This window comes from Cibotium barometz, chromosome 44, assembly GCF_041138505.1.
Source record: "Cibotium barometz isolate CiBa-2024 chromosome 44, ASM4113850v1, whole genome shotgun sequence".
NCBI lineage: Eukaryota > Viridiplantae > Streptophyta > Polypodiopsida > Cyatheales > Cibotiaceae > Cibotium > Cibotium barometz.
Genome location: NC_141089.1, coordinates 24987043 through 25059131, shown reverse-complemented (window position 1 = coordinate 25059131; position 72089 = coordinate 24987043). Strand labels below are relative to the sequence as shown.

Sequence of the window (72089 nt, the reverse complement as noted above, 5' to 3'; positions counted from 1 at the left end):
GATCGAACCCGTAGGTCACATGGCCAGATCAAGGAAGGGACTTGCACTTGGTTCATAGAAATCACTGCCCTTTTCCCCTTAAACGAGGCACATCCGCTGATTCTTTCCCACAAAACAAGAATCTTCTTGGGACTTATTCTAACTAATGTAACTTGAACGTATCTAACTGTATTGCTAGGATCCACTGCTCCAGTCTAACCCCAACTGGCCCATTGGTTAGCCAACCGCCCAACAACCACTAAATTGGTGGGATCCCTTTATATAAAAATTTGGTTGAGTTTTTTCCTGGGTACTAGGGAAAAGAGTTCCCAGGCTCCCTAGCTGGCACTCATGCAAAATACAATTTAGACACACCACTTACGCATCTAATATAAAAATTGCCTTTTACAGATTCAGCTGTCTTTAAAGCACAATCGAAATGAAACCATAGTATTTCGATCATAATCCTCCAAAATATCTAGTCCATTGTTTTACAATCAAAATATCATTTGGACTCTCTGTTGAAGACCAGCTAGTCAACCAACGAGATCCAAATTCAAGTTCCACTTCACATAGGTAATTCCTTATCAGTCTATCCATATCTTCCTCAACATACGCATGGGTGTCCTAGCAGTCGCGAGTCCGTGCGTCACCTGGTGAGAACCCTCTAGGATACTCCTTAGGTGTCCTAGCACTTCATTCAAGAACCGCTTCGTCGGCCCTTGCCTATCATACCAGAAGCACACCATTTTAACCATACCAAGGCTGGTCAAGACCTTGGTAGGCTTTGTCGAGCTGCTTCCTCTAGCATTTTGGCATAAGATAGTCCTTTTCAAAAAACAGAGTTTCTATGCAAGTAAGAATTTCTCGTTGAGTTTGATTCCACAAGATCTTTTTTCTCAAAATCCAGATTTTCTTAATGAAAATCACGAATCTCATATCCTAGTTTTTTTCAAATAAAAATATAAGGTAATGATGAAAAAAAGGCACCTACTTCATGGGCCCTCTCCCTTATTAGTGAGGTGTCAAAAGTTGATTTTTTTACTAATAAACCTTAATTTTTAACTAATAGACCCAGTACTTGGTCAGCTCTTCATCTTATGTGAGCATTTACTCACTTTTGGGGTATTTTCTTTTATTCCTTGCATTTTTATCATCCCAACACATGGATTAATCCCATTGGCCCTTTAGAACCTTATTTGAACCTTAGTCAATTTTTTTTGAAAATGTGGACCCTTAGGCTAAGATCTTTAATACACATATTCAATTAATTTCTAATGGACAATGGAAAATTCTTTTTCAACTTATGTTTCAGGGAAATTCATATTAGATATTAGGAAAAACTTTGTATCCAAAAATATCTCAATTTTGTATTACCTCTATCTAGAATATTTTCTCTCTAGGCTAAAAACAAGGGAAAACAATGTTTTCTTGCATTTTGAAATCGGGGATGATTACATGGGACTGAGATGAGAAACCTTACATCCTCTCCCACTTGAAAAATGCGAGATGTCCTCATCTTGCAAAAAGTGGGGGTAATCCTTTACTAGCTCTTCTTATTTCTCCTAAGTGACGTCCTCTAAAGGGTAGAACTTCCACTTGACCAAAAATTCTCAAAGGAATCTGTTCCTGAGAACCTTCTCCTGAACATCAAGGATTTCTTCATGTTGGAGTTCCATCTGGCCTTGAGTCGTCAACTGTTTATCATCCAACACATGACTCGGGCTGGGTACATACTTTTTAAGTAAAATGACATGGTATTAATACATTATGTACTTTGAGATGAGGAGGCAAAAAGAGTTCATAAGCTAGATCTCCTATTTTCTTAGTGATGGCGTATGGCTTGTTAGATAGGTGCCATCTCCAGATGGTGTCACGCTAGTGGCACACTCTTTAGCCTCTAGACATTTTTGGGATTTATAGCATTCATTTCCATTTTTTCCTATTTACACATTTTTGGGTGAAGGAACTTTTCTAGAGATCCATTCATCTTGTGCCTATATATATGAGGCATTGTAGTTCATTTCTAATCAAGGTGGCTAGTGGTTTATTGATGAGTTCTTGAGTACATTGTCTCTTCTCTCATCTCTTCTTTCTCACATGGTATCAGAGCAAGGTGGTGGCGCACATAGAGCCTCCTTATCCTTCTTCCTCTCTACCTCTAGTCCTTTTCAACAACCCCACTTTCAATGGCGTTTTTTCATTTTTTGATTTTTTGCTAAATGAATGTGTTTTTTAGGATTATGCTTGCGAACCTACTAGAATCATTGTGGTCTACAACTTAGCGAAAGAAAGATTTCGCAAATTCCTCACCGTTTTTGAGTTATTCTTCGTAGAGTGCCTGCCTGCATGCAGAATTTTTGCTTATGTTTTTTGCAGAAACCCTTATCATCCTTGCACTCATTTAATGATGCAAAAGGCTTCAAACTAGTCCCTTACCATCCTCTACAAGTGTGTTTTTAAAGCACTTCAATCCGAGTCCTACAACTCTACTTGCGGTGAAAACATTGCCAACTGGTTTTCCCTACATGCGGTAGCATTTTTTTGGAGGCTTCTTGTGGAGAGATTTGTAGCCATTTCTTGGTTGTGTTTTCATCATCAACTTCAGCCGTCTTCATGGTGTTTTGAGGTACATATTCATCCTCTTTTCTATACCTTTCTACTGGCTAAAAATTCCACTTTAACACCATATTAGATAATTTGGGAAAAATCCCATTCCCATTTGAAAAATGGGAGCATGGTGAACTTGTCCAAAAGTTTGTTAAAACCCCCCCATGTGACATATCATCGGGAAGAGTAGAATCTAAATCTATGATCTCCGAAAAATTTGGAGTTAGTATGTTTAAGATATGTCCAAAACTATATGGAGTAATTGATTCCCAAAATGTGAGATTTTTTCCAAATTACCTAATATTGACATCTTTGCTACACACTTTGTGTTTGCATTTTTGTGGACAATTAACTCCTCCATACTTCTTCTACCTAATGCTACATTCTCAGCCCTCTTTTTGTGGTTTCTATGTGGTTTCTATGGAATCTATTGGTTCATATATCGGCTGTGTTTTGTGTCTGCATTTTTGCACTATCTTTGTGCATATCTTGGAGATACTTCCTTGGTGGACAGCCCATCTATTGACTGCGTTTTCGGATGTACGACACTTCTTCCCTTCTGTTTTCCCACCCTCCTCTCCCTATGGGATCTTGGAAGTCCTCTACTCCAAAAGACAAAGGCAAACTTGAAGACACTATGGATCCTACATCTCCTACGACGGTTGGTGGACCGGCAACTTGGACCGGCAACTACTACAACAGAAGTTGGTGCAATTCCTTCTTCGGTAGGTGCTTCTACTTTCTCTTTTCCATCATATCCATTACCTTCTACGGATCCTTTTTTTCTTTCTTCTTTGTCCTTTATGCCTTCCTATCCACATATTTCTATGCCCTCTATGGTATATCCCCCTACATCATCTATGCCTTTATTTCATCTACTATGATTCCTCCTTCTACTACTTCCACTATTACTCCTCTCCCCACTTAATCATATCAGCCCTTTAACCCATTCACTCAATCTTTGCTACTTCACCAGAGGAGTCTTTCACAGGCCACAAGCCTACTGCCTCTCATTTTCATGTCTTTGGTTGTGTTGCTCATGTGCATGTGCCTTCTTCTAAGAGGAGGACTCTTGATGCTAAGTCCAAACCTATAATATTCACAGGATATGCTTCTCCCTCAAAAGGGTTCCGTTTTTGGGATCCTTCTCGTGAGGATATTGTTCTTTCACGTGATGCCATCTTTGATGAGCATGTTTTTAGTCTTGATGAGTTACCACCTTCTACATCTCTCTCAGATCCATTTCCATCCCTGGAGCTTGAGCCTCTCTCATTCCCTACAGTCTCATCCTCATCTACACTATCAGTTCCTACTTCATCCCCTTTAAACACCATATTAGTGAATTTGGGAATTTCCCAATTCCCATTTTTGAATACTTAAAAAAGGGGACATGGATAACATGTTTGTAAGTTTCTCAAAACCCTATCATGTGACCTATCGTTGGAAAGTGCTTGAAAAATGGAATCTAAAGAGCTATAAAGCGCTCATTTTGGATTAGTGGTGTTCAAGTTATGGTTAATCCAAACTTTTGACCACGTGTCCTAAACTTGTGGGAAATTCCCATATTTCCCAATATGGTGTTTTTATCCATTTCGAATGCGACACCTACTACTTCATTGGATTCTACACGGACTTTTGGTCCTCCAAAATGGGTTCACTCTCTACTTTAGGATTTAGGTATTTCACTTTCAGATGCTCAACAATCTACTACACGTGTCTTACGTACACGCCCAGTAAATATTGCCTTGATGTCTCATATTGGTGATGTGTTTGAGCCTGAAACGGTTAAGGAAACTCTTTCCTTACCACATTGGGGTGAAGCAATGCAAGCAGAGATTTCTTCTATTGAATCTAATAACACATGGCAGTTAGTTCCACGACCTTCACATAAAAAGGTCATTGGTGTTAAGTGGATTTTCAAAGTCAAGTTTCATTCTGATGGTACTCTTGATAAGTACAAGGCACGACTTGTACTTATCAAGAGTACAAGGTCATTGGTGTTAAGTGGATTTTCAAAGTCAAGTTTCATTCTGATGGTACTCTTGATAAGTACAAGGCACGACTTGTTGCTAAAGGTTATGCTCAAAAAGAAGGTGAAGACTTTGATGAAACTTTTGCTCCTACTGCTAGATATTCTACTATTCGTGTTGTTTTTGCTCTTGCTTCTCACTATGCCTGGCCTATATATAAAATGGATGTTAAATCTACCTTCTTGAATGGAGATTTAGAGGAGGAAGTTTATGTGGCACAACCTGAAGGTTTTATTACACAGGGTCATGAACATGATGTGTATTTATTACAGAAAACTCTTTATGGTCTTAAGCAAGCTCCTTGAGCTTGGTATCAGAAGATTGACAGTTTTCTCCTTTCTCTACATTTTGAGAGGACTCATGCAGATCCTAATCTTTATGTGCTTATTGTGGATGATGATATATGCATTCTTGTGCTTTATGTGGATAATTTGACACTCAATGGCTCTAATTTGGACCTACTCAAATGGGTTCAAACTCAACTCATAACACCATTTGCCATGACTGATCTTGGACTACTCCACTATTTTCTTGGTTTAGAAGTGTGGCAATTTGCTCCTGGCATCTTTCTTTGTCAAAGGAAGTATACTTTAAGGTTGCTTGAGAAATACGGCATGCATGATTGTGCATCACTCACTTATCCCATGGATCCTAATTCAAAATTATCCAAAGATGATGATTCCCCTGAGGTTGATTATATAGAGTATCACCAACTTATTGGTTCTCTACTTTATTTGGTTAACACTTGGCCAGATCTCTCCTATGCTATGAGTATTCTCAGCCAATTCTCTTCACAGCCTCATCGATCTCATTGGTAGGTAGCTTTGAGGGTTCTTCAATATCTTCATGGAACTCTTGAGTATGGCATTTCTTATGCAGGTGGAGATATACTTATTGGTTACTCTTTTCTGATTGGGTAGGGTGTATTGATACTAGGCATTCCATGTCAGGCTATTGTTTTCTGCTTGGTAAAGGACTTGTTTGTTGGAAATGTCAAAAGCAGCGAATTACTTCTTCTTCATCGAGTGAAGTAGAGTACAAGTCATATCTTGATGCCACTTCTGAAGCACTTTGGCTTCAGCAAATTCTGAATCACCTTGGATGTTCATCTGCTCCGACACTTATCTACTCAGATTCACAGTGCTATTGCTTTAGCCAAAAATCCAGTTATTCGAGTCCAAACACATTGATGTTCATTTTCATTTTGTTCATGATTTTTGAAGGTCGCATTCAGCTTGAGTATTGTCCTACCAAAGATAATGTTGCTGATTTGTTTACTAAGCCTCTTCCTTGACCTACCTTGGACTATCTTCTTCAGCGCGTTGGTGTTGGTCCTCCCATCTAGACCTAAAGAGGAGGTGTTGGATAGGTGTTATCTCCAGATGTTGTCACACTAGTGGCACACTCTTTAGCCTCTAGGCATTTTTGGGATTTATAGCATTCATTTCCATTTTTTCCTATTTACACATTTTTGGGTGGAGGAAAGGGTGGAGGAACTTTTCTAGAGATCCGTTCATCTTGTGCCTATATATATAAGGCATTGTAGTTCATTTCTAATCAAGGTGGCTAGTGGTTCATTGATGAGTTCTTGAGTACATTGTCTCTTCTCTCATCTCTTCTTTCTCACACGGCTCATAGTATCTTGGAGAAAGCTTTTTGTACTTCCCTAGAGATAAAGAACTTATCTTGGGTCGTACACGAATGAAGACCATATCTACTTCTTCAAACACTCTCTCCAATATCTTCTTGTAAGCATACTACTTTTGTCTGTCCTGGGCAGCCTTGATATCTCTGCGAATCATCAAGCATCTGTTCTAGCATCTCGACCTTGATCAATGGGTCAGAGCTAGTTAAATATGGTGTGAAACAATCTTGTTCATACTACAGAGCTTTGAATAGACTCATCCCAATACTTCGGTGGCAAGAGGCATTGTAAGCAAACTCCACTAGATGTAAGTAGCTTAGCCACTTTTTGGATTCCTTGCCCCACAACATGACCGAAGAATATCTTCAATTACTTGGTTTACTCTTTCAGTCTGACCATCTATCTCTGGATGATAAGCTGTACTGAGATCTAAGTAAGTTTCTACTGCTTCAAAGAATGCAGTCAAAACCTTGATGTGAACTTAGAATCTCTGTCGCTCGCTATTCTTCTGGGTATGCCATGCAGCCTGAAAATCTCCTTGAGGAAGACTCTAGCACCATCCACTGCAAAGTAGGTTTCTTTTATTGGAATCAGATGGGAAACCTTGGTTAATCTGTCAACTACCACAAAAATGGAGTTGTAACCTGATTGTAGTGACGGTAATCCAGTAACAAAATCCATAGTGATACATTTCCACTTCATTTGTGGAATGTTTAAGGGATGCAGCTTTCGTGGCATCTTAACCCTTTCTGCCTTGACTCTTTGACATGTTAAGCATTAACGTACATGATTGAATACATCCCTTTTGAGTCCTGGCCCAGAAGAAGCTTTTCTTTACAAACATGTAGGTCTTTATGAACCCTGGATGTCCAGCTATCGGGCTATCATGGGCTTCTCTTAGAATTGTTCTTTTTGTTTCCTCATCATTAGGAATGCATAGCCGATTGTTGTAATACATGCATCCTTTGTCCAATTTGTACCCAAGAGCTCGCCTCATTTCCTGAGGAGTCTTGCTTTCTTGCATCAGTAGAGTAGCAATAGGGGCAAAGAATCTGTCCTGCATGATTTTCTCTCTTGCTTCACTGCTCAATGGATTTGACACCAACGTTATTGCAATCAAGGAGGCTTTCCTACTTAGCGCATCGGCTACCACTTTTTCTTTCCCTGGCCGGTACTTTATCTCAAAGTCAAATTCCTGCAGAGTCTGCATTCATCTTTTTTGGCACATGTTAAGATCCCTTTGGGTGAAGATACACTTCAGACTTTGATGATCTCTTATCAAGGTGAATCTCTGCCCCAAGAGATAATGTCTCCATAACTTGAGAGCATAAACTACTTAGAGTAACTCCAAGTCATGGATGACATCATTTCTCTCATGCGTTCTAAGTTTGCTGGATTCATAGGCTACTGCATGACCTTCTTGCATAAGAGCACCTTCTAGGGAAAAACCACTAGCATCTGTAACTACCTCAAAGGGTTTAGAAAAATCTGGCAATTTAAGGACAAGGTTGGTTACTAAAGCTGTCTTCAGTTTATCAAAAGTACTCTGACACATAGCAGTCCACTAAAATAGGCTGCTCTTCTTGAGAAGGTTAGTTAAAGGGGATGCTATCTGAGCATACCTGGGTATAAAGATTTAAGGACAGGGTTGGTTACTAAAGCTGTCTTCAGTTTATCAAAAGCACTCTGACACATAGCAGTCCACTGAAATAGGGTGCTCTTCTTGAGAAGGTTAGTTAAAGGGGATGCTATCTGAGCATACCTGGGTATAAAGATTCTATAACATCCAGTAAGACCCAAGAATCCTCTGACTACTTTCATTAGTTTGGGCTCTGACCACTCCACAACTGCTTGGATTTTAGTGGGGTCACGAGAAATCCCGTCTTTAGATACTATGAATCCCAAGTAATTTACATGGTCAGTAGAGGAAGTGCACTTACTCTTCTTTGCAAAGAGTTGGTGCTTCCTTAGGATCTCCAGGACCTTAGGCACATGATCTTCATGATCTGCTACATTCTTAGAGTATACCAAGATGTCATCAAAGAAGACAAGAAAAAATTCATCCAAGTATTCTATGCATAGCTTTATGCATAAGGCCTCATGCATAGGCTTTATATATAAGGCCTCATGCATGCATAGTTTTATGTTTAAGGCCTCACTTATGCATAGTTCTTTATGGATAAGCCTTATGCATAATTCTTTATGCATAAGGCCTCATGCATGCTTTATGCATAAGCTTTAGCATAGCTTGCATAGAGACGTAGTTTGCATAACGCTTGTGTCAGGCTAAAATCTAAAAGGTGTTTTTGGTCAGTGTATATATGGTGCGAATGGTTTGCGAATAAATTTTGCCCTGAATGCCCTGGCAAGTGTACAGGCCGAGTGGTTTGGCAGAAATTTGGAATATGCACGTGTTTTTTTGGGAGCAGACGCTGGAGATCTGGAGTTTTATTGCATCAGTATGGTGTGTGGGTGGTTACTAAATGCATAGCACACCGATTGGGCAATGGATGTGTTGGAAATAATGATGTTGATCATGAGGATGTGGGCAACTCTCGCATAATTTTGGGAAGGTTATGGACGCGGTGATGTGGTCCGAAGTACAAGGAAGAGGAGGGGTTTTTTAGTATTGAGTGTGGTAATTATTTTGAGCTTTAAAAAAATAATAAAAATGTTTGAGAGGTGGCCACCTTGTAAAGGGGCCACTTGGAAGCCTAGCTTGGTCGCCAGCTCAACGTCTGGAAGGCGTGAAGGAAGGGTGGCCGCTTCGAGAAGGTGACGGGGGTTGAACTGAAGTGGGGCTTGCTGTAGAGAGACAGAGAAGGGGAGCCGGTAGAGTCGTCGCCCTGCTCAGAGGTTGAAGCTGCGGAAGGCAGAGAGAAGGCCGCCTTGGTCGACTGGGCGCAGCCGACTGGTGTAAAAGAAAGGCGCTTGGTAATAGAAGGCTCAGGTAGCAGCAGCTTCGAAGACTTGAGGCCTGGAGAGGGCAGAGACTAGAGGCGAAGAATGGACGTGGGTCTGGCCTGGTACGAGAGCGCAGGAGCCACCTAGGAGGTAGCGGGTGACAGAGAGGGCTACAGAGGCTGGCGACCTGGTGATCGCGGTCCAGAGGAGAAAGTGGCAACTGCAAGGCGTGAGGGGGCCTTACGTGGAAAGTTAGCTAGCGCTGCAGGTAATGGCGGCCTAGCGACTGGGGAGGCCGAGAACTGTGTACATGAAGTTGCCGGAGAGAGAAGTGGGAAAGACAGGTGTGAAGGCTTCCTGGTTGATGTGTGGCTAAAGTGGAGGCGACTGGGTGGGCACGTAAAAAGTGAAGGGGTCACCAAGTGAAAAAAGACGCTTGGAGACGAGCGTGGAACTGTTAGAAGGGGCTGCAGGTCTCTTGGGTGATGGTCTAGTATGGGCTGGTGATTGAAGCAGCAAGGGAGGGCTGCTGTTAGGAAAGGATTGGGTGATGTGGCTTGGGCTAGATATCTGAGGATGCTGTGGTGAGCAGTGGTTCGTGGTGAAGAGATTGTGCAAGGCTCTGGTGGTTGGTGAAGCTACTGGTCACGACATACAGAGAGTGGGAGCTGCTGAGTGAAGGTTAGCTGGTGTGGGCGCCTTTTGGTGAGAGTAGCTGGTCTTGTGTGGGCGATGATTGCAGGCAGTGCGTGGATGCTGACCAGAGAGGGAGCCTTGGGTTTTTGTGTGTGTTGGATGCAGAAGTGGTGCTGATGTGTGGGCTGGAGAGAGTGGGGCTCGCCTACGACAATTGGCAGGTAGCAGCAGACAGAGAGTAGTCGGGCTACAGAGAAAGTGAAGAAGGGTTGCTGGTGTGGGCGCCCTCTGGAGAGTACAGAGACTGGGAGACAGAGGCTTGGTTGTCAGACGCAAGGGTGTATTCCCTTGGCAGTAAATCCTGGCCAGAGTCCTGGTCTTTGGTGTATTTGCTGAGTTTGTACATGGTTGATGCTGTATATGTTTTTTACTGAATGATCATCTGTCCTTCATGGTTTTGAGCTGTCTTATGGTGTGGGTGGGTGGCGAATGGTGAGAGAGTGTTCCAGTCGGTGGTGGCTGGTGGTGCCCCGTTCGTGGTAGTTTTTCCAAGTTTGGGAGGTGGAAGAGCTATAGAGGCAGGTTCTTTCTTTTTTTTTTCACCTCACATCCTTCTGGTGCCCCCACTGAGGATTGCTCAGGGATTTCTCTTACGAGGGTGTATGCCCGAGAGTGAGAGATTGAAGGAAGGTGTTTTTGGGTTTTTGCTTGGGATTGGGGAAGTGAAGTCTTGGGATCAAGATGATGTCTTATCCAGAGTTTTATGGTGGTCCGAATGAGGATGTGGCAGATTTCTTGGAAAGAATGGAGGTTGCATGCATAAGCAACCATATCAGTGAGCAGGTACAAGTATTGCGGCTGCTGAGCATCTGTTTGAAAGGGGATGCAAGGATCTGGTACAGGGCTTATGAGGAGTCGTTAAGGGATGCTGTTCCACGCATTGAGATGACTGAGGATGGATTGAAGACAGCACTTAGCAACAGGTTCAAGAAGGTGGAAGACCCCGACAAGGTTTGGCATGAGGTGCAAGCTCTGACACAAGGGTCTACAGGATAATGAGCCTGAGTTGGAGCTGGATGACCAGATGTGCATAAATGTTAAAAAAGCCATGACCAGAATTGAGGCTATGAAGGAAGAGAAACACCAGAAGACTTTGAATGATGCTGCTGTTATAGATGAGTCTATGGATGTTGTAATGGATGAATTTCTTGGTGGTTTTGATGAAGATGAGCATACAGGGACTGAGGTGGATGCTTTAGGAATGGTGCCTGTTGAAGGGGAGTTTGTTTTGCCTGTGGTAGCTTGTTTTGATGGTGAGGTTTCTTATGCTGATGGACAGGAAAATGTTATGGTACAACAGGTTTTTTTTTATGAGGCTTTCATCAATTTTTACCCTCAACAGGAGTTGCTGCATTGGTTCTCCGATATTGGTGCTGATCGTATCAGGGATTTTGGGTTTGAGATGAGACGGGATGGTGTGTATGTCAGGAGCTTTGTTTCCAGAAGCTCTGGTGTTATGTTATGGGATGCGGGATGGAAAATTATGCCTGTGGGGGTGGAGGATGACAGAGTTTCTTGGATCATTTGGAACAGAGATGTGTTGGTTACACTGTATGATGCTCAAAGAATTGATGGAGGGAAACGTGGTCATATGCTTTCTGCTGATCATAAATGATTCAGCAGGCTAGGGGTTGGGCAAAGTATGTCAGGCTAAAATCTGAAAGGTGTTTTTGGTCAGTGTATATATGGTGCGAATGGTTTGCGAATAAATTTTGCCCTGAATGCCCTGGCAAGTGTACAGGCCGAGTGGTTTGGCAGAAAGTTGGAATATGCACGTGTTTTTTTGGGAGCAGACGCTGGAGATCTGGAGTTTTATTGCATCAGTATGGTGTGTGGGTGGTTACTAAATGCATAGCACACCGATTGGGCAATGGATGGAAATAATGATGTTGATCATGAGGATGTGGGCAACTCTCGCATAATTTTGGGAAGGTTATGGACGCGGTAATGTGGTCCGAAGTACAAGGAAGAGGAGGGGTTTTTTAGTATTGAGTGTGGTAATTATTTTGAGCTTTAAAAAAATAATAAAAATGTTTGAGAGGTGGCCACCTTGTAAAGGGGCCACTTGGAAGCCTAGCTTGGTCGCCAGCTCAATGTCTGGAAGGCGTGAAGGAAGGGTGGCCGCTTCGAGAAGGTGACGGGGGTCGAACTGAAGTGGGGCTTGCTGTAGAGAGACAGAGAAGGGGAGCCGGTAGAGTCGTCGCCCTGCTCAGAGGTTGAAGCTGCGAAAGGCAGAGAGAAGGCCGCCTTGGTCGACTGGGCGCAGCCGACTGGTGTAAAAGAAAGGCGCTTGGTAATAGAAGGCTCAGGTAGCAGCAGCTTCGAAGACTTGAGGCCTGGAGAGGGCAGAGACCAGAGGCGAAGAATGGACGTGGGTCTGGCTTGGTACGAGAGCGCAGGAGCCGCCTAGGAGGTAGCGGGTGATAGAGAGGGCTACAGAGGCTGGCGACCTGGTGATCGCGGTCCAGAGGAGAAAGTGGCAACTGCAAGGCGTGAGGGGGCCTTACGTGGAAAGTTAGCTGGCATTGCAAGTAATGGCCGCCTAGCGACTAGGGAGGCCGAGAACTGTGTACATGAAGTTGCCAGAGAGAGAAGTGGGAAAGACAGGTGTGAAGGCTGCCTGGTTATTGTGTGGCTAAAGTGAAGGCGACTGGGTGGGCACGTAAAAAGTGAAGGGGTCACCAAGTGAAAAAAGGCGCTTGGAGACGAGCGTGGAACTGTTAGAAGGGGCTGCAGGTCTCTTGGGTGATGGTCTAGTATGGGCTGGTGATTGAAGCAGCAAGGGAGGGCTGCTGTTAGGAAAGGATTGGGTGATGTGGCTTGGGCTAGATATCTGAGGATGCTGTGGTGAGCAGTGGTTCGTGGTGAAGAGATTGTGCAAGGCTCTGGTGGTGGTTGGTGAAGCTGCTGGTCACGACATACAGAGAGTGGGAGCTGCTGAGTGAAGGTTAGCTGGTGTGGGCGCCTTCTGGTGAGAGTAGCTGGTCTTGTGTGGGCGATGATTGCAGGCAGTGCGTGGATGCTGACCAGAGAGGGAGCCTTGGGTTTTTGTGTGTGTTGGATGCAGAAGTGGTGCTAATGTGTGGGCTGGAGACAGTGGGGCTCGCCTACGACAATTGGCAGGTAGCAGCACACAGAGAGTAGCCGGGCTACAGAGAAAGTGAAGAAGGGTTGCTGGTGTGGGCGCCCTCTGGAGAGTACAGAGACTGGGAGACAGAGGCTTGGTTGTCAGATGCAAGGGTGTATTCCCTTGGCAGTAAATCCTGGCCAGAGTCTTGGTCTTTGGTGTATTTGCTGAGTTTGTACATGGTTGATGCTGTATATGTTTTTTACTGAATGATCATCTGTCCTTCATGGTTTTGAGCTGTCTTATGGTGTGGGTGGGTGGCGAATGGTGAGAGAGTGTTCCAGCCGGTGGCTGGTGGTTCCCCGTTTGTGGTAGTTTTTCCAAGTTTGGGAGGTGGAAGAGCTATAGAGGCAGGTTCTTTCTTTTTTTTTTCACCTCACAGCTTGCATAGCGACATAGCTTGCATAATCTTTTGTATATATGCATAGAGCTCTATGCATGCATTAAGCTCTATGCAAAGCACTTAATCTTTTCGATTTTGTATGTATACATTAGGTTCTTAGGGCTTTTGTATGTATGCATTACTAATCCTTTCCTCACCCTTTTGTTGGTTTTGTAGGTCTTCTAAGCTTCTCTTGAACATCACCAAAAAGAAGTAAGTGCTTCCCTATCTTTTTATCCTCTCTTTCCTCTATTTTTATATACCAAAAAGAGGGGTTTTATTTCGTAGATCCTCTATGCATAGAGCTTAATCTATGAATAGAGCTCTAATCATAGAGCTTAATCTATGCATTAAGCTCTATTCGTAGAGCTTAATGCATAGATTAAGCTCTATGCATGCATTAAGCTCTATGCATAGAGCTTAATCTATGCATGCATTAAGCTCTATGCATGCATGCTTAATGCATAGTGCCGAGGTACGGTTTAGTTTATGCTAGCGTGGCTTGCATAGTGCTATGCATAATCCTCATGCATAGCTTTATGCATAAGGCCTCATGAGGCAAAAGTAACTTGTCTTGATAATATCAAGGTGCCTTTACTACCCTACAAGGACCCCGATAAGGGAACTCTACCTTTCCCCACTCGGACCTTCATGGGCATCTACTTCACAGAAGAGCTCAAATTAGCAAAATAGGGTATAAAGTTGAACTTAAGTATGGGTATTTATTCAGGAAGATAGAAAGCCCGTTCTCTGAATGCGTGCTAGAGATTTATGGGAAAAGGAAGGAAGCCAAAAAGAAAGGAGACCACGTCATGTCTTCTCTGCACAAATTGACAATGAACTCCCTGTACGGGAGGTTTGACATCAAACCTAAATGCAACATAACAAAGATTTGTGATCAGGAAAAATTCGACAAGCTAATGTCGATCTATCAATTCGGTATATGATGGAACCGGTGAACGGAACCCACTTCGTGGTAAGTTACACGGGCTCACTGTAGAGGTTGCAGGATCGTCTAACAACATGATTTGTTTGCGCAAACAAAGAGTTTTGGCCAACTGACCCGAAAGTTGGCTGAGACAGTGCATTTAGTTACTCGACCAATGTCCTTATATTGTTCTATGAACCATTTTAGGTCAACCTTATCCTTGGCCAACATCCCCTTTGTTACGAATTATAGGAGAGCCTTCCATAACCAAGGCATAGCATTTAGGAGCTAGGAAGTAACCCTTTAAGGGAAGATCTTGCCAAACAAGAGTGTTTTTGTGTGCTGCTTGGAACATTATCTTAAATTGAGTTAATATATTGGGACTAAAGGTCACTAGGTTCCGGCCAGTCATGTGTCCCCGCTCTCACCTGTCTTTCATCTCTTTAAATCCGTTCGATTTTAACTAACACATTCTATATCGGATCAGACCCTGAGAGTCATTGGTCTTATAAACCTTTAAATGATGATTGATGTTAACAACATGAACAAGCTAATTAACATGAACTATTTGAAATCTAAATATGGGTGTACATTTTCTATTTACAATTATGGGGGCAGAAGCTCCTTGTGCTTTGGGTGCAGTCGTACCCCGTGAGGACTTCCTTTTGTTGGTTTTGTAGGTCCTCTAATCCTCTCTTTCAGCATTACGAAAAAGAGGTTAGTGCTTTTCTATCTTTCCTCTATTATTATTGCACTGGGGATTTGTTTTGAAGGTTTGTTTTTGTACCTTAAATGAGAGAGCTGCCTGTGCAAAAATGCAGCTGCATGTGCAGAAAATGCAGATGTACATCTGCACAGGCAGCTCTCTGGAAATTTTTTTAATTCCAGAGCGCGTCTATAGATAGGGGTGCCTATAGGCACGTCTATAAGCACATCTATAATGATATAGACGCGCTTATAGACGCACCTATAAATGCCTATCGGTAGACGTGCTTTTAGACGCTCTTATAAATGCACCCGTAACATTTTAAACCACGTTGTCAAAACGCGTCTATAAACATACCTACGGTTGCTTTTCCTTGTAGTGGGACGGCAAGGTAGCCTGCTGCTCCTCTTCTTAATCAAAATATCGCTAGCCCAAGTGCCCAATGCTAATGTAATGGACCTCGGACATGTATTTTTCCCAACAAATAGGGAACCATTCTCTGCAATGGCAAGCTTCACAAGAGGTACTTAATTCGAGAGACTAGTTATGCAGTATGCTTAGAAGAGATACGGATGAGAGGATTTTATGTAAGCCATGATATGATCCCTAAGTCAGTTGGAAAGATATATTAGAGTGCATGTTAATTTCCACGTGATTAGCAATTGCAATGGGAGCAGAGTTTAATCGAGGACATGTTTTCTTTCATGGACTCAAATTGTCTGAATTCGTTCTACATACTATCCCAAAAGTGGCATTCTAGAATATTTTTAGTGCTAAAATTAAGAATTGGTCTAGGTTTTAAGTAGCCCTTATTTTAAGGAATAAATTCTCATACAGTTTAGGTATACAACCCGCATATAGTAGAGATTTTGGAAACAAAAACGAGCACATAGATTTAAGGGTTGTCCTTATTTTGGTTGGTTGAAAAATATTCCACCTATATCTAAATACATAAATCATGCACATCTACTTGGTATTATGTGTTGGTATTTAAGTAGAAAGAACTTTGTGGCTTTCAATAAAGTCACATCTTCCCAACAGAGGTGTGTTTAAACTTTAAAGTCATACAAATTTACAATCATAAAAGAAGTATGCTTCTTTATCGACATCATTCTCGTTGAATGATTAGGTTGACCCATGCATCACATGTGCAGTGTGATTTGGGACCTGTTTCGTTGCCTCATAATATTAATGAAAGCTAGGAGTGTTACACCCATGCCCATAAGTTATTCTGAATTCAAGGCACTTGCCATGGCCCAAGACTACTAGTGTCATACAACTTAATTCAAATACACACAGTAGTTAGGGCCTCGAGGGGGTCACTCATATAAATATGTAAGTATCACGTGGGTTCAACAGAAGGATATTTTAAATATTTAAAACTTACAGAAATATATTTACAGAGGGGATTTATTTATTGTATTTTAAAAAAAATTACAGATTTGAATAGGAAAGGATACATTATATTCACTAAAAAATTCACAGATAAGGGACTTTTTAAATAGGCCTTGAACGCACGTGATATAGAGGATTTACATATAGTGACCCCCCCGAGGTTAGGGCCTTTACACATGAAGGATGAGACCTACAAAGTGGTCAAAAGTTCAAGTAATTAGGCAATTTTTGAAAAATCATGTCCACCCAAGCTTGTTCCTGGGGAGCATCCCCTTTCTATCTCCCGAGTCATCACAAGAATTACACCTAAAAATACGGTTGCATAGTGCGTGATGTTCTACAAATCAATGCTCAAACCTAGACATGGAATGAAATGTGGAACAAATCCTACTAATGGTGCCCACCCAAGTCCATTCCTATGAACTATCGCTTGTCCCTCTACCTGCCCATGAGAATTACTCTTACAAATCCAGTTCCATCATGCAAAGATGTGCAAGGATCCTTTTACACAACATCCATGACTTATTTTGAGGAAGCATATACATTTCATCTTTATAGGACTTTCTCTGATCCATCTCTTTGCTACAACTAAAATTGTGCCTAAAAATATGATTCCACTTATGTAGATGTCTAAAGACCCTTAGATGTAGCATTTTAGAAACTTGATTTTAGGGCACATACACATTTCCTTTTTATATCTCCTTAAGGAGGAAAGTTTTTAAAAATAGACATACTTTCTAGAAAATTTATAGTAATTTTATGCTTTTTTTATCAGCCTAATTTCTTTTCTCGAACACCCATAAGATATCTTGATAAAGATATAAACCCTTCAAAGACATACATATGGATGCTTTGAAAAATAAAGCTATATACTATACTTGCCATTCAAAGACATATAGATGTTAACCAAAATGACTGCTTGGTTAAGGTGAGGTTAAGGAGTACCCATCCTTTCCACCTTGATTGATATTCTAGCTTTAACAAAAGACTAACATAATTTTCCATTGACCCCTCTGAGCAAGATGCAATTATGCAAAATATCTAATCGGTGGGGTTCTGTCGCTTTGTGACTAGTTGTATCTCTTTTTTGGTTTACCTCTATGGTTGTAATTGGGGTTTGAACTTGGGTCTATACTTATGTACAGTTACTTATTCTTTTGGCAATATATTGATTTCATACCCAAAAAAAGAAAAAGACATATGGATGTTTCAAAATTTAAGGCTATGTACTATACGTTTTGCAATGTAGCACGTATGATAGACAAAGAGCCTCAACATGAGTGCTTGAGCATTGAGCATTACAATAGAAGCCCTTAGATGGCAGTCTTCATAGAGTAGCTAATGGAGCCGACGGTTTACAGCAATCTTCCATCCCTTTCCCAATTCCACACTTTAAGAGAAAGAAATAGATTAGAATCCATCAACAATTTCAAAATACATTCAATCTTATACATCAAGGGATCCTATTTCATCATGGAAAAAAGCTTGTTCATGAGCGTCCAATAACACAATCCATTAATGGTGATAACATATCGGCCTCTTGAGACTAGTGACCAATTACCACACACATATCTATCTATTGATATACATACACACACACACGCATGGTATCTAATGGTGATCACATATCCGCCCCTAGTGACTAGTGCTACCTCTTCTCAACGAGGATTTGGTAAGTCTTCCCATCGCCAGCTTCGTCATCCTGAATGCAAAGGGAAAAGAGGACTTGTCCTTGGCGGCTTCCACCGTCCACAACCCTCGTTTCTCCTTCTCCACTTCTGTGGATGTACCTACCTCCCCAGCCTTGGGCACTGTTCTTGTTGCTATAATTTTCCCTTTGCCCGTTCCCTTCTCTTTGTTCACAGCTTTGACTTTGAACTTGTTTGCATAGATGATCTCGGTAATGACCCAAAGAGCTTGGCCCCTTTGTCATCAACAAGCAACTAATGATCAGTGAGAGACCTAGCGAACGTATACGTCTAGTGACCGTAAAGGCCAACGACGCTGAAGCAAATCAATCCTTGATCAATAGCTATTAAAATTTTATACGGCTGTACCTTTTTAATGACCATTTGAGTTGAGGCTGTGATGTGTCGGGCCTCCAGTAAGGCTCCTCCGTGGAGCTATGCTCGCTCACCATCGTCGTTAGTGTGTCCAGAATAACACGGCGGGACGTCACGCCTGTGACAGTGAGGCTAACCATCTTGGAGCCCTGCATGGCAAACTGTGCCTCGCTTGCTCCTCCTGCGGTTATCGAGGCCAGCATTGAAGTCGACGACTTAATGGTAGCTTGGATATCGGGCATTCATAGCCGCGAGTTCACCACTTGATAGAGCAACGTTGGCCTTGCAGGTTCTGGAACGTTGTTCACTCTCCATCATATCCAAGCCCACCGTTATGGGCTCCGATCTTTGGTGGCATTCTTCACGCCCACACTGAGCATGGAACCTACCCTGGCCATCGTCTCCTTGGAGCTGCGCCAAGGTAGCCTGCTCCTCCTCTCAATCAAAACATCAAGCAGTCGCATATCGCTAGCCCAGGGGTCCAACGGCACCGCATTGTGGACCTTGGCCATGTGTTTTCCCAACAGCGAACCATCCTGTGCAATGGCAGCCTCCGCAAGAGATACTTAGTTATAGAGACTAGATATATGCTCAGTATGCTTGAAGAGATACGGATGAGATGATTTTATATAAGCACTGATATAATCCCAACTCAGCGCTGATATTATCCTAAGTCGGTGGGAAGATATAATCCCAACTCAGCTCTGATATTATCCTAAGTCAGTGGAAAGATATAACAGAGTGCGTGCTATTTTCCACGGGATTGTCAATTTCAACGCGACCTAAGTTTAATCGTGGACATGTTTTCTTCCGTGGACAAAAAAAAAAACCCGCATTTTAGTGTATGTTTACTACCAAAATTAAGAAATCGCAAAGATTTTAAGTAGCCCTTATTTTAATAGTCTTTTTTTTCAAGGAATGATTTTTTTATAGTTTAGTTATACAACCCGTACATAGTAGAGATTTTGGAAACAAAAACCAACACAGAGATTTAAGAGTTATCCTTATTTTAATTGTTTAAATAATATGTTTTTTAAAAACTATCTAAATATATAAATCGCACACATCTATGTGGTATGATGTGTTGGCATTTAAATAGAAAGAACTTTGTGGATTTCAATACAATCACGTTTTTCTAACACAGGTGTGTTTAAACTTTAAAGTCATACTAATTTACAATGGTCAAAAAAGTATCCTTCTCTACCGACATCATTCTCCTTGAATGATGAGTTTGATCCACACATCACATGTGCATTGTGATTTAGGACTCCATTTCTCCGCCTCATAATATTAATGAAAGCTATGACTGGTATGCTAATGCACATAAGTAATTTTGAATGTCAAGGCACTTGGCCCATGACTATTAGTGTCATACAAGTTAGAAAAAAACACACAATGGTTAGGGCGTTTACACATCCAGGATCAAACCTAGCAAAGTGGTCAAAAGAGCAAGTGATCAGGCTATTTTGAAAAACTCTTACTTGCCCAAGTCCATTCTTGGGCAGTATCTCCATTCCACCTCCCCACTCACCAGAATTGCACCTAAAAATATGGTTACACACATGAAGGCTAGAACCTAGACATGCAGTAAAATGTGCAAGTGATCTTGCTAATCATGCTCACCCAAGTCCATTCCCAAGCATTATTGCTGGTCTCTATACCTGGCCATGAGAATTATGCAAAAAGATATGGTTCCATCATGCGTAGATGTGCAAAGACCCTTACACGCGGCATCCATGACTTATTTTAAGGAAACATACACATTTCCTCTTTATATATGGGCAATGTTCCTCATCCATCTCCTCATCAACTAAAAATGTGCCTAAAAATCCAGTTCCACCTTAAATGTAGCATTTAAGAAACTTATTTTTAAGGCACATACACAGTTCCTCCTTATATCTCCTCAAGGAGGAAACTTAAAAAAAAGGCAAAATCTACACTAATTTTCTAGTTTTTTTTATCGTGTTTATTCCATTTCTCAAGACCTTGGCAGGCTTTGTCAAGCGACGTTCTTTGAGACGACTCCCCACCAGCTATTGCAACGTACCATAAGCCAAATGCTTCCTCTAGCATTATGGCATAAGACAGTCCTTTTCAAAAAACAGAGTTTCTATGCAAGTAAGAATTTCCTATTGAGTTTGATTCCACAAGACCCTTTTTCTCAAAATCTAGATTTTCTTAATGAAAATCACGAATCTCGTATTTTGGTTATCCACTCATCAATTACAATGAATTTCTGACTTATTTCTCAATGATTTCAGGTCTTAAGAAAACTTCTCTAAATCATCGGTAATCCATTCTCATACTGAAGAAATGGGAATGGTCACAAGGTTTTGCTTGATTTCTTATTCAAGAGATAGGTAAGCATCTTACTCGCCCACCTTTCTCACGTGGTCGTGGTCGTGGTCGTGGTCTAACCATAAATTACTCAGATTTAACCCTAGCTTTGACTCCTAAGGATTTTTTTTCTATTTATCTGATAAATTAACTAGGATTTCCAATCATAAGGGAAAATCCAAAATTACAAAAATTTATTCTTTCTTGGTCATAATAGAATTATAAATAGTTCTATTCGAGAATAATGGAATTTTATAAAGATAACTCGTTTTCTAATAATCCATTTGTGAATATGCATACATCATTTTATTGATTTATTCACATAGAAATATCTTAAAATATTCTTTTCTCTATTTTGATCCTCAACATTAATATACCATAATTTTCTACATGAAATTATGGTAAAACCTTCTCTTTTAACACCGAAATTAATTTATATGTTTTCTAATTAAAGTATGATAAAAATTTTTCTTTTAAATAAATAAAAATACCCATATTTAAAATATGCCAAAAAATCCTCCTTTAATATTTAAAATATTTGTATCTAGAATATTGTGGAAATTTCTCTTTTGCATCTTTTTTTTTTGCATGAAAAATTAAATATAACAAAAATTTCTCTTTTCTCTTTTTAAATAATTATGCATAAATACTATAAAAAATATTTTCATAAATATGACAAAAATCATTCTTTTAGCATAAAAATATCTATGCCTTGAATATGATGAAAATTCCTCTTTTCTATATTTAAATAAATATGTATAAATACTATAAAAGTATTTTTCATAAATGTAACAAAAATCATTCTTTTAGCATGAAAATGTTTATGCCTAGAATATGATGGGAATTCCTTTTCTATATTTAAATAAATATGTATAAATACTATAAAAGTATTTTTCATAAATGTAACAAAAATCATTCTTTTAGCATAAAAATGTTTATGCCTAGAATACGATGGGAATTCCTTTTTTTGTATTAACATAATTATGCATAAAATTAAATTCAAATTTTTTAAAATTTTGCCATAGTTTTGGTGTATTTTCTAAGAATTCTCAAAATTCTACTTTTAAATAAATACCCATAATTATGAAATGTCATAGGAACTCCTCTTTTAAACTAAAATTTTATTATGCATACATAGCATAGTTTAAACATAATTACGATTAAATCTCTTGATTATTCTTAAATATCCATTCCTCATTTCCAAAAATGTTAGCATAACCCTCTTTCAACTTAAAATGAATTAATATGATTTTTCTTAATCATAAACAAGCTTAAAGAAATTAATCATCATTTTGAACTAGATTAAATCATAAAAATACCTAATCTTTTTCTCTAGCTTGTTAAGACTAGAGTTTTGTTTAAGATAATGAGTTTATCATTAAGAACCATCCTTCTAACAAGGATCTAACCATAAAGATGATTAATCTTTCCAAAAAGAGAGATTTACTAATAAAAATACTATAATTAAGCATAAAGATTAGTATTAAACCATTTAAACATTATGAATCATTAGAAAGCTTGATTTTAAAAAAAACAATTTAATTTAAAGCTTCCCAAGCATTAGAGGGGTTGGGAAGGAGATAACCATTGATAAAGATAGAAAAACCATTGGATTAAGGCTTACCTTTTATTTTGACTTGATTCTTTAAAGGAAGAAGTGAAGCCCACAAAGCAAGCTTTGGCTGCCATGTTGGGGAGGGTAATCTCCAAGAGAGGATGGAGAATTGTGAAGCTACAAAGCTTCACAAAAGTAGAGACAAAATAGAGGGATAATAGAATTACTCTAAAATGAAGATAATACTGGCATGTAATTACTCAAAGATGAAAATACAAAGGAATGAGGGATAATAGAATTACTCAAAGATGAAAATACAAAGGAATGAGGGTCTATTTAAAGATGAGGGAGGCCACTAACCAAGTCCAACTGGGATCTAGAGGCAAAATGGTTCCAACTTCAGTTTGAACCATTTTGGACAACAATTTCTAAGGCAAAGCTTGACAATTGGTCTCTTTGGGAGAGTAATATCTTCCAATCTATTTGGAATTAGAGAAAAGTCAAAACTACAAAGTTTTAGGAATATTAACGCTCTATTAAACATATCTTTGTGATGGTTCTCTAAAAATGTGTTCTAAGGTCTTTCTGAGAGCGTTCAAAATGGCCAAAGTTATGTTTTCAACATAAAACTGTAAAAAACAGCCAAGTGTCCCACTTTGCACTCTAATAACTTAAAAACAGCCAAGTGTCCCACTTTGCACTCTAATAACTTAAAAACGAAAGAGATTTTGGCATTCTAAAGTCTCATACACTCTTGTAGAGTTTCTTGTCCTCTAAAAATTTTGTCTTTATCTCAAAACTAGTCTAATATTCTATCTTCTGATTCTCTACCCCACCAAAAGTGTTTATTCTATGAGTCGTGTAGACTACTAAGGCGATCATGTATAATTAAGAAAGTTAAGAATTACTCATCGTTAAGTGCACCCTATATCGACTCAGATTCTCTAATATACGCACTTTATCGATTTATTTGTTTAATATCAAAAGAATTTAAAGCAAAGTAATAAAAAGAAAGTGTGTGTACTTTCCCGATATATTTGAAGGTCTTGATTAATTGGGAATCCATGTCTACTCTCCAAAGAACTATTTGTAGATTTGGCAAGCCTCTTAGATCTGCTATGAGGGCTGCAACCTACAACAGGCATAACTTCATGCACGGTTATAAAAAACTAGTCATGTGGGTACTTAAAATTACCAAAATGTGTGCGGTCTACAACCTAGCACGAGCAGAATCACCAAAATCAGCTGTATGTGAAAGTCAACTTCAAACATAGATCACATTTTACTTTTTTTATCAAATTTCAATTTGCATGCCTATATACACACTCAAAGGCTACATTTGAGTATATTAACTAATAGAAAACTCAAACTTGAATTTTCACTTAATTTTAACACTTAGAATTTTTTATGCTGGAGACTTGCTAGAATTCATTACTAAAATCTGTAGCATCTAAAACTTAAGATTATATTTAATCATAACTTGAAATAATATGTTTTTTAAAAGCTATCTAAATATATAAATCGCACACATCTATGTGGTATCATGTGTTGGCATTTAAATAGAAAGAACTTTGTGGATTTCAATACAATCACGTTTTCCTAACACAGGTGTGTTTAAACGAGGTATGTTACATTCTCTCCCCGTTAAGAAATCATCCTCCTTGTTGACGATAAAAAACATCTTATCCTCAATCACATTAGACCTTGAGAAATATTTTTTTTCTTATTTAACTATTATACTTGATATAGTACTTGAGAAATCGTATGCTTTTGACTTATCTTTTGTCCTTGCTCTTTTGTGTCTATGGTGTGAGAGAATTTTGATAGGAGAGAAAGCTTTATTCTTAGTGCATGTTCCTCTTATGCTTATGTTTAGAGAGGAGTGAGTGTCCTTGTATGAGGAGAGAAAACTTCATGGTGACAACTTGAGGAAGGAGGCAAAGGAGTGGAGCTAGCCTACCACTAGCACATCTTAGAGTCTTGAGAGATACGAGCTTGGATTTTGATAGGTTTCCCACCACACGAGTTAAGGTAAGCATTATCGGTTGCAATAGGAGAGGGGTGGTGTAACCTATAACATTGGTCCACTCCCAACCCTACGCTTGGTGCTTATACACACCAAATTCCTAGGCTTGGTACTTATGCACCATTATGTTCTTATCGTTTTGTTTTGCCTATAATAAGGCATTAATGTTTTTTTCTATAATCCAAAATGTACTTTGTCAATGATTTGTTGTCTTCATCTTCACTTGCACATGCACAAGCAAAAAATACGGGGCTCCCTTACATGCACCATGGTTTATATAGTGCAAGGAAGGGGAGCCCCATGGCTTTTTTATTTTGCAGGCCTACCAAGGTTCCTAGTTCGCTGTCTATAGATGGGCCAATAGTCAGGGTAGTAGCCAAGTTGGTGATTTTTGAAGCCTACAAAAATAACACCAAGTTTCCAGGTTACTAGTGGCATGGTTATACCTCCATTCTTTTGTAGTGGATTGTATTAGTTGTAATGATACACACACACACACACACACACACACACATAAACATATGTTTACAATTAATGTAATATGTATTTACATTATGTTTTTATATATCTACAATAGTGTATATGTTTATACATAGAGAGTGGAGTGAAGAAGCATGGACATGTGAATAGAGTGAAGTCAAGCATGCAAATTTCTACATAGTGGAGCGAGGCTTGGGATGAAATTGCAAGATCAAGGTGGAGTGAAGCAAAAAAATGGGTATATAATGGAGCTAGAGAGTAGAATCTTGGATATGGTATACATTCTTATTTTTCTATTTGAGAGGATTGATTACTTTCAATTAATTCCAATTGCACATTAGAAAGTTCTTTTTGAATTTTTATTTCAAGGAAAATCATTTTAAACATTAGGAGGATTTTTATATTCAAAAATATCTCAATTTTGAATTATCTCTCTCTAGACATTTTCTCTCTCTAGGCCAAAACATGGTAAAACAGGATCTTTCTTTTATTTCAGAGAGGGGAATAATTATAAGATCAAAAGGGGAGGTTCTTACACCTGTACACCTCAAAAGCTGGAGGGAGGAATCTTACACTTATCTTTTAGTTATATTGTTGTAGAGAAGAGAAGAAGTTAGAAGAAAATTCAGCCATCCATCTGTCTCTTGTGTCTTGCACTCTCTTGTATTTGTATGTTTTCTTGTAAGAACTCAAGCTCTCTCTCTCCCTTGTATTCTAATTATGGTATCAGAGCTTCAGTTTATGTGAGAGATAAGGAAGAAAGAAAGAGGCAATAACAAGTAAGAAAGGAAGCAATACACGGGTAAGAGCATCATCATCTCTTTCCCTTCTTGGTTTAGGTACAACACCCCTTGGTAGCTTCGGGAGCTACACATCGCCGATTGAGGAGTTGTCATCACAGGCTTAAAGGTTCCTCTGTGGTATGTAGTACTTTTTACTGTTGTTTTGCAGCCAGATTCACATTTCGGACATGTTTTGGTCTCTGTTCTCTTGGTAGTTTTGGAAAGTTTTGGTTGAGATCAGCCTCTGGTCAAAATCTAGTTATTGTAGTGAAATAGAGCATTTTGGGAGTATAGACAAATTTTTCACATGTATTATTGACATTGGGTGTATGTACATGTACTTTGGTCAATTCTCGTACAGGTGGGTTGTGCTAAAGATACTATTGTGTTACAGGTTGCATACATAAATTGTCCATTGCAATTTTTTAATTATTGTAGGAAATCATCTCTAACAGAATCAATTAGATTATTAGTGAGAAGTTGGAAATGAACAACTTCCATGCCTGGAAGTTCAGAATGACCAATTTCCTGATGGGTAAAGGATTTTGGGACTATGTGGAAGGAGACAATAAGGAGTCTCCGGAGTTGTCTAAAGAGAATACCACTCCAGCAGACATAAAGGAATTTAAGGATTGGAATGAGGGTGCAAGGAAAGTCACAGACACAATGATAGGACACACACAAGATTCTAACACTCCAGTAGTTGCATGGTAGAACCTTATGTAGATGTTCCAAATAAATACTAAGGCAAGGAAACTATAGCTAAAACAAGGGTTGCATATAGTGGAAATGAAAAGCATGTCTATTAATGAATCTCGGGGGATTCACTATATGTAAACTCTCTATATCACGTGCGTTCAAGGCCTAACTTTAAAAACCCCTTATTTGTAAATTTTTCATGAATAAAACACACCCTTTTTCTATTCAATCTATAAATACCCCCTTTAAATGGTACCCCTCTGTATGTAAATAAGGTGTAAAAAAGGGATTTTAAAAACCCCTTATGTTGAACCCACGTGCTATGCTTACATATTTATGAGTGACTCCCCCAAATAATGAATATGCTTTAAATATCAAGGGCATTGTTGAATCCCTTAATTCTATCAATGTACTTGTGGTGGAGAATGATGATTTGGTTAGTGTCTGCTTTGAATGGGCTTGGTTAGTGTGTCAGATGGTTAAGCAAGGTATGCAAGTGAGGTTTAATCCTCAAGGATGTTTTGTGCAAGACTTCAAAAATTAGTGTCGCTTGGTTGTAAAGGGTAACACAAATGGCAGGATGTTTATTTTGGATGTGAACATACCTAAAGTAAAGGTAGCCATGTTTGCACATGGAACAGATGTCATTGCAGATATTGATGTATGGCACAAGTGCATTGGTCATGTGAATGTACAGTGATTGAAGTCTATGCAAGCCCAAAATATTGTTATAGGTTTGCCAAAGTTTAAGGTTGATGGCATGCATAAAGTATGTGAATCATACGAGCGTAAGCAGGCCAAATATGCTTTCCCACATGAAAAGCATGTCAGTGCAAGGCCATTAGATTTTATACATTCAGATGTATGGGGATTGGCCAAGACTGCAAAAATTGTAGGTTGTAGTTATTATGTTACATTCATTAATGAGACCACAATAGGAAAGTGTGGGTTTACTTCAAAAAAGAAAAAAGTGAGGTGTTTTCTCACTTTCACGGATTTAAAGCCTTGGTCAAGAAGGAAAAAGGAATGGAAATAAAATGCTAGAGATCAAATGGTGCAGAAGAATATTTCTCCGATAAGTTCAATGGTTTCTTGAGAAAGTAGGAAATTGAGAGAAAGTTTATATGTACGTACACTCCGCAACATAATGGTATTGCAGAAAGGAAAAATATACACATTGGAGAAGTGGCACGTGTCTTGATGGATGAAAAGAATATGCCACATTATTTTTAGGCAAAAGCAGTAGTAGCAACTACTATTGTGAGATCCCTGTTCCCACCGAGCAACAGATTCGGGGTATTAGCAGCGGAAGTAGCACTTCTCGCGCGGGGCAGGGGTCCCACATTCGGGGCCTCGTCCAACCACGGATATCCGGACAAGAGACTAATCCGTCGATTTTTCCAAAACCGAAAGCACGGGCGATTCCACCAGTATAACTTTTTTACTCTAACGTAGTTAAGATCATTACTGATCACGCTCATCCGACTGCACCCATAAAGATACTCGGTCGGATCAAGGAAGAAACTTGCACTTGGATCATTGGGATCAACCTTTTTTTCCCCATCAAGAGGCACAACCGTTGATTCCTATCCATAGAACAATTACTATTCGGGATTTACTTTATCTATCGTAATAACAGAAATTGAGTCTCGATTTACGAATCCATCAGTCCAGCCTAACCCCATCCGCGATCCCATGGGTTAGCCAACCACCCAACCACTCTAGTGATGGGATCCAATTTGGAATTTGGTTAGGTTTTGTCCCGGGTACCAAGGAAAAGAGTTCAGGGGCCCCCTAGCCGGAAGTTCATGCAAATATAAAACTAGCCACACCACTTACACACCCAATATGAAATTGCCTTTTTCTTAGCATCAGCTATCTTTAAAACAATCCTTTAATGAAACCATAGTACCACTGATCACAATCTTCCAATTTATCCGGTTGATTCATAATTTCCCATCATTCCTTCATCAAAGTATCTATGGCAACATTGGCAACTAGAACGCTCACCACCTGTCCACTCAGGGGCCTTTTCAATAGTTCCTAGCCCATAATACTCGGCAATATAATCACTTATAAAAATCAAGATGGACTCTCGTTGAAGATCAGCAAGATCAACCAACAGATCCATAAAAAGAGCCATGGACTCATCCATTGAAGACCAGCAAGGTCAATCAACCAGATCCATGCCCGGTTTCACAAAACAACTCTTACTCCTTGTTCTAATATCTTCCTCGACGCACGCGTGGGTATCCTAGGCGACCCAGAGCCCGAGCATCGTATGGTCAACACCCTGTAGGATCCTTCGCAGGTGACCTAGCGCTTCACTCATAGGCCGCTTCCTTGGTCCATCATCCACCATACCGGAGGCTCACCATTTTAATCGAACCGAGGCTAGTCAAGACCTCGGCCGACTTTGCTACGCGAGACGTCCTCCATTGACTCTCCGTCACAGCAGTTGTAACTTTATCAGTTAGGTCTCCACGACCTTAATCACAAGACGGTCAAAATGCTTCCCCAGCATTCTTGACATAAAACAGCCATTTACAAACAGCATTTACAAACAGTTTACAAATACAGTTTCTATATTAACTCTCATTTTTCCACATTATCCCTCATCAATCCACATTACTTATTCCACATTCCATTTATATGTGTACTCATCCCATCACATCATTTTCCATCTCATCACTTCAGATTCCTTCACATCACATATCATATATTCACATCCATACATATATCCACATCCACATCCACATTCACATCCATACATCCACATCTACATCCATGCATCTATTTTCACATCCACATCTACATGCACATTCATGCATCCTCATCCATACATCCACATCTACATGCACATTCACATCCATACATCCACATCTATATGCATACATTAACATCTACATGCATAGATCCACATCCTCATTCATACATTTATATCTACATGCATACATCCACATCCACATTCACATTCACATCCATACATCTATATCTACATGCATACATCCACCTCCACATTCGCATCCACATCTACATCTACATGCATACATCCACATCGCCATACATCTATATCTACATGCATACATCCACATCCACATTCACATTCACATCCATACATCTACATCTACATGCATACATCCACCTCCACATTCACATCCACATCTATACATCTACATCTACATGCATACATCCACATCGCCATACATACATCCACATCCACATTCACATTCACATCCATACATCTACATCTACATGCATACATCCACATCTACATGCATACCTCCACATCCACATTCACATTCACATCCATACATCTACATCTACATGCATACATCCACCTCTACATCTATGCATCTACATCCACATCCTCGTTCACATCCATACATCCACATTCACATTCACATCTACATGCATACATCCATACATACCCATCCACATTCACATCCATATTCTCACCCTTTCACAACCCATATACATCTTATCCCATCACATACACTTCTTACCTCATCCCATACACATCCTATCACTTCTTAACTCATCTTATCACATCTTAACTCATCTCATATGCATCTTATCACATCTTATCACTTCCCATATCTTTTATGCATACCTCTATGCATGAAATTCAATTATGCTAAAAGTAACACTTTTATAATAAAATAATCATCTTTTATGCATACCTCTATGCATGAAATTCAATTATGCTAAAAGTAACACTTTTATAATAAAATATTCATCTCTTATGCATACCTCTATGCATGAATTTCAATTAAGCTAAAAGTAACTCTTTTATAATAAAATATTCATCTCTTATGCATACCTCTATGGATGAAATTCAAATATGCTAAAAGTAACTCTTTTATAATAAAATATTCATCTTTTATGCATACCTCTATGCATGAAATTCAATTATGCTAAAAGTAACTCTTTTATAATAAAATATTCATCTTTTATGCATACCTCTATGCATGAAATTCAATTATGCTAAAAGTAACACTTTTATAATAAAATGTTCATCTTTTACGCATACTTCTGTGCATGAAATTCAAATGTGATAAAAGTAACACTTTTATATTAAAATAATAATCTTTTATGCATACCTCTATACATGAAATCTAATTATGGTAAAAGTAACACTTTTATGTTAACATAATAATCTTTTATGCATTCCTCTATGCATGAAAATCAATTATGCATAATATAAAAATCAATTTCTCTAGGATTACAATGAATATCTTTCAATTAATCTAGGATGATAATTCCTAAAATATGGTAGGAAGTCCTCTTTTTATGATTTGAATGAAATTATTTTATGCGTAATTTTTATAAAAATTTTGCCATACCTCCGCTCTCCTACTATGACTGATAAATCTCAAATTTTCTGAGGGATAAAGCTTATCATTAAGGAAATAATTAGAATGATCCCTAATTAGATCATTAATCCATAATGGATTGAATCATCAATATTCATGAAATACATAAACTAAAAGCATAGAAAAAAGCCATTAATTTGACCTCAAGCATAGATTAATCTTGGATTAAGGAAAAGCTTTATGAAAAGCTTCATTTGGATTGAGAATGGGTCATGAGTATGACCATTTCTTGAGTGAAAGAGAGAAATTACATAAAAACCATTTGAATTAAGTATAAATGGAAATTTATGTAATTATGAACTATCATTAATCAATTAACTTCAATAGCATTCATCAAATTATGTAACTCTTCACTACCATTCATCAATTAACTTCAATAGCATTCAAAAACCATTCCAATTAAGCTTCTCAAGCTTGAGAGGGGTCGAGAAGAGAGAAGCATTGAGAAATTATAGAAAAGAACAAAATTCACCATTTACCTTACAAATTGCTTGATTCTTTGTTCACGGTAGAGGCCCCCAACCAATCAATTGGTTAAGTATGTTGATGGAGCCACCAATGGGGATTGAAGAAAGAGGAAAGCTCCAATTTCTTCAATTTGGAGAGAATTTTAGAGAATAGTAGAAACTAGCATTATTTCAGCATAACTCTTAGTATAGTAAAATTCTTCTATTTTTTTCAAAGGACTCATGTTCTATTTATAGGAGAGGGAAGCTCTAACCAAAGCTAACTAAATTCTAGAATTTTCTAAATTCAATTTGGTTGAATTTGGACTAGATTTGGACCTAGTTTGGTTACTTTTTGATTTGGTTTGGTTCCATTTTGATTTGGTTTGGTTCAAGAGAGAGGAGAGATAAAAATATCACATTATTTTTGAGTTTAAAACTCATTCAAGCATGTGAAATATGCACCTCCTTTAAAGAACTCCCCTTTCTTACATATGTGTCAAAATGGAATCATTATACCCAAAATATCTCATATTTTTAATATTGCTCATAGTTTTTTACTAATAAACCTTGTACATTTTCAACTCTTCATCTTGTGTGAACATTTACTCATTTTTTTGATACCCAAAATATCTCATATTTTTAATATTGCTCATAGTTTTTTACTAATAAACCTTGTACATTTTCAACTCTTAATCTTATGTGAGCATTTACTCGTTTTTGGATACCCAAAATATCTGATATTTTTGATATTACTCATAGTTTCTTACTAATAAACCTTGTACATAGTCAACTCTTCATCTTATGTGAGCATTTACTCATTTTTGGGTATCTTCTTTTACAAAATTGGATTTATCTCCTCCCTACACATGGATTGATGCTATTGGCCCATAGGAACCTTAATTGGACCATACTCTAAAATTTTTGGAAATCTAGACCTTTAGGCTAAGGTCCTTTATACCCATTTCCAATTAATTCCAATTGCACATTGGAAAGTTCTTTTTGAATTTCTATTTCAGGGGAACTTATTTTAATAGGATGAGATAATTTTCTATCCAAAATTATTAAAAATCTAAATATTCTCTCTCTAGAATATTTTATCTCTCTATGTTAAAACAGTTAGAAACAAGATCTGTTATATTCCTGAAGAGGGATTTAATTACACGGGAAGATACTAGACATCAAAAAGGGGGTTGGGGGAGGAATCTTACAACTATGTACATTATGAACAGGACACTATGTACATTATGAACAGGACACCTACTATAAGCTGTTCATCATGACGCCCGAACATAAGTTTACAGTAAGATTGGATGTATCTCACTTGAAAGTGTTTCGGTGTATTTCATATGTATATGTTCCTGATAAATTAAGAACAAAATTGGATCCAAAAGAAAAGAAACGATCTTTATTGACTACGTTATGGAGAAAAAAGGTTATAGATGCTATAACCCTACCACTCGTGAGATGTGAGAAAGCAGAGATATTGTTTTTGAGACAAGATGAGTAGTTGGTATGCACTGCCATTGAAGAAAACACAAGATGCAGATGTAAGAACTGTTTATGATGCACCACATGTAGAGAAGTAATCACACAGATTCTTAGTGGACCTTGAGAGTCCTCTAGCAATAGATCCAAGCTTAGTCCATGTTTAGGCATGCTGAGGATAGTTGTTGGTACACAAGTATCATGCAAAGGGAAGGAAAAGGTAAATTAACCTTTTTTCCCTGATCTGTCAGCAGGTCACTCATATGTGGTGATGGTGTCTCTAACAGCTTTGAGCAGAGCCTTGATGAGGATCTTGGCATTCTGTCTATGGTTACTCGTGGTATAAGGAGAACCAAGACTGTTTTTAGGATAGGTAGTGATCCAGGTGTACGCAGGTCTAAGAGGCTTAGGTACCCTATTGAGACAAGTTGAGATATTATGAGTATATATTCCATCAGTATGCCTACATGGTTAAAGAAATAAAAGAAATTGAGCCTAGTTGTTTTGAGCAGGCACTTGGAAATAAGAAATGGGAAGATGCCATGAATGAGGAGACGGCAGCATTGGATGCAAATGCAACATGGGAGTTAGTGCCTTTGCCTAAGGAAAAGAAGGAAATTCGAAGTAAGTGGGTGTATAAAGTCAAGCATAATGTTCATGGTTCTACGAGCAGGTACAAGGCAAGATTGGTTACCAAGGGCTATGCATAGACTTATGGCATTGACTATGAGGAGACATAAGAATGGAAACCGTGAGAGCTATCACTGGCTATGGATGTAGCAAAGGGTTGGTCTTTGCATCAAATGGATGTTTAAAAATTCCTTCTTGTATGGTGATTTGTAAGAAGAAGTATACATGATACAACCACTAGGTTTTGAGAGTAATGCACACCCATATTTTTGGTGCAAAGTATGCTAAGCCTTGTATGGCTTGAAGCAAGAACCAAGAGCATGGTCAAACAAGACTGGGAAGTATCTTGTTTACCATTGGATTTCAGACATCCAATGCACATTTTTCACTTTATGTGAAAAAGACAAATAGAGGGATCATGCTATTAGTCATCTATATGGATGACTTGATTATCACTCGTGATAATAATGCTGAGATACATGATCTCAGGAGGCTTTTGAAGAAAAAGTTTGAGATGAAGGATTTGGGTGAGCTGCGGTATTTCTTGGGCATAGAGGTGGTGAGAGCACCTCATGGAATTTTGTTACTATAGAGGTAGTATGGTTAGGACATGTTGTCCAAGTATGGTATGATAGGCTGTAAGCCTATTTCAGTGCCATTGGAGTAGAACACAAAGCTTTCTACAGATAAAGGTGAGCTTTTGGAGGACCCCACTACGTACAGGTGCATAGTGGGTAGCTTGATCTACATGATCATTACTAGGCTAGACTTGAGCTATGATGTTTGAATTGTGAGATAGTTTATGCAAGCCCCTACTAGGAAGCCACACTTGGATGTAGCTAGACAGATTCTCATGACCATATTAAAGTCGAGTTTTTTATGGACTTTTCTATGAGGTTGGTATAGAGATACTACTACACGGGTACACAGATGTTGATTGGTATAGAGATACTACTACACGGGTACACAGATGTTGATTGGGATGGTAGTGTTGGAGACGAAAGATCTACCAGTGGTTTGATGTTCTCATTTGGGAGTGTTTTTGCGAGTTGGAGCAGTAAGGACCAGCCAACACTTGCCTTATCGAGTACAGAGGTAGATATAGGGATGCTACTATGGCAACTTGTGAGGTATCCTGGATTTAGAAGCTACTTGGTGATATGGGTGAGCACGTGGATAGGGAAATTGTCATTTATTGTGAAAACATGAGTAGCATACAGTTGGCCAGTAACCCAGTATACCATGCTAGAACAAAACACATTGAGGTACACTATCACTTTGTGCAGGAGAAGGTTCTAGTAGGTGATGGTATATGTCAACACATAGAGGATCGTGTGGTTGAAATCTTCACAAAGGCATTGGGCATAGAGAAGCTCCATAGGTTTAGAAGCTCAATTGAAGTGCAATTTTGTGTAGAGTTGAGATCGAGGGGGAGTGTTGAGATACTAAGCTCAACTAGTGATAAATGATAGAGATTTATAACCTGCCTGGGTGATAACTTCCACACTTATGTAACTGGAATGGTTGGTGAGATTATGATTGATATGACGTGGGATGACAGGCTGTGTGACGACCACTAATGTAGTACTAGAGTTATGGCATAGTTATAGAGTTAGCTCATATAGTTAGGTTCACACTATAGACCGAAAATTTTATATGTTGATGTAGGAGAGTACTTTTCCTTTATGTATGTACTTTATCTTTTAGTTATATGGTTGTCGAGAAGAGAGGAAGCTAGAATAAAATTCAGCCATCGATCTCTCTCTTATGTCTTGCACTCTCTTGTGTGCTTGTGTTTGCTTGCAAGGAACTCAAACAAACATAATCTTCAAATTTTCCCTGCATTCTCTTTAAAATTTATAATTCTCTTAAGTCGATGTTTCTTAATTCTCAAAAGTACATAATCTCCAAATTCAAAAGATATTGCTTTATCTTTGTGGTTTGATTTCTTACCATATTGCTCGATATTAGATTGTCTTATCTCACTCAAAATGCAATTAAAACCTATCGTGAATTAATTAGCAGCTTTGATTTTATGGGAAAGTCTTGTAGCCAGAACAAGCAAAGATTTTTCATATATGATCTCAAAAGATGCTCGACTAATATAGCTCAATATAAGAAGTATCTTTGTAAGCAAACTAGAGAAGATGAATGTAGTTATCCCATGAACTAGGTTGTTGGGCATCAACATAGGCTCTAAGTAGATCCAAGATAGGGCTATTGACAACCGTAGTCTATCCATTCATTTCTAGATGGAAAGTAGTGAGAAGTCTAACTTAGTTCCTATGTTGGAGGAAAGAGTGATCCCAAAATTATTGTGGAATCTAGAGTCTCTATCAAAAACAATCACTTTTGGCAAACCGTAATGCATAAAAACTTTCTTGGTAGACATGATTATGGCTTGCTAAAGAAGTCATGTTTTCTGACAAGGTGAAAGAGGCTTGCTTATTGAACACCACTTTATGCATAATATGGGACTAAATGCTTCCACGTGTAAGTTGAGGAGGAGGAGCTTCATTCCAACACCCCCGTGAAGTTGCAACATGCACCAACCACCTTTTAGAGATCACCATGCATAGGCAATAAACTGATTACTTTAGACCAAAGCTATAATGGCAAGATATTTCTCATCCTTACAAACTTCATAATTCTTCTCCCTTTGTGGTTTTAGGATTTATTTCCTTCCCATTGGAAATGATGTTAGAAGTGGAACACCACTCACAAATAACTGCGACCAACCTGAGGTCGAGGGCTCTCTCTTCCTCGTATCCCATACACACACTCACACCAACAGTGTGTTGGAGGGATGAGAGAGCCCCAAGGGTATTTTACCCTTTATAAAAAAGTGTGAAACACCACTTTATGCATACACAATTAAATGCTACCACGTGTAAGTCAAGGAGGAGAACCTTCATTCTAACACCCCCATAAAGTTGAAACATGCACCAACCACCTCCTAGAGATCACCATGTATAGGCGAGCACCTAGCCACCCATCAAAGAGGTGGCACCCTCCCATTGATAGAGGTGGAGTGTAGTTTTTTACATGGACTTGACCTACCATCGATATAAAGGAGGCTCGTCCAATCCAATCAACCGCAAGCAACACCACCGCCTGACCTTGAGCAGCAATGGGCACAAGGTTGTGATACCATGTTAGAAGTGGAGCACAACCTACAAACAACTAGGTCCAACCTCAAGTCGGGGTCTTTCTCTTCCTCGTATAACATGCACCCAGTCACACCAAAGGTGTGTTGGAGGGATGCGAGAGCGACAAGGGCTATATACAAAGGTGTGTTGGAGTGATGAGAGAGTCCTAATGGTGTCGGGGGCTTTCTCTCCCTCGTATCACATGCACCCAGTCACACCAAAGGTGTGTTGGAGGGATGAGAGAGCGACAAAGGTATTTTACCCTTTATACAAAGGTGTGTTGGGTGGAGTGATGAGAGAGTCCCAATGGTATTTTACCCCAACTCTGTCCAACCTCTAGTTGGGGGCTTTGTCTCCCTCGAATCCCATGTAGCCAGTCACACCATGGAGGGATGAGAGAGCCAAGGGTATTTTACCCTCTATACGAAGGTGTGCAACACTACTTTATGCATATGGGATTAAGCTATTCCACGTGTAAATTGAAGAGGAGGAGCTTCATTCCAACACCCCCCCTGAAGCATAACTCCTATTGCAACACTGGCAATAACCACCTCCTACATATCACCATGCATAGGCAAGCACTTAACCACCCATCCAACAGGTGGCACCCTCCAGTCAATAGAGGCAAAGGGGAGCTTTTTACATGGCCTTGCCCTACCATCCATATAAGGGAGGTCCGTCTGATCCAACACTACCTAGACTACAAGCAGCACCACTGCCCAGACCCTCAGCACAGTGAGCACAAGGCTCTCATATCATGTGAGAAGTAGAGCACCACCCACAAACAATTGTAGTGAAACTGAGGTCGAGAGATGTCTCTCCCTTGTATCCCATGCACCCACTCACACCAAAGGTGTGTTGGAGAGGTATGAGAGAGCCCCAAGGGTATTTAAAGCTTTATAGGAAGGTGTGCAACACCACTTTATGCATATGGGATTAAGCATTGCCGTGTGTTAGTCGAGGAGGAGGGGCTTCATTCCAACAAATGCTCCACAATCCCTTTCTCATTAATGTAATTTTAATATTATTTTGCCATGTATGAAAGTCTGTTCCTTCAAATTTATCTATCTTGGTGGCCATTAAGGAAGGTCTTACCTTAGAGAGACAATGTCTACTCCCTTTATACAAGAAAATAAATGATTAAAAAAAAGATTGAGCCCAAATGCTTTAAGTAATGATCCCTCCCAGAATTATATATGCATGAGAATAAGTATGGAAAAATTTCTAAAAATGTGGAACAAAATCTAATTCTGAGAGCTGATACACAGAGAACTAATTCAGATAGCTAAGTCTGATACACAGAGAACTAATTCAGATAGCTAAGTCTGATAGCTGACTCAGATAGTTATTTCAGATATCTGAGTCTGCGAGTTGACTTAGACAGCTGACTCAGAGAACTACTTCAGCTAACTGATGTAGATAGTTGACTACTGAAAATTAATTTAGTTAGCTGATGTAGACAGATGATTCAACATTCTAATTTTGTTAATTGATTTAGTAAACTTGGCCAAAAAAGTAAACGGGCCAAGAACGTGAGCAGAAATTGTGACAAGTGGCAACTGCTGTCTGTAGTAGGCAGAGCAAGTCATTTGTAGTCATCAATAGGTTATTGGCAATCAATAGAGTAGGTCATTGACTATCAGCAGAGCAGCCAATAGGTCATTAGATGTCGGCAACAAGTTGTCATACTGTTAGTAGCAGGTCATCCGACATTAGCAATGAATGTCAGCAGCAGCAGGTACATGGAATGGTACACGTGAAGAAGCTGGTAAAACATACAACTTCTAGCAGTGCACCAATCACAGAAGTGGCATGCAAAAGCTAATGTAGACAGACAAAGGTGCACGTGAAGTTGATGTAAACAGATGGAGTTGCACATGGAGCGGATGTAGATAGATGGAGTAGCTCGTGGAGCGCCGATTTAGATAGGAGAATTCCACAAGATGAAGTAGCTAGATTAGTCATCTCTGGAGAAGAGATGAAGTAGCTGGATTAGTCATCTCTGGAGAAGAGATGGATCCCACCAACTAGGAGCTTTGTGTGGCTTTAGTACATCAATTGTGTGGCTTCAGTACAGTTGATGTAGCTGATGAAGAAAATGGCATGAAGTGTTGCACATCAATAAATGCGGATGACTAGGTGAGAGAAGTAGACGAGAGCAACAAAAAACTAGCCTCTCATACCAAATGTTGGCATTCATGGTGGCTCATAATGATCAATGAAGAACATGGTTAAGTATAATGATCAGAGATTAATGTTAAGTAAGATTAGATTAGCTTAATCACATGAGATAACATAATGACAAGGTAATGATGGACAATGAGAGCATTTCTCTTGCATTAGTGTGCCTCTTTAAATATGCAAGTATAAAAGTGATACAATGAGCTAATCAAGATTAGCCACTAATCATATCCACAAATCTCTCCATGCTTCTCTCCCATAGGTCCCTCCTTGAGTCTCTCTGCACTCCACAATTCTCTCTCCCATGATTCTAGCTTTCTTATACAAGGTGGGATATTTGGCAACAACGAGTTTGACCACTTGTTGCAAAAGTAGAGATTCTGTAGTAAATGACATTCAACTGAGCTGGTGAATATAAGTGACCTTTGATCAAGTCTACACCATATGCCCCATTTTCCCCTAAGGCTTAATACATGAGTATTTCAGTGCATATTTCAATAGGGGAGGCCCATCACCATCGAGGATACTGAAATAAATGCTCATAATGGTTCTCTAACACCCAACCATCTCCTCGTGTGTCTTGTAAGCCTAGAGCACATGATAGTGACACTTCTCTACTCTAGAAATCTTTTTTGATAGTTTTGCCTCACCAAGCAGTGTGCACCTCTTCTTCACTATGATTGACCAAGGTTAGGTCTTTGTTCTCTGACGCTTTGGGATCAATATCCCTCCCACCCTGTGAGTAGGATCTAAACTAGGAATGAGGGGGGGATCTAAGATTAAAGGTAAGGACAAGATCTAGCGAGGTGTCCCATCTTTCTTGGTAGATGAAACATTGGAATGAGAGGCTAGAGTTCTCAACTCTTTACAAAATAGGGTTCCCGAGAGGCAAGAAAGCGATATGGCATGAGCTAGTAACTCCGAAGAAGCTATGTAGATATGAAGGGATGGAATCCTAGCCATCTCATCAAGAACGGTGAGGGGGATTCCATCATGCTCCTGATAGCACCACATATCATGGGGAGGAGAGGAAGAGCTTGGAACCTAGAAAGCAAATTGTCATTGGAAAGCCTGAGACATGACAAAGGGTTGGACATTAGGTCAAAGCCATTGTGCCACATCATCGCAAAGAGGGCCTAGGCTGCTGTACTTAGTGCGAATGAGGCTCAATTGCATGACTCTATCCAAAACTGTAGGAAAATCAAACTCAACTTCGTAGTAGGCCACACTCCAAGGGATGGATATCTGTTATCTTTCTAGGCTTGCTTATAAAATAGATCCCGGAGATATCCGTGCACTGAGCCGCTACCCACAATCTTGCATACCAAGGTGAAGGCCTCCCAAGATGTGATTGTTGAAGAAGCAAGTAGCTAGAGGTTTTCTTCTAAAAAAGAAAGGTAAGGGAAAGGGATGGAAGATTGTTGCAAGTCCCCATTGTCATTGCCTACTCCGTAAAGAATACAATCTAAGGGCTTCTATTGTAATGCTCAATGTTCAGGTGCTCACATTAAGGCTTTGTGTCTACTTCATGTGTGACATTGAAAAAAGTATAGTATATCATTAATTTTTAAAACATCCATATGTCTTTGAATGGTCTATATACATATATCTTTCGATGGTTTATATCCTATATCTACTTCTTATCAAATGATCTAACCAACTATCTAACAAGTGTTCAGAGGGAAAGGAAATTGAGATGATTGAATAAATACAAATACAGTGTGAATTGCCCAAAATGTAAGCCTATTTTTTAGACTTTCCAATACCCCATTTTGCAAAAGCACGTGTGCTTAACATCGGCCGCAATGGCATATTGTCCTTTGTGATGGGAGGTTTGGTCCTTTGACAATCGTCACAACGTTTTACATATTCTTCGGCATCCATTTGTAAGGTTGGCCACCAAAGCCCAGACCACCTAATCAACTTAGCTGTGGTATTTCCCGAAAAGTGTCCACCCCCAACACCTGCATGTGCATGAGTCAAGATTTTCAAGTAGTCAGCTTCACATACACACATGCGTAAGTTGCCATCCTTGCCCCTCTTGTAGAATTTGCCCTCTATCAGCATATAGTTTGCCGCTTCAACTTCAATAGCATGCTTTCGATGTTTAGGAATTTTTTGATCAGTATGACCATGCTGAAGATAGTCCACAATATACTTACTCCAACTTGGTGTAGTTGAAATTTGGAATAATGTGACATTATGAATTGGCTGTTGAATTTGACATGAAGCACAGTTACGAACAAATTTTTCAGCATCCGCATGCATGGTAGGCCACCATTGCCCATCCTGAGATATACGTCGCACACAAGTAGTAGCTGATGCATGGATTCCACCGATACTCGCATGTGCCCATTCCAAGATCTCCTCATATTGGTCAGGGTTAGGTATAAGCCGTAACACTCCATCATTACCCTGACGATATAATCTCCCTGAGATTAACTTGATGAATGGTCGCCATAGGTCCACATTAGGACCCGCTAGTTGTATCTGCCCACTTGTCAAAATTTCTAAGATGGACTCAGACCATTTAGAAGCTGTCTAAAATAAGTTTCTAGAATGTTGCATATAAGGGTCTTTATGCATCTACGTATCATGGAGCTGGATTTTCATGCATAATTCTTGTGGACGAGAAGATGAATGAGGTAAAGTGTCGAGATATAAAGAGGAAATGTATATGTATCCTGAATGCTTCCTCTAAGTGTCTTTACACATATGCGCATGATGGAACTAGATTTTCAAGTGTAATTCTCATGGGTGGGGAGAGGCACAAATTGGGAAACCACTGTCAATTTTTCAAAAATAGTAGGATCACTTGCACTTTTCAGAGAATGTGGAGGTTCCAACCTTGATGTGTAAAACATCACACACCGTGGAACTGGATTTTAAGGTGTAATTCTTGTGAGTGGGGAGGTGGATGAGGGATCCTGCTCAAGCGGGCATGATGTTTTGCACTTTCGATCGCTTTTTCAGGTTTCAGCCTTGATGTGTAAAGGCCCTAATTATTGTGCATTTGCGGCCATGTATGGTGCCTTGACATTCCAAATTATTGTGCATTTGCACACTTATATGACACTAGTATTGACATAACATGTCACATGTGATGCGTGGGTCAAAAAGAGAATGATGTCGGTACAGAATTATATTTTCTTTTATCATTGTAAATTGTATGACTTCAAAGTTTAAACACACATGTTGGGAAAACGTGACTATTTGAAAGACAAAGTGCACATGACACCACGTAGTAGTGCGCGGTGTTTGGATATGGGTGGGGAGTCGGATAGCATGTAAGGACGAGTCCAAGCATCCTGCATAAAATCCTCTCCTTCGTATCTCTTCTAGGCATATTGATCAAGCATATCTAGTCTCTAGTAAATGACATTCAACTGAGCTAGTGAATATAAGTGACCTTTGATCAAGTCTACACCATATGCCCCATTTTCCCCTAAGGCTTAATAGATGAGTATTTCAGTGCATATTTCAACAGGGGAGGCCCATCACCGTCAGGGATACTGAAATAAATGCTCATAATGGTTCTCTAACCCAACCATCTCCTCATGTGTCTTGTAAGCCTAGAGCACCTGATAGTGACACTTCTCTACTCTAGAAATCTTTTTTGATAGTTTTGCCTCACCAAGCAGTCTGCACCTCTTCTTCACTACGATTGACCAAGGTTAGGTCTTTGTTCTATGATGCTTTGGGATCAATATCCCTCCCACCCTGTGAGTAGGATCTAAACTAGGAATGAGGGGGGGATCTAAGATTAAAGGTAAGGACAAGATCTAGCGAGGTGTCCCATCTTTCTGGGTAGATGAAAGATTGGAATGAAAGGCTAGAGTTATCAACTCTTTACAAAATAGGGTCCCCCAAAGGCAAGAAAGCGATATGGCATGAGCTAGTAGCTCCGAAGAAGCTATGTAGATACGAAGGGATGGAATCCTAGCCATCTCATCAAGAATGGTGAGGGGGATTCCATCATGCTCCTGATAGCACCACATATCATGGGGAGGAGAGGAAGAGCTTGGAACCGAGAAAGCAAATTGTCATTGGAAAGACTGAGACATGACAAAGGGTTGGACATTAGGTCAAAGCCATTGTGCCACATCATCATCTCGCAAAGAGGGCCTAGGCTGTACTTAGTGCGAATGAGGCTCAATTGCATGACTCTATCCAAAACTGTAGGAAAATCAAACTCAACTTGGTAGTAGGCCACACCCCAAGGGATGGATATTTGTTATCTTTCTAGGCTTGCTTATAAAATAGATCCCGAAGATATCCGCGCACTGAGCGGCTACCCACAATCTTGCATACCAAGGTGAAGGCCTCCCAAGATGTGATTGTTGAAGAAGCAAGGAGCTAGAGGTTTTCTTCTAAAAAAGAAAGATAAGGGAAAGAGATGGAAGATTGTTGCAAGTCCCCATTGTCATTGCCTACTCCATAAAGAATACAATCTAAGGGCTTCTATTGTAATGCTCAATGTTTAGGTGCTCACATTAAGGCTTTGTGTCTATTTCATGTGTGACATTGAAAAAAGTATAGTATATCATTAATTTTTAAAACATCCATATGTCTTTGAATGGTCTATATACATATATCTTTCACTGGTTTATATCCTATATCTACTTCTTATCAAATGATCTAACAAACTATCTAACAAGTGTTCAAAGGGAAAGGAAATTGAGATGATTGAATAAATACAAATACAGTGTGAATTGCCCAAAATGTAAGCCTATTTTTTAGACTTTCCTCCTTGAGGAGATATAAAGAGGAAATGTGTATGTGTCCTGAAAATAAGTCTCTGGAATGTTGCATATAAGGGTCTTTACGTATCTACGTATCATGGAGCTGGATTTTCAGGCATAATTTATGTGGACGAGAAGATGAATGAGGTAAAGTGTCGAGATATAAAGAGGAAATGTGTATGTATCCTGAGTGCTTCCTCTAAGTGTCTTTACACATATGCGCATGATGGAACTAGATTTTCAAGCATAATTCTCATGGGTGGGGAGAGGCACAAATTGGGAAACCATTGTCAATTTTTCAAAAATAGTAAGATCACTTCCACTTTTCAGAGAATGTGGAGGTTCCAACCTTGATGTGTAAAACATCACACACCGTGGAACCGAATTTTAAGGTGTAATTCTTGTGAGTGGGGAGGTGGATGAGGGATCCTGCTCAAGCGGGCATGATGCTTTGCACTTTCGATCGCTTTTTTAGGTTTCAGCCTTGCTGTGTAAAGGCCCTAATTATTGTGCATTTGCACTAACACTAGGAGTCATGGGCCATGTATCGTGCCTTGACATTCCAAATTATTGTGCATTTGCACACTTGTATGACACACTAGTATTGACAACATGTCACACGTGATGCGCGGGTCAAAAAGAGAATGATGTCGGTACAGAATTATATTTTCTTTTATCATTGTAAATTGTACGAGTTCAAAGTTTAAACACACATGTCCGGAAAACGTGACTATTTGAAAGACAAAGCGCACATGACACCACGTAGTAGTGCGCGGTGTTTGGATATGGGTGGGGAGTCGGATAGCATGTAAGGACGAGTCCAAGCATCCTGCATAAAATCCTCTCCTCCGTATCTCTTCCAGGCATACTGATCGAGCATATCTAGTCTCTATAACTAAGAATCTCTTGCAGAGCCTGCCATTGCAGAGGATGGTTCGCTGTTGGGAAAAATACATTTCCAAGGTCCATAATGCGGTGCCGCTGGACCCTTGGGCTAGCGATGTGCGGCTGCTTGATGTTTTGATTGAGAGGAGGAGCAGCTGGCTACCTTGGCGCCGCTCCAAGGCGACGATGGCAAGGGTAGGCTCCATGCTCAGTGTGGGCGTGAAGAATGCCGCCAAAGGTTGGAAGGAGAACGTGGAAGAGCCCATAACGGCGGGCTTGGAGATGATGGAGAGTGAACAACGTTCCACAACGAAGGCCGACATTGCTCTATCAAGTGGTGAACTAGCGGCCATGAACTTGTTCAGGGTGAAGAGCATGGCCGACATCCAAGCTTCCATTAAGTCCTCGACTTCGTTTCTGGCCTCCATAATCGCAGGAGGAGCAAGCGAGGCACAGTTTGACATGCAGGGCTCTAAGACAGTCAACCTCACCGTGACTGGCGTGACGTCCCGCCGTGTTATTCTGGACACTCTAACGACGATGGTGAGCGAGCATACCTCGATGGAGGAGCCTTATTGGAGGCCCGATACATCACAGCGTCATCTCAAATGGTCTTCTAAAAGGTATAGCCCTATAAAATTTTAAGGTACCCGAGTTTCTAAAGCTGCATCGTCGTTGCCCTCTAAGTTCACTAGGTGCTCTCACTGATCATTAGCTTCTATTTGTTGATAACAAAGGGGCCAAGCTCTTTGGGTCATTACCGAGATCATCTATGCAAACAAGATCAAAATCAAAGCTGTGAACAAAGGAAAGGGAAGGAGCAAAGCGAAAATTATAGCAACAACACTAGTGCCCAAGGTTGGAGAGGTAGGTACATCCACAGAACTGGAGAAGGAGAAACGAGGGGTGTGGACGGTGGAAGCCGCCAAGGACAAGTCCTCTTTTCCCTTTGCATTCAGGATGACGAAGCTGCAATATGACGGGATAGGAACACTTGAAGCAAACCCTTCTTGAGAAGAAGGAGCACCTTGAGCAACAACACAAGGCGCCATAACTTTTCGTGCGAATAAACCATAAAATATGTCATGCCATTAATTAATTCTAGAGAGTTTGTTCTTGTCTTTAATACCTTGCTCTATGAAGACATAATTATAATGTAGTATTCCGTATTGCAAGGGCTTGTACACGACATACAAGATTAAAGAGAAAGACTTTATAAAAGAGCATCTATCCACAAAACTAGCTCTAGCTCATCTTGTCAATGGGAACATATCTTAAAAAATTGAGCATCCTTTATGAATGTTAAAATTAAGATCTTCACGGTAAGCTTTTGTGGTGATGGATTTCTAGAGAAGAGGATCATACACCATGTTCTATGGAAGGCATTACATGTAAGATACACATAAGGTTCTGGTTGACATAATTGGAAAACCATTCACATTTATATATGCAAGAGTAACCAATCCTTGAAGATAGATATGAAAACAAGGAAGACTCAACCAATATGCGAGATGCAAAGGCTGGTTCATAATTGGGCAACCAATCACATTTATATATGCAAGGGGGTAACCATCCTTAAAGATATATTTGAAAACAAGGAAGTCTCACAACATGCCTATTTTAGTCCCATTCTCTTGCTCCAAAATTCCACTCGATCAAGCAACAAAATGGCCACACAAAGTGATGGAATCCACCCACAAGCATAGAGATTCTTCCAATTCACACATAAGGCATAGTATTTCCATGGAAGGGAGCTCTCACACCATGTGCAAAGTTTGGGATATTTACTTAAAGCTATTTAGACTAATCTAAAGCTAATTAAACAAGAGAGCTATAATACCATGTGCAAAGTTAGGGAGCTTTACATAGAGCTAATTAAACTAATCCAACCATCAACTACAATAGAATGACAGTATACCTGTGTTATTATAACTACAAGCCTTGGCAAATGTCACGGTCATTTCACTATTACTGACACTAGTATATTTGTTGCATAGTGGGAGCACTGCTAAATAAGCAACATTATTAGCAACGCAAATAACACTACGGAGTAGCAAAATAACACTGCTAAAGTAGCATTATTTTTGTATTATAAACGTTGCTCAAACAGTGAAAATAAACCTTAAAAAAAAGCTGGAGGCAGACTAGGGAGTTTTGACAAAATTCTCGAGTCTGCCTCAATTTTTTTAAAAAGCTATCTCTCCTAGCTTTTTTTTAAAATAAAGAGAGTTGAAAGAAGTGGACAAAAACATTTACAAAAATCATATATTCACTGAGTTTAAACGATTACAAAATATCGATAAGGCTTTTAGCCATATACAAAATAAAGCTAGAAAGGGATTACTAGTCATCAACCTCATCTTCATCGACATACTCATCGTCATCGACATATATGATATAAAAGTTTACAATTATAAAAAATACAATTACAATTCATAATTGGCAAATGTACTGAAGTGTATGAGTCCAATTAAAAAGTTCATATACAAAATAAACCATAATGAAAATATATAGAGTTAGGGGCTACATGGAGGGATCCACATCTCACACATTCTGATTATTATTTTCCCTTCTTGCACATCCATGCTCTTGTCTCACATTTTCATTACTTCTCGCTAGCACATTTGCACCATTTGATATACTTGCTTGCAAGCATGGCATCTAGAAATAACAATCCATCCTTCGTCTTGCACCCTTTCAAAGAGAGCTTCCAAACCCCATTGTAATGCCAAATGATATTCATCTTGCATAGGGAGGAGGTCCATTGCTTCAAGCAATATACATATAAACAAATAAACATTAATTTTATGTTTTTATTTAAGGTAAACCTTTTTTAATTAAAAGATAAGGTACATATTGAGGCAATATATTTACAAACATTGTTGGGATATCTAGTCCTCGTTCACGCGTAACATCACGCTCCAAGTTGCTTGTATCCATGCATAAATATAATTGCTTAAAACTCTTATGCATGCATAAAGCATATATATGCATGCATGTATAATAGATCTACGTGCATGAGCTTCATGAAAAGTTGTATGAGATTCATGAAAAGTTGTATGAGCTTCATGTCATATAGCACCAGTGCATATTGCTAGCTACCAGCATGCCTAGGTAGCACCTAGCATGCATTGGAAGCCATCGGCATGCCTAGTTAGCTCCTAATGCATGCCGATAGTTATCGGCATGCATTGGGAGCTCTCAATGCATGTTCATAGCTACTAGCATGCCTAGGCAGCACTCAGCATGCATTGGGAGCTAGCGATGCATGTTCGTAGTAGCTACCAGCATGCCTAGGTAATACCTGTCATGCATTGGAACTTACTTAGACATGTGAGTAGCTACCGGCACGCTTAGGTAACACCCACATAATGGGAGCTCCCGGTGCATGTGGGTAGCTACTGGCATACCTAGGTAGCACTCGCCTAATGCATAAGCCTTATGCATAGACCTCATACATACTATGCATATAAGGCTTATGCAAAGCATTCATAGCCTGCACAAGGCTATGCATTCATAGCTTGAATAAGCCTCATGCATAAACCTTATGGCCTTATGCATGGACCTTATGCATGAGTCGTTGTATACATGAGGCTTATGTATTAGCCATATGCATAAGCCTTATACATAAACCTCATGTATGTATTAGCCATATGCATAAGCCTTATACATAAACCTCATGTATGTGGCTTATGCATTAGGTTTATGCATGATCTCATACATAAGCCTCATGTATACGGCTTGTGCATAAAGTTTATGTATAAGGCTTATGCATATGACTTTATACATGAGCCTTATGCATATGGCTAATGCATAAGCCTCATGCATAATCCTTATGCATAAGCTACATACATGAGGCTTATGAATATGGCTAATGTATAGGCCTCATGCATGAGGCTTATTCATGTGGCTTTAATACATAATCTTTATGCATTCATAGGCTTTATGAATTAGACTCATATAAATGTAAATACATGAGGCATATGGCCACCTCTTGACAGATGCATAGCTCAGTAGTAGTAAGGGCTATGCATAGAGGCTTATGGGTGGCTAATGCATAAGCCTCATGCAGAAGATTTATACATGAGGCTTTATGCACAAGTCTCATGCATTTGGATTATTCATAAGCCTCATGCATAAACCTTATGTAAAAGTCTCATGCATATGGCTCAGGCATGAGGGCTATGCACTAGCCTTATGCATGGGGCTTTATACACTAGACTCACGCATGAGGCTAAGGTATATGGCACTAAAACACCACACCTCTGTAGCGATGCCATTTCTCGTTGCTCATAGATGACTAGACATCGCTTAAGAAGTGACACCTAAACAGCGATTTAATATTCACGTGATCACAAGATTTTTTGTGATAATAACACACATAAACAAGTTATTCACATGTTCTCATGTTACCGTTCACAAAATAACAGGTCACTTGCCATTTGGGAACCCCTTAAAAGCTTGGCTACACATGGGAATAAGCTATTCACATGTTCTCATGTTACCATCTTCACACAATAGCAGGTCAGTGGCCACCTAAGAAGATTTTTTATGCCCGACAAAGATAATTTTTTTAGGCCCTTGTGAAAGCTTTGTGAATATAACCATTAGGAACTCAATGGAGTCTTCTTGGGCCCTTTTATTTGGCAGTTTAAGGGAGTCAAACCTTTTCTCTTAAGAAGAAACGTTTTCTAATTTGAAGCCTCAAAACGGCTACTTTATTCGAATTTGAATTTTGGGGGAAAAATGGAATTTAAAATCTAGCGGATAAAACCATATCATGTAACATATCTATGGAAAGCTCTTGATGCGTAGATCATGGATCTGTAATCTCCGCTCAAATCGGAGCTTGTATGTAGAAGTTATGGAGGTCCGAAAATTGTAAAATTGCCCCTCCCCTTTTTGGGGAAAAAAGTACACCCTTTGACCACTCTTACACCTCTCTTACAAACCATTGGTTTTTGCTTACATGGCGGGCTCCTATTTGTCAAAAAGTTAAACGTTTCCATAACCTCATGGCAAATTAAAGGGCCCAAAAAGACTCCATTGAGTTCCTAATGATGTGATCACAAGATGTTTTGTGTTATTAACATATGTTATTAACATGTTCACATGTTCTCGTTTACGTCAGTGAAATCCCTGCACCTAAATCATGCCATAAATGACACCTGTAGTCAGGGCATTGCTTCAAGAAATCTCCTTTAGTGCATTGCTTAAGGGATGACGGGCAACACGTAAGAGATGGATAACCGCTATTTTACCCAATTAAAAGCAAGTGTAATAGTGCAACGGTTCTCTCTCTCACACATATACACAATAGAGTGTGATCGTTCTCTCTGTCTCTCTCTCATTATAGTACTCCTCTCCCTCACACACACACATACATACAATATCAAAGTACTTCTTCTCTCTCTCTCTCTCTCTCTCTCTCTCTCTGTGACTCGAATTGGATTGAGCACACATTAAAGAAATCTCTCGCTCAAAGGTCGAGCACACAAGTGAGAAAAATTAGCTCAACATGGCAGATTATAACTTTGATAAGCACATAATTATACTTCAACAATTTACATTTGTGCACAAAGTTAAACAAAAATAAAATCTCGTGTAAATATATGCAAGCGTACATGAGTAAATATATGCAAGTGCATAGAAAAACACTCTTGTTTGGCAAGATCTTCCCTTAAAGGGTTACTTCCTAGCTCCTAAATAATATGCCTTGGTTATGGAAGGCTCTCCTATAATTCGTAACAAAGGGGATGTTGGCCAAGGATAAGGTGGACCTAAAATGGTTTAGAGAACAATATAAGGACATCGGTCGAGTAACTAAATGCACTGTCTCAGCCAACTTCCGGGTCAGTTGGCCAAAACTCTTTGTTTGCGCAAACAAATCATGTTGTCAGACGATCCTGCAACCTCTATAGTGCGCTCATGTAACTTACCACGTAGTGGGTTCTGTTCATCGGTTCCACCATACCGAATTGATAGATCGACATTAGCTTGTCGAATTTTTCTTGATCCATCACAAATCTTTGTTATGTTGCATTCAGGTTTGATGTCAAACCTCCCGTTACAGGGAGTTCATTGTCAATTTGTGCAGAGGAGACATGACCTGGTCTCCTTTCTTTTTGGCTTCCTTTCTTTCCCCATAAATCTCTAGCACGCATTTGGAGAACGGGCTTTCTATCTTCTAGAATGAATACCCATACTTAAAATTCAACTTTATACCCTATTTTGCTAATTTGAACTCTTTTGTGAAGTAGATGCCCGTGAAGGTCCCAGTGGGGAAAGGTAGAGTTCCCTTATCGGGGTCCTTGTAGGGTAGTAAAGGCACCTTGATGGTATCAAGACATGTTACTTTTGCCTCATGAGGCCTTATGCATAAAGCTATGCATGAGGATTATGCATATCAAGCACTATGCAAGCCACGCTAGCATAAACTAGACCATACCTCAGCACTATGCATTGAGCTTAGAGTAGCCAATAACAACAAGAAAATGAATCTCACACAAGTGGAAGAGGCCACTCTAGAGGCATGGGGAGCCAGAGAGGTCAAGGTGGTTGGCATAGAAACTAGATTAATTAAAAGAATATTATTATGCATGGAGATATGGATGTTTGCATGTAGATGTAGAGGTATGGATGTGAGTGTGAATGTGGAAGTGGATGTATGCATGGAGATGTGGATGTATGCATGTAGAAGTAGATGTATAGATGAGGATGTAAATGGAGATGTGGATGGATGCATGTAGATGTAGATGTATAGATGTAGATGTGAATGGAGCATGCATAGATTAAGCTCTATGCATAGAGCTTAATGCATGAATAGAGATCTATGCATAGAGCTTAATCTATGCATAGATCTCTATGCATTATGAATGCATGCATAGATCTCTATGCATAGAGCTTAATGCATAGATTAAGCTCTACGATTAGAGCTCTATTCATAGATTAAGCTCTATGCATAGAGGACCTACAAAACAAATCCCCTCTTTTTGGTAAATAAAAATAGAGGAAAGAGAGGATAAAAAGATAGGAAAGCACTTACTTCTTTTTGGTGATGTTGAAGAGAAGATTAGAAGACCTACAAAACCAACAAAAGGGTGAGGGATTAGTAATGCATACATACCAAAGCCGTAAGAACCTAATGTATACATACAAAATCGAAAAGATTAAGCTTCATGCATAGAGTTTAATGCATGCATAGAGCTCTATGCATATATACAAAAGATTATGTAAGCTATGCCACTATGCAAGCGTTATGCAAACTACGTCTCTATGCAAGCTATGCTAAAGCTTATGCATAAAGCATGCATGAGGCCTTATGCATAAAGCTTTAAGCATAATGCTTTATGCATGAGACCTTATGCATAAAGCTTATGCATAAAGGCTTATCCATAAAGAACTATGCATAAGTGAGGCCTTAAACATAAAACTATGTATGAGGCCTTATGCATAAAGCATGCATGAGGCCTTATACATAAAGCCTATGCATAAAGCTATGGATGAGGCCTTATGCATAAAGCTATGCATAAGGCCTTATGCATAAAGCTTATACATAAAGCATTATGCATAAGGCTTATGCATAAAGCATGCATGACTCCTTCTGGATAAAGCCTATGCATAAAGCTATGCATGAGGCCTTATGCATAAAGCTACTATGCATGAGGCTTTTGCAAAAAGCACTATGCAAGCCACACTAGCCTAAACTAAACCGTACCCCGGCACTATGTATTAAGCATGCATGCATAGAGCTTAATTCATGCTTACATTATGCTCTATGCATGCATAAAGGTCTATGCATAGAGGTATATGCATAGAGCTTAATGCATGTATAGAGGTCTATGAATAGAGCTTAATCTATGCATAAGATCTCTATGCATTATGAATGCATGCATAGAGCTTAATCTATGCAAAGATCTCTATGCAAAGAGCTAAATTTATGCATAGATCTCTATGCATTATGAATGCATGCATAGAGCTTAATCTATGCATTAAGCTCTAAAAATATAGCTTAACGCATAGATTAAGCTCTATGATTAGAGCTCTATTCGTAGATTAAGCTCTTTTTGCATAGAGGACCTACAAAAAAAACCCCTCTTTTTGGTAGATAAAAATAGAGGAAGGAGAGGATAAAAAGATAGGAAAGAGAGGAAAGTTCGGAAAGCACTTACCTCTTTTTGGTGATGTTTAAAGAGAAGATTAGAAGACCTACAAAACCAACAAAAGGGTGAGGAAAGGATTAGTAATGCATACATACAAAAGCCCTAAGAACCTAATGCATACATACAAAATCAAAAAGAATAAGCTCTATGCATACATTAAGCTCTATTTGCATAGAGCTTAATGCGTGCATAGAGCTCTATGCATAGATCCTAATCTATGCATAGATCTCTATGCATTATAAATGCATGCATAAAGCTTCATCTATGCATTAAGCTCTATGAATAGAGCTTAATGCATAGATTAAGCCCTATGATTAGAGTTAATAATAGATTAATCTCGATGATTAGAGCTCTATTCATAGATTAATCTCTATGCATAGAGGACCTACAAAACAAAACCCCTCTTTTTGGTAGATAAAAATAGAGGAAAGAGAGGATAAAAAGATAGGAAAGAACTTACCTCTTTTTGGTGATGTTGAAAGAGAAGACTAGAAGACCTACAAAACCAACAAAAGGGTGAGGAAAGGATTAGTAATGCATACATACAAAATCCCTAAGAACCTAATGCATACATACAAAATCGAAAAGAGAAGAAAGAGAGAAGAGCATTTACCTCTTTTTGGTTGGTGAAGTTGAAGGAGAGTATTATAAGACCTACAAAACAAAACAAAAAGTTGAGAAAAGAATTAGTAATACAAAACCCTAAAAGTGTGAATAGCATGGATACACAAGGAGGTTTAAGCCCTATGCATAAGGAGGTTTAAGTATAAGCCTCTTATATGCATAAGAGACCTCTTATGCATAAGCCTCTTAGGCTTATGCAGAAGAGAGAGAGAGAGAGAGAGAGAGAGAGAGAGAGAGAGAGAGAGAGTTAGAGAAGAGAATACCATTCAAAAATTTTAAACATAAGAAGCTTATGCATCAGAGAGAGATAAAGAGAGAGTGAAGAGAATACCAATCAAAAACCCTAATTCTAAACATACCATTCAAAAACCATGAATATATAAAGAGGTGGGAGAGACAAGTGGGATAGAGATTACCTTGTGAGGAATTGTCCTTGGGAGGAGACTTTGTGAGGAGAGGACAAAGGGTGAGGTGCAGCCATTATGAGGAAGAAGTACAACAGCACAGGGAGTAGAGGGGAGGGAAGCGAAGCGAAAATAGTTGCGGCGTCGATACGGGCGGGATTATTCATTTTTTTTAACATCGCATCTATAAGCGCGTCTTTGTTAGTATAGACGTGCTTATAGATGTGTCTATAGATGCACCTGTAGACACGCCTATAGACGTGCATATAGCCACGTAAATAGCTGCATAAACCCTGCCAAATCATAAATTCTCCATGGCTCCTCTCTCACTTCCATATCTCTCTAGTTTGCGCATCTATGTTCTCGTTCTCTTGTAGTGGTAGTTCCAAGCCGACGATGGCAAGGGTAGGCTCCATGCTAACGATGACAATGGTAGGCTCCATGCTCACTGTGTGGGAATGAATAATGCCACTAAAGGTTGGAAGGAGAATGTGGAGGAGTCCATAATGGCAGGCTTGGATATGGTGGAGAGTGAACAACATTCCTCCGCAACCTGCAAGGACAAGATTGCTCTATCAAGTGGTGATCTTGCGGGCCATCATTTTGTTCAAAGTGTGGAGAGAGCATGGCCAATATCTAAGCTTCCATTAAGTCATTGACTTCATTTTTGGACTCCATAAATCGTAGGAGGAGCAAGCGAGGCACAGTTTTCCATTCAAGGCTCCAAGACGGTCAGCCTCATAGTAACTCACCTGACATCCAATCATGTTTTTCTGGACACTCTAACGACGATGGTGAAGCATAATTTAGAGGAGCCTTGCAAGAGGCGTGATGCATCCCACACTCAAGTCAAATGGTCATCTAAAAGGAATAGTCATATAAATCGTAGGAGGAGCAAGCGAGGCACAGTTTTCCATCCAAGGCTCCAAGACAGTCAGCCTCATAGTAACTCACCTGACATCCCATCATGTTTTTCTGGACACTCGAACGATGATGGTGAAGCATAATTTAGAGGAGCCTTGCAGGAGGCCTGATACATCCCACACTCAAGTCAAATGGTCATCTAAAAGGAATAGCCATATAAAATTTTAATACGTATTGATCACTGATTGATTTGCTTCATCATTGTTGCCCTCTATGATCACTAGATGTATATGTTGGCTAAGTGCTCCGATTAATCATTAGTTGATTGTTGATGACAAATGGACCAAGCTCTTTGGTCATTACCAAGATCATCTATGCAAACACAATCAAAATGAACAAAGAAGTATCCAAGGTTAGGAAGGTAGATACATCTACTGTGTGTATTTGCACTAACTTGTATGACACTTGTAGTCATGGGCCATGGCAAGTGCCTTGACTTTTGAAATTACTTATGTGCATTGGCGTAACACTTGTAGCTTACAAGGCCGATGAATGGAGTCCCAACTCACAATGCACATGTGATAAGTGAGTCAAACTTATCATTCAACGAGAATGGTGTCGATAGAGAAGTATACTTTTTTTTATCAACGTAAATTTGTATAACTTTGAAGTTTAAGCACACATGTGTTGGGAAAACGTGACTGTATTGGAAGCCACAAAGATGTTTCTATTTAAATGCCAGCACATGACACCACGTAGATATGCACAATTTATATATTTAGATATAGGTGGAGGCGTTTAAAAAAACATATTTTTCAACCAATTAAAATAAAGACAACTCTTGCTCGTTTTTGTTGCGTGTTGTATATAGGAAAAATCATTCAACTATATAGCTAAACTTATTCAATTAATTTGAGTCTATGGAAGAAATTAAATTGTGATCGCAGTATCTCTTGCAGAGCCGATCATTCCATAGAATGGTTCGCTGTGGTGTGCAATGTACAAGGTGAAATGCATGGTGTGCAATGTACGAGGTGAAATGTACATGGTGTGCAAGCATTCGGAGAGTAAATCTTCCTCTCCTCCTCCAAAAGGCTATGCCACCTTGTGCCTACTCCTCCAAATATAAATGAGAGTAAAGAGTTCACAAACTCTTGCAAAATCCCACACTTCAGCCCCTACCTCCTTTTTTGCTCCTATGCACATCTTCCTTCCAACTCTCTAGCTCCATTATATACCCATGTCCATGCTTCACTCCACCTTGCTCTTGCGATTTCATCCCAAGCCTCGCTCCACTATGTAGAAATTTGCATGCTTGACTGTCATGAGAATATATTTTAAGTCCTCTAGAAAAATATTATTTATCCCCTCTTGAGTAATTTGGTGACGCCTAGATTACTCTTGCGTCATGCCGGCTAGGTTAATATCGTGGGTGATACCACTATAAATATTAATACGTGCGGTATATGACGTATGTTTGAGGCCACCTATGATTATTTCAGTTAGGTTTGTATGGCAGGGTGATTCCTGGGATACTTACGCCTGGTAGTCATGAGTTGGTGATGATTTGTGCCTGTTTAATATTTGTGGGATTAATTTAATAATTAATTAGGCTTATATTTTCAGGTGATGAAGACTATGGGAATTGAAGAGTTTACTTTGGAAGAAATGTCTTGGTTCATCACATTTCATTTTTTGGCAAGCATAGTAGCTTGTAACCTTAACAAATGATTTTTCCATTTTGAACTTTAGGAAAGATACATTTATTTATGTGGAATTTATTAAAGCCTATGGCTTTACCCTAGTCCCAATTTGACACTCTATTTTTGTTAAAGAAGAGTGCCGTGCTCTCTAAAAAGCACATCTTGTATATTTTGGGGACTATGGCCTAATTTTGGTGAAAAAGAAAGCTAATAAAGAAATACTCTTGTGTGGGGAGAGGCCACGCACAAGAGGGGGGAAGATTGCACCCAATATGGTCTATGAGCTAAGTATTTTTAATTTTGTTTAAGTGTTTAAATTTCAATTGATTTGATTTAGTTAAAGCTTACAAGCAATGGTTTTTATGATTGAATTAATTCTCTACTCTTCCACGATCAATTCCTAGAATAAGATTCCGGTTGCAGTGGTATCAGAGCTTGGGCTAGGAGATTTGTGGAGAAGGTAGGAAAGGGCTTCAACTTCTCAAAATTCAAGAAAGTGCAGGAATTTATCCAGTGGATAGAAGGGTGTTTTGTAGGTCTTTACCCAAAGGTCAAAGATTCAAAACTAGATCTACTCTCAAACCCACTCACCACCCTGCAAAACCATCCCTCTCTATCAAAAAGTGGTTTTTCCAAATACTCAGTGAAATCAAAATCTAACCGTATGGATGAAATCCTCATAGCCAAAAACCTCACGGGTATCTCTCAGAAATCAGAAAGCTTCAAGCATGAGCAAATCTATAATGGACGGAGGAGGTAAATCAGTGTAAAAGCCATTCAAAAAAATCACACAAAGAAATTCATGGAGAAGAAGCGCACGGCGCATCGTGCCGGCGCAAATCGGCGATTGGAGTAGAAAAAAAAAATCCAAGCTTAATCCCATAAGCTCTAATCTCCATAAGCTAATCACTTCTTAATCAAGCTTACTTTTCCCAATCCCCATACAAGTCACATCACCTTTTTGAACCTTTACTTCTCCTATTTTCAAATTTGAAGAGAAAATTCAAAGGTTTCTGGGTGCAGAAAAGTGATTTACAGGTTTTAAAAGGCTTGAAAATTGCCTAGAAAAGGCCAGAAACTTCCGAAATCGATTCTAAAAAATTCTGAAAATTTCAAAAAAATATTACAGAGATTGGGCAAGGTTTACAGGATTGTTTCATTAGGTTTCAAAGTGCAGAAAAGTTATTTCATCAACAATTCGACTAGCCCAAGACTCTTGAATTACACGGAATCGTTCGGGATTTGTTTGAGGCGACGAGAATTCAATTCAGCCATTGAACAACGTCTTTGTTCAGATTCAACCAAGATCAAATTACGGGAGAAAAACAAGATAAGTACTTATTTTTGCTTTATTTATTTACATCAAATAAAGTAAAATTTTATTTATCTACATCATTTGCACAAGCACTATGGTAGATTTGCCTATCTTGCCATCAATTCAAGAGCAACTCCTTTCTTTACAACATCAAATTGTAGAAGAAAGAGAGAAGTGTATTGAATTGGAAAGACAGCTCACGAGTGGTAGACGCAAGCGTGACTCTTCGCTATCTTTTGATGACGAAGATGATACTATTCAAAGGGCTGTAAATGCTACATTGCAAGCACAAAGGTCACAAAAAGAATCCAAGATTAGTCAAAAAGCTTTCACATTTCAAAATTATGATGGAAAGAAGGATGCTAGGGTCATTTTAGCTTGGCTTAGTCAACTAGATGACTATTTTTCTGGAGAAAAATTTTCAGAGAGTGATAAGATTAAATGTGCAGTCAATCATTTGGACAATGCAGCTTTATGGTGGAGTGTAATAAAGCAAGGTCGTGACAAGCCAGATTCTTGGAAAAGATTTCAACGGCTGGTTAAAAAGCACTTTTTACCCTCACAATTCAAGTCCAAAGTTAGGCACCAATGGGACACTTTGCATCAATTGGAAAAGGAAACTATGTCACAGTATGTAGAAAAGTTCTGGAATACTTTATTACAGGTGAAGATTGTGGATAGAGTCAGCGAGAAGGACTAAAAGAGGAAGCTCATATCGGGCCTTAGATCCACCATTAGGGCCGATGTGAATATGTTTCAACCTCATTCACTATCTTCTGCAATATCTTTGGCAACTAATTCAGAACGTAAAAATGGTTTTCCTAAAGAGATTAAAGCACATGAGGAAACTTCTTCTACACCATTTACTTAATCTTTTTATGCTTCAAAGAAGATGTATAAACCAGGTTATGACAAAGGCAAGGACGAGGCTAAAGGCAACATGAGTACCAATAAGAAAGTCAATGGTGGCAAACCAAAGACATCTACTATCAAATGTTTCAAGTGCCACAAAGAAGGTCACATAGCACCGAATTGTCCGGAGCTTACCAAGAATTCAACGCCAGCAGAGCAGCAATAGCTCGAGTCAATATGATTGAAGAAGACAACAATGAAGAAGAATCATTCGAGCAAGAGGGTAATTCCGATCCAGATTACTCAGAATAAGAAGGTAAACCTCATGTTCATTCTTTGCTTAAAATAAAAGGAACGATAAATGGACATCATGTTCTTATTTTGCATGATGATGGTAGTACACATGATTTCATTTCTGAAAAGGTACTTAGAGCATTAAATCTTCATTCTTCACCTACGCACTATAAAGTCAAAGCAGCATTTACTGGAACAAAGTATAATTGCATGCAAGAGGTGAAAGATTTGGATTTATGCATCAAACCTTTAACAGAAAAGAGGGATTTCTTAGTTGCACCTTTACAAGGGGTAGATATAATTTTGGGTATGCCTTGGAGACACAGATATAATCCTATTACAAACTATGACACTCATAGCATTTCTCTAAGGACAATGAAAATATTATCCTCCAGTGTTAAGTCAAAGGAGAAATGAGTCCTTTGTTGAGTCACACTCAAGCAAAGAGAGCTCTAAGAAAAAGAGACAAGACTTATATGGTATGGGTTAACCAACTTGATGCTGAGTCTAACACATCCAAAAGTCCAAAGTTTGATCTTTTTATCTCCAAATTTAGTGACTGTTTCATGGAAGATCTGCCTCCAGGATTACCTAAGTCTAGGCCTGAGGATCATAGTATTGACTTATTGCCTGGAAATTCCCCGCCTTGTAAAGCTCCCTATAGAGTTAACAATTTAGAGCAAAAATAAATCCAAAGCCAAATAGAAGACTTGCTAGAGAGAGGCCTTATTCGACCTAGTAGTTCACCTTTTGGAGCTCCAGTACTTCTTGTTAAGAAGAAGAATGGAACTTACCGAATGTGTGTAGACTATCGTGCATTGAATAAGATTACTGTCAAGAACAGATAACCTATTCCTAGGGTAGATGATCTTCTTGACAAGCTTAGAGGATCAAAGGTCTTTAGCAAGATTGACCTAAAGTCTGGGTATCATCAAGTTCGTATGACTCAATCTAACATTTTCAAGACAACTTTTAGAACCCAAACTCGTCATTATGAGTTTTTGGTTATGCCATTTGGTTTGACCAATGCTCCAGCTACTTTCAGCCGTATGATGAATCGCATATTCCTTAAGTTTCAAAGTTTTGTTATAATGTTCTTTGATGACATTCTTGTTTTTAGCAAGGATCGACAAGAGCATGAACAACACTTCGAACCTTTTGAGAGAAAATGAACTGTATGTCAATCCTGAAAAGAGTTCTTTCTTTCAAGAAGAGATTGAATACTTAGGTCATATAGTGTCGGCTGAAGGGATTCGTGTAGATCCTAAGAAAATTGAGTGTATTACTTCTTGGCCTACGCCTAGAAACATACATGATCTTAGATCTTTTCTTGGCTTATGTAGTTATTATAGGAAGTTCGTCAAGAATTTTGCTTGTATTGCTCATCCTTTGACTGAAATCCTTAAGAAAGCTACAAATTTCAATTGGACTGAAAAGCAAGATAAATCTTTTGCAACACTCAAGAATGCTTTAACACAAGCACCAGTTCTAACACTACCTGATTTTCAAAGACCATTCTTTATAGTAGTGACTGATGCTAGTGGAAAAGGATTTGGAGCTGTTCTTATGCAAGACAACAAACCTATTGCTTATCAAAGTAGAAAGCTTAAGCCTACAGAGCAAAATTATAGCACTTATGACAAGGAATTAGCAGCAGTAGTGCATGCTTTGAAAATCTGGAAGCATTACCTAATGGGCTCTGAATTTCTCATCAAGACAGATCAACAAAGCATTAGGCATTTGCTTACACAACCTTTTATTTCAGATAGGCATATCAAATGGGCATCTTTCATTCAAAGTTTCCAACCGATGATTCAATATCAACCTGGAAAAGAAAATGTTGTTATCGATGCTTTGAGTCGAAGACCAAATATCAACAACATTTCCATTATTGAAAGTGAACCATTTGTACTTATGAAAGAAACTTATGAAGTTGATCCAGATTTTTCTCAAATATGGATCAAATTGCGTGAAGACAATTGGACACCTCAAGGAAGTTATTCTCATAATGATGGCTATCTTTTCTTTGAGAAAAGATTGTGTGTTACTCAACCTTATAGACAGCTTGTATTGGAAGAGATGCACCAACCACCATTTGTGGGACATAGAGGAGTTTCCGCAATACTTCAACTAGTTTCTCGAGAATTCTATTGGCCTCATTTGAAGAATGATGTAGCTAAATTTGTAGCTGAATGTAACATTTGCCAAACAATTAAAAGCTACAAAGGCAAAGCTTTAGGATTGCTTATGCCTCTACCTATTCCTGATAGACTATGGGAACAAGTGTTTATGGACTTCATTACTAACTTTCCTACTACTTCCAGTCACCATGACTTGATTTGGACAATAGTGGACAAATTTAGTAAGCAAGCCTATTTCATTCCATGTAAAAAGACACTAACTTCTCAGCAAGCCGCGAATATATTTGTTAATCAAATTTTTGTTCATCATGGACTACCCAAAGTGATAGTTTCTGATAGAGATTCTAAATTTTGTAGTCACTTTTGGGTTGCTCTTTTCTCAAACTTAGGCACTAAGTTACATTTTTCCACGGCTTTCCATCCGAAATCGAATGGACAAACCGAAGTTACAAATAGCACTATCTTAGATATGCTTAGAGCCTATGTTTCCCACCAACCTAGTGTATGGGATAAGTACATACACCTACTCCAATTTGCTTATAATAATACTCCTCATACTGCTACTGGTCGAGCACCATTTGAGATCATCTATGGTAGAGCTTTGCCTATTCCGGCTACTACATCTAATTGGAATATCCACAATTCTTTTCATATCCATCTCTTAAAAACCTTTTCGAGGAACACTTCCTACTCACCCAACATATGAGGAACCACCTCTTATTGAAGGAGAGGAAGAAGTACTAGTTCCTGATGCTATCATTGACCAAGAGATAACAACAACAAGAACAGGTAATCAATACTTCAAGTATCTTTTGACTTTTAAGAATCATCCACAAGAAGATGCTAAATGGATGCTTGAGAAATTTTTCCGAGTTTACCCTGAAATTCTTCATTCTTTTCAAACCCAGCGAATCCGCAATTGAGGACAATTGCAAACTCAAGCAAGAGGGATGTCATGAGAATATATTTTAAGTTGTCTAGAAAAATATTATTTATCCCCTCTTGAGTAATTTGGGGATGCCGAGATTACTCTTGCGTCATGCCGGCTAGGTTAATATCGTGGGTGATACCACTATAAATATTAATACGTGCGGCATATGACGTATGTTTAAGGCCACCTATGATTATTTCAGTTAGGTTTGTATGGCAGGGCGATTCCTTACGCCTGGTAATCATGAGTTGGTGATGATTTGTGCCTGTTTAATATTTGTGGGATTAATTTAATAATTAATTGGGCTTATATTTTCAGGTGATGAAGACTATGGGAATTGAAGAGTTTACTTTGGAAGAAATGTCTTGGTTCATCACATTTCATTTTTTGGCAAGCATAGTAGCTTGTAACCTTAACAAATGATTTTTCCATTTTGAACTTTAGGAAAGATACATTTATTTATGTGGAATTTATTAAAGCCTATGGCGTTACCCTAGTCCCAATTTGACACTCTATTTTTGTTAAAGAAGAGTGCCGTGCTCTCTAAAAAGCACATCTTGTATATTTTGGGAGCTATGGCCTAATTTTGGTGAAGAAGAAAGCTAATAAAGAAATACTCTTGTGTGGGGAGAGGCCACGCACAAGAAGGGGGGAGATTGCACCCAATATGGTCTATGAGGTAAGTATTTTTAATTTTGTTTAAGTGTTTAAATTTCAATTGATTTGATTTAGTTGAAGCTTACAAGCAATGGTTTTTATGATTGAATTAATTCTCTACTCTTCCACAATCAATTCCTAGAATAAGATTCCGGTTGCATTGACTTCACTCTATTAACATATCCATGTTCTTCACTCCACTCTTTATGTATAAACATATACACTATTGTAGATATATAAAAACATAATGTACATACTTATTACATTAATTGTAAACATATGTTTATGGGTAATGAATTCTAGCAAGTCTCCAGCATAAAAAATTATAAGTGTTAAAATTAAGTGAAAGTTCAAGTTTGAGTTTTCTATTAGTTAATATGCTCAAATGTAGCCTTTGAGTGTGTATATAGGCATGCAAATCGAAATTTGATAAAAAAAGTAAAATGTGACCTATGTTTGAAGTTGACTTTCACATACAACTGATTTTGGTGATTCTGCCCATGCTAGGTTGTAGATTGCACACATTTTCATAATTTTAAGTACCCACATAACTAGTTGTTTATAACCGTGCGTGAAGTTATGCCTGTTGTAGGTTGCAGCCCTCATAGCAGATCTAAGAGGCTTGCCAAATCTACAAATAGTTCTTCAACAACTTTTGGAGAGTAGACATGGATTCCCAATTAATCAAGACATCTTCAAATATATCGGGAAAGTACACAAACTTTCTTTTTATTATTTTGCTTTAAATTCTTTTGATATTAAATAAATAAATCGTTAAAGTGCGTATATTAGAGAATCTAAGTCGATATAGGATGCACTTAACGATGAGTAATTCTTAACTTTCTTAAATATACATGATCGCCTTAGTCTACATGAATCATAGAATAAACACTTTTGGTGGGGTAAAGAATTAGAAGATAGAATATTAGACTAGTTTAGGACTAGATTTTAGGTATAGGGGCTATTTTGCAAAGAGTTTATCCTTTCATGTGATATGAATCAGATGTTGAGATAAAGACAAAATTTTTAGAGGACAAGAAACTCTACAAGAGTGTATGAGACTTTAGAATGCCAAAATCTCTTTTGTTTTTAAGTTATTAGAGTGCAAAGTGGGGCACTTGGCTGTTCCATATGACAAACTTGTGCGAAATGAAAATTACACGGTAAACAATGAAAGAACCATATGACAAACATTAACAATGATAAACAATAATGGTAAAACTATATCAACTTGCACCTATAGTAGTGATTATGATGGTAAACATCAACAATGGTAAACAATGAAAGGACCTTCAATGTCATAAAATCATTACAAATATGTCATAACTATTTGCATAATCATTAAGATACATCATTTTAAAAATCATTATCTATTCTATCATCCTCATTAAGATCAGTAGCCCCAAAGAGATCTATGTCTATGTACATTTCAGCATCCTCATCATTAAAAGTCCCTTGATGAAGGATGTCCTCATCATCTATGTCTTCTTCCTCAATATGTTTTTCAGCTTCCTTGGTTTGCACCTCTTCATTTGGATCTTGCTCTAGTTGCTCCTCTTCATTTGCTTGCTCCTCTTCATTGTTGATATCAGCTTGTTCTTGCTGCTCTCCACCACCCTGTGCATCCACATCACCCTGTTGTAGCTCAAATTCTTCAAAAATTTGCTTACTGCGGGGGGCGACTTGAACCACAAATAGCCAGCGTGGATCTTTTGGATCCGCTTTAAAGACAACCTACTGACAATGCTCTGGGCGCACAAAAGTATCTTGCTGATCGGTCCATACCTTTGTGGAGTCCACTTGGATGAGGCCACTCTTGTCTCTATGTACAGTTGCATGTGGCCCATTCGTGATTACCTTGAACCACTTCACATCAAAGATAAACAACTCAAAACTTCTGAAGCCAACCTTTAATATATCTTCAATGGTTCCAAAGTAATCAAGCATGGCCACTCTACTGCTTTGACATGTCCTTCACTTCAATTCGGTTCCACAAGGTGCGTAACTCATCAATAAGTGGTGCCAAATATACATCCATGTTCTTCACCTTGTACTTTCCTGGAACTATTAATGAGAGCAACAAATGACCTTTCTTTATTGCTAACCATGGCGGAAGATTATAATTCACAAGGCAAAGAGGCCATGTGCTCCATGAAGAGCTCCTTAAACCAAAAGGGTTTACACCATCCATTGCTAGGCCAAGACGGAGGTTTCGAGGTTCTTCCTTAAAAGCCGGCCATTTCTCTTCAATGTGTCTCCATGCGGGTGAATCAGCAGGCACACGCATCACTTCATCTGTGGATCGAGTTGTGGCATGCCATGTCATCAAGCTTGCTATAGATTTGCACCTGAACATGCTTTTTATTCTTGGGATGATTGGAAAGTGCCTAAGAAACTTTACCGGGACAGCTTCCCCCTGAACATCTTCTCTATATCTGTTAGAGCCACAATGGGGACATTCTTGCAAATGCTCATATTCATGGCGGAAGAGGCACCAATCATTGCGACAAGCATGAATATTATTGTAATCCATGCCTATGGATTACAATAACTTCTTGGCATCTGCACGAGATGGAGGCATCTCGTTGCCGGGGGGCAATATATGGTCTTTCAAAAGCCTGCAAGTATGGCAATATCTGATCGTTACTATTAAGATTTAGTCAAATACAAGTTGAAAATTTATCATTTCAACATTAGGTGTAATATCAAAAAAAAATCCTTACTTGAATAGTTCAGTGACACTTGTATTAGACCATCCAAAAATTGACTGCAAATTTAGCATCGTAAGAGATGCACGCAACACAGACATGTTGGCACCATTGTATAATGGAAGGCGTGCAAGTTTACGCATGGCCTCTTCCTCTGGTTCATAATTTAACCGTTGAGAATGTCATGGTGGATGATCTTCATGTTCATGCTCCTCGAAGAGAGCTTCTTGTTGCTCGATGAAGGCATCCAACATTTCTTCCATTGGACCTTCTTCCATTTCCTGACCTTCTTCCATCCCCTCGGGTGCTGTTAATTGAGCTCCATCTGTCACTCCCTCCTTCGATATCCTCATCCTTTGTTGGGGACGAGAATTCACAGGCGCAATGTTATCAAGATGCGGCTGCACACTTGCTTGGTTGTACGATTGAAACCGTAAATTTTGCAAGCGCTCCATTGGAAATATGCCAACGTCATGAACATGCTGGTTGCAAATCCTTCGTTTTGGAAAGATTTGGTACTTACATCGCATGCATGGACACGCTATTCTCTCTTCAAGATTGAGAGGCTCCATCTAGCAAGATAACATGTATATATAGCTCATTAAATACAAATCATTATGCATTACACAAAGCATTATGTAAACCATAAAACAGGGCTTCTTTTTCCCAGCCGTGAGGGAGATTTTAAAAATAACATTTAAAGCATCAAACGGGCTTCTTTTCCCCAGCCACCATTGAGGGAAACTTTAAAAATATTAAAAAAAGCGTCAAACGGGCTTCTTTTCATTGAAAGCTATGAGTGGTATGCTAATGCACATAAGTAATTTTGAATGTCAAGGCACTTGGCCCATGACTCACAAGTTAGAAAAAAACACACAATGGTTAGGGCATTTACACATCCAGGATCAAACCTAGCAAAGTGGTCAAAAGAGCAAGTGATCAGGCTATTTTGAAAAACTCTTACTTGCCCAAGTCCATTCTTGGGCAGTATCTCCATTCCACCTCCCCACTCACCAGAATTGCACCTAAAAATATGGTTACACACATTAAGGCTAGAACCTACACATGCAGTAAAATGTGCAAGTGATCTTGCTAATCATGCTCACCCAAGTCCATTCCCAAGCATTATTGTTCGTCTCTATACCTGGCCACGAGAATTATGCAAAAAGATATGGTTCCATCATGCGTAGATGTGCAAAGACCCTTACACGTGGCATCCATGACTTATTTTAAGGAAACATACACATTTCCTCTTTATATATGGGCAATGTTCCTCATCCATCTCCTCATCAACTAAAAATGTGCCTAAAAATCCAGTTCCACCTTAAATGTAGCATTTAAGAAACTTATTTTTAAGGCACATACACAATTCCTCCTTATATCTCCTCAAGGAGGAAACTTTAAGAAAAATGCAAAATCTACACTAATTTTCTAGTTTTTTCTATCGTCTTTATTCCATTTCTGAAGACCTTGGCAGGCTTTGTCAAGCGACGTCCTTTGAGACGACTCCCCGCCGCCAGCTATTACAATGTAGCTCTCCTTAGTTTAAACCATAAGCCAAATGCTTCCTCTAGCATTATGGCAGAAGACAAACGGTCCTTTTCAAAAAACAGAGTTTCTATGCAAGTAAGAATTTCCTATTGAGTTTGATTCCACAAGACCCTTTTTCTCAAAATCTAGATTTTCTTAATGAAAATCACGAATCTCGTATTTTGGTTATCCACCCATCAATTACAATAAATTTCTGACTTATTTCTCAATGATTTCAGGTCTTAAGAAAACTTCTCTAAATCATCGGTAATCCATTCTTCATACTAAAGAAATGGGAATGGTCACAAGGTTTTGCTTGATTTCTTATTCGAGAGATAGGTAAGCATCTTACTCGCCCACCATTCTCACGTGGTCGTGGTCATGGTCTAACCATAAATTACTCAGATTTAATCCTAGCTTTGACTCCTAAGGATTTTTTTTCTATTTATCTGATAAATTAACTAGGATTTCCAATCGTAAGGAAAAATCCAAAATTACAAAAATTTATTCTTTCCTGGTCATAATAGAATTATAAATAGTTCTATTCGAGAATAATGGAATTTTATAAACATAACTCGTTTTCTAATAATCCATTTGTGAATATGCATACATCATTTTATTGATTTATTCACATAGAAATATCTTAAAATATTCTTTTCTCTATTTTGATCCTCAACATTAATATACCATAATTTTCTACATGAAATTATGGTAAAACCTTCTCTTGTGAAGCCTTGCTCTCTCAAATGGGTTTCCATGGTGGCGAAGTGCATCTTAAAAAAGATCGTGTTCGTTCTAGAGGTACAGGTGATGTTCTGCAAGATGTTTCAATGGGAGGAGCAAAAGCAAGAAGATTTTTGAGCAACCATGACACCAAACAAGTCAATGCAATGTGGAACTGCTGGAAACATCTATGTGTCATCACCACAAATGTCAAAAGTAGACCAGATGTAGCAAACAAACGTATGGAAGTTTGGAAAAAACTCGACAATTTTTTCAAAGTCCTAAGATAACAAGTTGGTTCAAATACTTATGCAGATGATTTCAAAAAAGCAATAAAGTTTTGAATAAAAGCTATCATAGATGCCTAGGGAGAAAAAGACAACTTATTACTTGGTGAGTGTTCAGACTTATCAAAACTATTAAAATTAAAGTGTAATTTCTTAAATTTACTAACAAAGAATTGTCTTTGTAGCATATTCTTTACTTGCATGGACCATATTTTGCTACAAAAGGACCCCTTGCAACATGGAACACACAAGGAATGGAAAAGTCTCACTATCAAGCGAGAACTTCCTTTTTCAGATGTACCAGAAGAGGAGGTGGTCAAAGAAGAAGCAATGCACTTAAAGAATTATTGAATTGGTTCTACAGGAGACAATTACAAAGGATGAGATCAAAGAACCAGTAATCTGAAACTACACAAACACCTCAAGATAGAGACGAATGATTTACTAACACATTTGTACCTCTTACAAAATATTTGCTGAATTATAATCAGTCCTTGCAAAATATTGTGTGTACATTAGTTTTTGATTCTCTTGGGACTATTTGGCATGTCACCTCTGTATCTCAAAAATTTTCTCCTTCTCCCTGCTCTTGAGGCATTGAAACTTGAAGCATATCCAAAGATTCTAAGAGCAGCAGCTCTTAGAATATCCAAAGATTCTAAGAGCAGCATATCCAAAGATTCTAAGAGCAGCAGCTCTCTCTAGAAGCAAGAGCTTGTTAGCATTTATTTGAAGGGGAGTGTATCCCATGAACCTTGACAACACCTTCAAGGCAAATATTGGCAACTCAGCATCTTTAGAGAAGTTCATGTGGAATGCACAGAACACAGCCTTATCCAATGTAGCTAAGTAGTGCATGAGAGTAAATGAAGGTCTTCTTGACCTAGTCTCTGTAGCTTTCACTCTGCGACCTTTAGCTCTTCCTAGAAAATCATCCTTATCAAGCAATTCAATCTGCAAGACAAAAAGCTCACTTTAAAAAAATTACAATCAAAATAACATTTTGCAAAAGATTAAATGGAAACTACCTTCTGCAACTCATCCTCAATTACTACTTTGTCTTTCATCAAGTTGCATGAGCCAACCCTTTCCACTTTATCAGAATCTGCCTGAAGCTTGAAATCTCTGCCAAAAGACTCTACACCTAACTCAATAAGCCTGTTCTCAAAATCCTCATCTCTAAGGGAAGGTTTCTCCTCATCCAGTCTTTTAAGGCACAAGGCAAGTGCATCAAGAGCAGGGGTAAATGAATGGTCAGATGTTTGCAAATCAAGTGCCAAAAACTCTTCCTTTGACTCTACTTCTGTATCAATAAAGTCTTTGGTCACCTCACAAGCTTCTGAAATTGCTACAATACAGTAGTCTTCCCTGATATTGAAGAGACATTGAAGATAGGATAAAGGAATAAAATCTTTCTCATTGATATAGAAGAAAGGAAGGCTTGGAACAGTAACAGAGGATTCAGATATGGTTGCTTCCTCTGAGGGCTCTTCAGTAACAGTGAAAGCCCTAAATTCAACAACATCAAGATTGGCACTTTCTTTCTCCTCAGCTTGAACATCAATTTCTTCCTCTTCTAAAATCTCACTTTTCTCTAGCTTTGAGACTATGGTGACATTTAAGTTTTCTTCCTCCTTCTTTGCATCAATTTCTGATTCTTGCTCTTTATCTTGTATTTTTGCTCTCAAAAATAGAAAGAAAAGAAAGGAGACATCCTTGGGGACAAGGTTACAAAGCTTTTCATGAATTGGATAAGAAATGGATGAAGGGCATGTGAAAGAGATTCTATTTGAAAATCTACTGAACCTCTTTGTAACTTTGGCTTTCTCCATTGACAGCTGAGTAAAATCGGTAAGGTGACAAAAATCATTGTCTCTGATATGAAAACAATGAGCTTCAATTGACATTTCAAATTGTTTGTACTCCTCTTCAATAATGTCCTTAAGCTTCATCAAAACATCTAAAAGAACAAACCTTGGATTGAATATCTCCACTGCATCTACGTATACCTTCATGTCATGACCATCTTGCAAAATAGCATTCAAGAGTCTTTCACTTGGGCTTTCTTCAACAAGTTCATGTCATCCCTCAACACTTTTACTCATTGTGATATTTGAGAAAAACGCTGGAATAATTCTGAAGAAGGCTTAGAAGTCTTGATATGAAAGAGCCCGAACGAAGCAAAAACAAGTGGTCCAAAAGTTTTGGAATGCTTCTATCGCTTGGTGCGGGCTTTGCCAATTTGAAGGTTCGAAAAAAAAAGAGAGGGTTTTGCAAAATAGGGCTTGGAAGTCACTATATGGCACAGCCTGACTAAGCAAAAATAAGTAGTCCAAAAGTTTAGAAAAGAGTTTTTGAGAAATTTCGATGGAGCACGTGGAGCGTGGCAAAAACACCTTAAATAGTGAGCGTTCGTGCCACGTGGCAAAAATGATTGCATGACATGTGTATCCAACGGTCCTATGTACGACGGATTTGAGGTATAAAAAGTTAATTTTCTTGGAAACATTTCTATTTTTCACCGACACGATATCAAGCGAGATCACTCCTTCGAAATTTTCGGAATCTCCTTTTACCCTTTTCACCTTGTTTCAGACATAGCTAGAACCAAGCGATTGTGCATTTCCAATACTTTTGGAAGCTTTCAATCGCTTAGTTCCATCTCCATTTGTCATTGCCCGAATCAAGCGATAGTGCTTATCCAACCACTTTGGATCCGCCCCATCGCTTCGTTTCGGACATAGCTAGAACCAAGCGATTACCCATTTCCAATACTTTTGGAAGCTTTCAATCACTTAGTTCCATCTCCATTTGTCATTGCCCGAATCAAGCGATACTCCAACCACTTTGGATCCGCCCCATCGCTTCGTTCGGGCCACTGTAAGTTTTTTTTATCTCAACACACAAATCACCTCGATCGGGTCTCTTTTTTTTCTTTAACTTCAATGGCGAGGACAAAACAGACTTCAAGGAAAGTCTACCCCCCTTTGGAGACTGAAAAAGCTGAAGACAAACTAGGATCTTCCAAAAAGCCAGTTATCGATGAAAAACAAGAAAATCCTCCTCCAAAGCCTCGTGCTAGGGCAACAGCAAGAAAGAGATTAAACTATCAGGTGAAGTCATTAAGAGAGATTAGAGCGGCACAGAAATCTACTAGTCTTCTCATCCCTCGACTGCCATTTATTCGGGTTGTCATCAGGGACATATCAAAAAGGTTAGTTGGCAAAATGAGAAACACAAATCTTGATAAAGTCCGATGGGAGTCACAGGCCCTTATGTGTCTTCAAGAGACTGCTGAAGATTTTTTAATCGACTTTATGAATGATGGATACATTGCTGCTGCATTTGCTCATAGGATCACTCTTATGAGCAAAGATTTTGTGCTTGTGTCCAGACTTAGATACAAGTTTAACAAAGCTTTGGAACCCATTCCAAGTCAAGATATGAGGGCTTTTGAAATTCTAAATATTCCTCCAGCAAGACAACCCAAACAATCAGTTGTTATTGAAGATATTTCGCATACTTATAGTACAAGAAAAGCTCAGGACATTAAAGAAGAAGTGGAGAAAGAGAGAGAGCAAGAGAAGATTACAGAGGATGCCATTCTTTCTCAGCAAGCTGAAATTCTTCATGCATCCAATTCAGAACTTTATCAGAATGTAATAGGTCAAATGATAGTAGATGTCTCCATGCATGGAGAGGATGAGGTTTATTGTGACATTGCCCCTGAAGACACAAGTATGCTTTGTGAATCACAATATTGAGATATCTGACACAGTCCTCTTCATCTGTCTGAGGTTTGTGTGGATTTACTTTTGCTTTCTTGATGAATTTCTCAGATTCCATATTTTGTTGATATGTTTTGTTTATGTCTCCAGATGTCTTATGAGGGATCTTCCTGACTCAATGGCTATGCAAGTGACCATTCTTGATCCCCTTGTTACACAGTGCCTTTTCAATAGGCAAGGGGATCTTGCAAGTTTTCTCAAAAACTTTGATATGCTGACATGCAATTACATTGTATACCCTTATGTTGAAGTGTAAGAGACACTCAATTATCTTTTGTCCATCATTACAATATTCATCTAATTGCAGTATTCATCTTATCACAGAGGCCATTGGAGTCTTATTATCTTCAATCTATTGGATAGAGATGTAATCTTTATGAATTCTTTAGCATCCATTCATGGGAGAAGTAAAATGTAAGAATCAACTTTACCATGGTTTATGTTCTAGAGCAATATTTTGTATGTTTTCAATTGTTTGGTTGACCCTCAATATTTTATGCTTGCAGTGCTGCCAAACTTATCTTGAGTTTTCTACAAACTTGAAGATTTTAAGTACTACAATCAGGAAGTTTCTTTGCAGAAAGACTCAACATCTTGTGGATGGATGGTGCTTGCTAATGCTTGGAGATATCTTGAGTCAAGATTTAGAATGACAACACTTACTGTCAGTTCATGTAATAATAGCATTGATTGATTGGGTCAATACATTTAGTGACTTTCTCATATTAAGAAATTTTCTTATTTTCTTTTGCCTTAGTTGCATGAATATCTAGATTCTTGGGTAAGTTGGGTAAGGGAGAAGGCAGTGTCTATGGTTTTGGACAGATCTATCAATCGAGTTGATCCTGATTCCCCCTTTCCACCT

The 72089-nt window shown here is 38.8% G+C and overlaps 1 protein-coding gene across 1 annotated transcript; it reads left to right on the top strand.

The window, feature by feature from the left end:
* Window positions 1-44283: 44283 nt before the first annotated feature.
* On the top strand, window positions 44284-45362 carry LOC147613119 (uncharacterized). Its single transcript, XM_086782042.1, has 2 exons — window positions 44284-44864; window positions 44979-45362. Exons 1-2 carry the CDS (start codon window positions 44287-44289, stop codon window positions 45253-45255), a joined length of 855 nt encoding a protein of 284 aa, XP_086638168.1. The 5' UTR covers window positions 44284-44286; the 3' UTR covers window positions 45256-45362.
* Window positions 45363-72089: the final 26727 nt, after the last annotated feature.

What these genes read in the sequence shown, in the direction of transcription:
- LOC147613119 (XM_086782042.1), top strand. Translation starts at nt 44,287, where the DNA reads ATGGTTCGCTGTTGGGAAAAATACATTTCCAAGGTCCATAATGCGGTG. An exon ending in CTCAAATGGTCTTCTAAAAG is followed by an intron (nt 44,865 to 44,978) that starts GTATAGCCCTAT and finishes TTGATAACAAAG; the next exon opens with GGGCCAAGCTCTTTGGGTCA.